A 72,089-nucleotide genomic window follows, 5' to 3' on the forward strand; every position below is an offset into this window, starting at 1 on the left:
TTTTTATTTTCAGATTGATTTATTCTTAACAAAAAAAGCTATCTTGTTAAATTTGACATAATCCAGTATTTCATGAGATATTTTTCGAAAACGCATTGTCTACAAAAAAAAAAAAACTACAAAAAAGGTATCTTGTAGTTTTATCGTAAAATATAATATAATATAATAATCTAAATTTTACGAAAAAAAAAACCTTAAATAACTATGTAAAATCGACTTGCGCTAACTCTAAATCTCGAGTAAAAAATTTTTCCGCGTGCAGGCATTACTTTTTCGTCATTTCGAATCGTTTTTTCACTACCACTTTTTTTTTCGAAAAAAATAATGATTTTTTTTTTTAATCACCCTAATATATACATATAATATATCTATCTACATACACGTATACGCGGTACACGTAGGTAACCAAACACAGTAGAATTGTATAAATGCGTGCGCGTGTTACAGAAGCGGCGCCTCTGTCTGTATAGGAAGCCCCGATAATACCGGTGACGGAAATATCGACTTTTGAGCCGTCGACGTCGGCGTCGACGTCCGCCGAGCCCCGCGAAGTCCCGCCGAATCCCCCGGGCTACGAGGCCCGGGTTGCGGCGTTGCAGGCGTACCGAGAATGAGGGCGAGAGGGGGTGAAAGCTGCCGAGAAGCGGGGTATGGCTGGGGGAGGACAGAGAGAGAGAGAGAGAGAGAGAGAGAGAGAGAGAGAGAGAGAGAGAGAGAGAGAGAGAGAGAGAGAGAGAGAGAGAGAGAGAGAGAGAGAGAGAGAGACGAAGGGGAGGGGGGGGGCTCTGGTGGCGGTTGAAAGAACCAATTTTATCCTAATAGAAAAATCCCCCGTGCTGAACCCAATTTATAAACCCGCAAACATGGCTGTCGCCCGAACGACATTCCCCAAATCCCATTCCTGCACGTCGAGTAGATTGGCCACCCACCCTTCTCTCCTCCCTCTCTGTTTCCCTCTTCCCTCTTCTACCTCAACTCCCTCCTTTCTCCGTCCTCCTCTTCGCCGAGACACACACGTGGATGATGTCGGTGGTGGGTATAATATATGTATAATGCCGATTCGCCGGAAGGAAAAGCGGCGAAGATTCAGGAATTCCGACGTTCCGCGTCGTTCCCTCTTATTTTTCCACTTTTCTCGCACTCCGGTCTCTCTTCGCTTTTTTTTTTCTTTTTTTTTTTTATCTATATTCAGTTTAAATTGGATCAGGTTCTAGGTGTCGACAATACCTCGACTGATTGCCCGTGCAGACGACGCGGCTCTGGGACTTGCACACGTAATGCCTCAAGATCGGTATGAATATTATACCTACGAGGCGATTTTTTGGATTCTTACTTCAATTTCAGGCTTATCGAGATCAGGAAATTTAAGAACAGATACGTTCATTCTTTTTACCGTTATGTCGCGGTTATTTTTCCTCACTAGGGGGTTTTCGGACTTAAATCTTTTGGGTCGAACTGTTCTTGGTGTCAATACTAGGTTTTACTATACCTTTTGTTAGGAAAATAATACTAAGCGAGACTTTTTTCCTTCCTCAAGACAACGAATTCATGAACAAGAACAAACGGTCCTCGTAAATATTTTATAATTTGTAAAAGATTAAGAATTTAATTAATTCAGTATAAACTCGTTTGGGCTTAGGAAGCTGAGATCATGATTCCTGTGCGTTGGTACTTGGTAACGGAATTACGGAGGTTGAAAATCTGCTTAGTTCTCACGAGAGATAGTCTAAAGATACTCCTCGTCGTGCCACACGGGGACGAATAAAGTGCGACGACGAGGATGAAAATTGTCACGCGTGTAACGTGTACCGAGTTGTCCTGCATGTTACATAAACGCCAACTATATTACACCCAAACACCAGGTACCAAAATGCAACATACAAAGGAGGAACAAACCAGGCAGCAACACATGGCTCGAAAGGGTGTTCGCCGAGTATACAAAGGGTACGTCCTGCGGAGATAAATACACTTTAACTTGTCGTTACGAGCCGGGACCAAATCGGATATGGAGCAGCATATGGGCTCAGCGGGTCACCGAAAGTGCTACATCTGCATCCATCCATCCATCCATCTCTCGGTGACTTCGCAAGGATCTGAAGGACGACGATGTTAGGAAAGTCTGGTGAGACGGCGTCCCGGACGAAACGACTTGGGTCAATGCGTCGAAACGGGTGTTCGGTGGTACCACGTCGGGGATTTTTCGCCGATGATCCTCTAGTGCAGAGACTCTCGGTGCAGTTACGTGCGACATCACGGTTCTACACTGCTCGGCTATTCAGCCAAGCCTTGGGCGCTGGTAAACACGGGTTAGCAAATTGCCCGCAGGGACAGAGCCGAATGATAGTTAACGGGTCGGCTAAACGCCATTCGGGGGAGGTCCGCCCTCTGGTTACGCGCCGCGAAGGGCGTCGGCCTCCGGGCTTCCGAGGAGAGGAGACGAGCGGAGGGATGGAACGAGAGGAGAGGAGAGGAATGACCCCCACCACTTGGCGAACGCGTATATCTACCCAACATCCCTGGCGCAAGGGTAGGAATTAAGTTCTGTACTTTTTTGCGTGCGGGCTGCACCTGGACACAGTAGAGAACACATTTGGGGAGTAACGCGGTTAGGGGATAAACCTCCCTCAAATTTAGCTACGCCTGGCTTATGAATCATCCGAACATTGACCACAAGTCTTTAGTTCACAGCGCAAAATGGCGTTCGATTCGTTGTTTCAGGAGAAATAATTCCCTCGACCAGTAGCGGCTTAGTCGTCCAGGACTAGATGTTGACCAGTGGTCGTTTTAAGACTTGGGTTATTCGGGTGCTCGTTGAATCACGATCTTGTTCATTGGTTTAACTGCAGATGATTAGACATGAAAATTTTACTTCAGGAGGGTGTACAACGTAAATCTACCAAGATTTCTTGTTATATCCTTCAAGTAGCTGATGCCTGTTATGGTGAGAAACACATTTTTTTTAACGATTAATGAGAAAAATTCAGGTACAGCTGTCGAGCACTTTGCTTACTCTGACAATGAATGTGAGAAGACAGTCAAAATGGCAAGTGGCTCATACTCTTCCTTACCTATAGCTCAAGTCTCGCGAAATTGAATCGATAGTTTACTCACTTCATGTGAAGTGGTTTCGACGATGTGTTAATTGTCTAATCTTTCCCATAAGAGGCATCATTTCCACTTTTTTCGCGGGAGTTTCGTTATTTCAAGGAAAATCCTGATTAAAATTATCCACGCTTACGAGGTTTCGTTGAAAAAGGTTAAAAAAAAAAAAAAAACTACGTAGCAAGTAGCCGTTTCACTCGGTGCTTTCATGTGTTTTATTGGGTGACGGTTGACTTGATGAAATCATGCCGCAGCAGTACGTTAAGACGCTCGGGAAACATCCATATATGTATGTATAGGCTCCCGCTCGGCTGGTGACAATGACATGGGATGAGAGAGGGAGAGACAGAGAGTGAGCGCGCGAGGGTGGGAATGAGGGGGTGGGAGATAGAAGTTGGATGCAGTGTATAAACAGTTAATTAAGCCCGCGGAGCGAGCAGGGCAGGTATAGTTATACTGGAAAGCGGGAGCGACGGGATCCAGAGCCCAGAATCCAGAACCCCGAGCCAAGGAGCAGGGCGAATTTCTCGCTCCCATCCCTCCTCTGCGGGTTACGAAGGTAATTTGCTCTGTACGGGTCGCCCAGCGGTTCTCACACGGTGCTTCCGGTCTTTACTTTACAGCAGCCGCGGTTCCCGCCACTTTGCAAAACTCGTATCTGAGCCCAAGGTTTCGAATTGCACGGTGATCTGGTCTCGTGGTATCAATCCAAAACAGGATGGAATCTAAACCAACGCGTCACTCGAGCGTTGAGTAGTCCATAAATTGGAAACACGTGCTCCTCCTCTACCAGCACGGGGTGGAAGAAGACGCGAACATTGGCACGGCAATCGGAAACGGCACTACGGACGTGCGGTGAGTCAATTGTGCTTCCATTAATCGGTAGTTATGGAAAGGGAATGTATCGTCGGTGGTCTCAGCCACGGACAACGATGATCGACGTACACCGAGTAGTTTCAAAGCACGGTTATAAATTTCTCGGTGTGTGTAACTGCTCGGCGTTCGCTTCCACATGTCGAGGATCAAGCGTGAAGAGTGCGGCAACACCTTACGATTGTCCTGAAATTCGATCACTGGTGTTCTCCAAGCGGAAGTTTATCGTATCCCGAAGCCGGAGAAGAGCGAAGAGAGTAAGGGAGGGAGATGAGCTTTCGAATGATATATTTACGCGGGACAATGAGACTGGCTGAAGGCTGAGTCCACAAATCCGTGGACTGAATTCGGGTGTTTGGCGTGTTTGGAGTGTAGGTGTTCGTTGTGCGGCGTACCGATGGAACGCATTTATCCAGGATTACCCGCTGTGAGTTTACCCAAAACGCGTCAAGAACTTACCGAAATCCTATAGTGTTAACGCGGTTTCAAAAAGAGAAGAAGTCTCTTCAACGTTCGACGGGATCCTCGAACAGCTACCGAAAAGACCGCGGGGGTTCTTTATTGGTATCGCGACCTACAATGCGCCATTGGGCCAATAACAAGAGAGACTGCGGCCACAATATCCCAGTTTGCCAAATATCTTTATATTCATTTACACCTATACCGTCAACAAAGCATGTATATTTGGGAAAAATTGGAGCGGATTTTTGGCATCCGAAACGCCTTTAAGGAACCCGCGCTTCTCCACACCGACAGAAATTAGACTTATCTCCCTTCGGCGATCTCTCTTCCATATCTCCGTTTCTCTCATCCCCCTAACTTTCGCTCGCTTGTTCCTTCTCTTTTTGGACCCACAGCTGCCACCCGCCGTCACTTAAAGCGGCCAAATTTCAAGGACCCGTGATCTACAATCGGTAATCTCTGCGCCGGAATCTGCAGACTAATCGGCGATTCTTGATTCAACAGTTCAATGCCGCCTGTTCTTTCTTGCTTTCTTTTCTTCGCGTTTCCTTTTTTTATTATCCCTGTTCCCTGCGATCTATGCATGTACGTGCCGTGCCTCAGATTTGCAAACAGTTTCGAATTACAATAGCGCGATGCTCACTTCGCTTGCCGACTGCGGGGACCATTTCGAATTTACGGGGTGATCCGAAAAGTACGCCAAGATATTCTTGCCCAGTGTAAAGCTTCTCTGTCAATGGCTAACGATAATCAAGTATGAACAAATTTGTGGAGTCGGAGAATCGATCACTAGTTCGTCATCAAATACTGATCGTTCCAAATTCATCACCACGGTTAGAAGCTCCTTGGTTATCCCATACAACTTGGAGTACATCGGCGTTCAACTTATTATCAACATAACCTCATCGAATTTGACAAAATTTAAGCTCTGAATAAAGTGATCAACAAATGTCTGGAGCAAAGTACTTGAACTTTAGACACCATTCTATGGTTAGAAGTTTCACGAACGAGTTAGACCATCATAGATAGTTTTAAATAAAAATCGGCATCGAATTGAATTGCCTGAAAATTTTCCGGTCGAATCTTTATACCTACGCGATTCCGGCGACACACCCAGTACATTCGAGTACGATTTTGGCCATTGTACGCGAGTCCAATTGTCCCGTGAAGGGCATTGATGCAGATCTTGGCTCGATTTTAGGTTTTCGTGAGGCGGGAATCGCGATTTTTCGAGCTACCTGCCGTTCGTGGTATTACAATTTGAATTGTTTATTGTATTTGGCGCGTGTTCCGCTACTCGACAAATCCTTTTCCTCGAGGATATTTGAATCTGGCTGATCGACGCACTGTTCGACCGGTAAACCCAAACCGAACCGATCGTGAGTGCCGTGGAGGAAATCTCGGGTCGAATCAGCTCCGAGCTCGTGCTGCATCCTGATGCTTTTAGCCTTCTTCTCGCTCGTCAAATCAGATCAGACAAAGTTGCATTTAACTGGATCCTAACCGCTCTGCAGGTAAGTCGAAAACCTGATAACCATCACGGGCCGCAGCTTCTTCTGCGTCTTGTTTAGCCTTCGGAGGTTAGACGTCGCGTCGATTATCGTTCGCATTATTTTAACCCTCGTTTGCTCCGCTGATCCAGTGTCGGTTGAAAAAAACCGCAAGTTAAACGGAAGTACGGACCAGTGAAGAAACGTTCGAAAATTATATCTTCTGTCAGTTCCATCCCTCAAACTCGGAACTCAAACGACCCCTTCTCCGAATCGGGTTATACCCACGGAGTTTTGGATAAATTCATGCAGATTTAAAAGCCTCCTGGATTTTTCCCCATTGCTTTAAACCAAGATCGAATCCCCGCGACGACAGCTAGGCTTCGCAATTTTATTTCCTCCGGGTTACTTTCAATTTCCTCTTCAAACTCTCTTCAGATTTTTATATTCCCTTTTTCTTCCCCTTTTTCCTTTGCACGCTTTTCATTTTTCTTGAAGATAATGCGCCCCTGCTATTTCCACTGATTTGTGATCGTCCTTTATACAATATTGTTATCGTATTTTCATGTATTTTAAATAAAGTTTAGCATATAAAAATCAACAACTGGCCGGACGAAGTCTTCATTACCTGTTCTTCAAAGGTTACATTCTTACGCTTTGATCAGCAGATTCTGGATCCAGATCTAGATTCGGCACTTGAGCAGTCCTGAACAACGCCAAGAATGCCGATTCTCTTACAAATTCTCTTTCATCTCAGTTAAATATCCCTGTTTTCGTTACTTCCGGTACATGAAAACTTATCGGAAACGACCATACGGTGGAATTATTATAATCCTGGATCGGGGCAATTTGTAGCTTGTACAATTTTATTGTACCTAGTATCGTTACAATGAAACGAGAAGCGGATATTCATTGTCGAGTTTCAAGCTGGGTGGGCGTGAGAGTTCGCCCTTCAAACCGAAAACGAAACCGTTCAAACCTACATATTATCCGCGATTCGTGCGCTGCACAAACAGCTGTATAATAGAAATCGGAAATTGTCCACGTGGGATCGATACGCCTAATGTAGCTGCAGGTATGTGCAATGCATTCGTGAAATTTGAAAAACTCTGCAACAGATACGTGTCTTAATGCTGCAATGATCATAAAGTCCCTCTAGATGACTCTATAACGCAAGGTAACCTTTTACTCGGAAGAAGTGGACCTTGGAATATCCGAATTTGGGTGAATCAGTAGTCATTCTTTGGATGAATGATAAGTTACGGACGATGTGATACTACAAGACGTGACGATGGCCACGAAGTCCTTCTAAGTAACTCCATAATGCAAGGTAACTTTTCACTCAGAGAACCAAACCTTGGACTATCTGAAGTTGCTTGATACAATGTCATTATCTGAATGAATGATTAGTTGCACATGACGTGATACGATAAGACGTAACGATGGTCATGAAGTTCCTCTATACAGATGACTCCATAATGCAAGGTAACCTTTTACTCGGAAGAAATGGACCTTGGTCTATCTGAAGTTGGTTGAATCAGTGGTCGTTCTGTGGATAAACTATGAGTTACAGATGATGCGATGCTATAAGACGCGACGATACTCTGCGAGAAAAATTCACGTCGTGTGCCATATCTTCCTAAGAAGATTGTGTGTCGTCGTCGCAGAATGTGTGGTTGCTGCTGGCGAAGAGGATACAGAGTGAGACGATGGTGGATGGTATGGGACAGTTTACGGTGCACACTAACCGGTGCATCATATAACTATACACACACTGGCAGGCAGGAGAGATAAAGGGTGAATTGAAGGGGGGGTAGGGAGGTGGACTAGTAGACGTGCAATAAACCTTGTTACAGGTAATTACAGCTGGGAAGCTAAAATCCGCCGCAAGAGTCAACCTGGGGAACAATTATCCGACTCACCCCCGTAGCTCGCAACCCCCGAACCTCCTCTCTCGGATGCCGTACAGGACAGGGTGGCGGAGCTTTGACAAAAGCATCCTAAACATCCTGGAAACTTGGGCTTAAACCGCCTTTTATCGAATTAACCCCACCACCGCGAGTCTTTTGGCCAGCGTTGAGAACCGCTGACACGCCATCATCCCTATACCGCGTTACGATTCGCGGAGGTTTTAACCCGGCCTTTTCCCATTGGACCAAACCGAAACGCCCATTTGCTCGCGGGTCTGCCCTCCCTTTCACCCTGAGAACAACTCCGCAGGATAACCGACGAGCTTCTAGGCACGCTAGTTGCTCGCTGGCTGAAGGCACGATCGCCGAGAGAAACCCGCCCACGAACGAAAACCAACGCAGAGGTTTTAAAATCAACTCGAACATCGCCGCGTGCCACGAGTTCAAGAAACGAAGACCGAACCAACCAAGAGTGGTAGAATCGTCGTCCTTACCGTTCCTGCGGGAGGACCTTCACCTACTTTTTATCCAGCACGAGATTGGATATGGATTCTTAGTCCTTGAACAAAGGATCGAATAGTCGCAGTGTTTTTTCAAACCCAGTGAGCGAACTTGTTTACCAGTGACTTAGGAGTGGTCCATGATAAGTACCAACGAAATCGCAGCAAAGACATGGTGCTGAAATTATGGACACGCGCTGAAGCCGACTGTTACCAGTGAGACGGTAGAAAGCACGGAGTTATAATATAAAATTTTGTGCGGAGAAAGATTTTACTTTAGTTTTCTTTTTTATTTTTCTTTGAGTTCAATCTCGTTCCTTCGTAGTATCGAAGACGCTGACGATGATGATGATGATTTGACGCCTACATCAGTAACGAGTGAGCGCTGATGTGACGGGGTCGAGAAGAGATCAAAAAGTGTTCATGCCGCGCGGCTATCACCTCTAGACTGTCAGGAGGACTGAATTCGACGTCATGGATTCTCATCAGCTTGTCGAGACCGCGTCTCAGAACAGCCAGGACATAACGATTCAGCAAAAACCGGCGAGCAGCACTCCGAGGCACAGCATCGACGCCATCCTTGGACTTGCTGGACGAAAAAGGAGCGCGCAGGATATGGAGGAGGGATCGAGGGAGCACGAGACTAACGGTACCTTGTCAATTGACGCACCTTCAGCTCTGACTAACTTCCCAAAAACCACCCAGAACCGTTGGCTCCAGGGTCGTGCGTATGCATCGCGGCATCACCGACGGCCGGCGTCGCGGCGCCACGCGACTTCCTTCTTCCTGCACCCCGCCTCTTATCCGGCAATGCGCGCCGTTCCTCGTCGACCCCCGTAAAACTCCCCAAAATCATTGCAGAAACGGATTACTGTTAGACCGGATGCCGCGCCGCGAGCACCCCGGCATCCCCCGGGACCTTGTTAGGCGAGGAACGAATTCTCCGGCTCAGTCAATTCACCGGCTCTGGTTACTTTTGGCGGATACCTACCCTAACCCCCTAGCCCCGTGTTTCCCGTCAATTTGGTGTTTATTGATGCCATAGAGTTACTATCGACGGTATTTGGTCCACCAATTTTCATCCCATTCGTTTTAGGAATGATGAAAGTTATCGTTTTTTCAATTACGGAGGTGAATTTAATCACACCACGATTTTTTAAATTGTTTATTATTATATAGGAGTAATTTTGGATTCACTTAATTGCCGAGAAAAAAAAAAGAAGAAATTGACTGAGGAAACGAATTTGAGATCATTAATTTCCCAATGATAGATTCTTATCTGAAAAATAAGCAGAACGGATAAAAGTACCTGTATAGTTTTAACCGATGGCAAACTAGAGGTAGTTGCACAAATTCAATTATCCTACATTTGCATTCATTAGTTCATTGTTAATTCATTTTACAATTAGTGTCTCAAGCAATACGATTGAGATTAGAATATATTCTTCACACCTGATTGAAAGATTTCTAAAAACCATGTGACCAGACGACTTGTTTCAAATTTGTCCGAAAACCAAGTGTCCAAAAGCTGAAATACATCCACTTTCCGAATCTCGTCCGCGCATTGAAACGCTTCCATGCTAAAGTAGCCTAGTTGTACAAAAACTGGACTTTCATATACGTGATAAAAAGATTCTGAAATATTTTGAAAGTATGTGTAAAGCGTTTGGAGAAACATTTTTGTTTGTCTTTTTTTTTTTTTTTTTTTAACGAACATTGTAGCCAAAATCGTAAACATTCAAAGTAACTACGTTTGCTGGAAAATCTTCAATTATTTTGTGAATAAATTTCGATAAATGGGGAGAGAGATTTTTTTTAAATACGTTTTCTAATATGTTAAATGTTTATTTCTCGGTTCCCCCGGGAGAATAGACTCGTCAATAAAGCGAACCAGACCCCTTGCCGCGGCGAAGGGTGCGGGGGTGGTTAACGTGTATAATAAAATTTGTGTGGGTATAAAGTAAACCCGGTAAACCCCGTGATCACGTACTTATTACACGCCAACCAGCAATCCATGCAGGGCGTGTAACCCCGTTGTGTATACCATATTCTATGGTGTAGGAATCGTTAGCGGCGTCGCTCGGTGGCGGCTGGGTTACCTCGTCCATGGATATAGCGTGTAATTGAAAAATCGTTGCTATCAACGGATCTTTCGACCTGCCGAACAATTAGCCGACACGCGACTCACTGACTGACTGACTGACCGACTGACTGCCTCACTGACTCTGCTCAACGAACGCGAAGCGTTCCGTCTTTCCTTTTTTTTTTTTTTCTTTTTTTTTTCAATTTTCACATCATCGCCGACACTCCAAAACTTATCTCTATTCATCGAGTTTTCAATGCCAATCGTTTGCAACTCAACGAACCATTTTTTTTTTTTTTTTTTTTTTAACACAGATTTCGGAGAGGTTCCAAAATTGGAAATAATCTTTATTCGTCTGTATATATATATATATATATATATATATTCATTTCGACGATTTCGAAAAGTTTCACTCGACATACGAAAACGGTATAGTGGCACAATTTTTTTTTTTTTTTTTTTTTTTTGACGTGTTAATTAGTATCTTTGAAAAAAGAAAACAACGTATCACAACAATCTGCATTCAGAAATGTTGTACAAAATGTATACACATTTTTTGGAACACGTTGTTTTTTTTTTCAAATCTTCATCCATGCTTACAAAGTTCAGAACTACAGTTTGAATAAACTCGTGGGAAACATGTCGGTTCATTTAACGCAGCATTTTCGTGAGCTTGATTTTAAAAATTTAACTCTACCACTTTGTAAATTCGTTGCTTAAAAAAAAAAAAATTCGTCAATTATTTTGAACGCGTACCGGAGTTGGAAAAGTGATATGAAAAATGGAACGGCTTATTTATATTACATACACGCTGATTACGGTGTATCTGCTGACATTTTTCTCTTGTCACGCGTGACAACAATCCCCTTGTATACCTATACAACTTACACGGGGTTTGAAACTCGCTACCCGCTGCATGCTCCTGCAGCAAGAACCGTGCATTCATTACCGATACGTAACCGGAAACGAAGTAAAAAGTATGTAAATTAATTGTAATGAATTGAAAGACCTCTAAGCACAACCGCGTACAAGCGTCCGATTTTATTATTATTATTATTTTTGTTGTTGTTGTTATTATTATTATTTGTACTTTGGTAAATGTACACAAATTCGTAGATCTGGGTAAAAAGTATTCATTTCGGTTACGATTTGTATTTTTTTTTTTTCCTCCCGAGCAGTTGACTTATGATTTTTGACATTTTCATTGAATTTTGTGGATGAATTTCGTTTTCATGTTTTCGTTTTCATCTCTTTCTCTTTTTTTTTTTTTTCTTGTTTAAGATCCAGAATTCACAGTTCCTGCAATTTTGTAACGCTTGTCAGTTTAATTCCTTATGCATAAAATGACGGTATAACTTGTTTAAAATAGCTCGGAAAAGTGACAGCAGTTTAATGCGATTTTTATTAATAATTAGGCAAAAGCGGTGTCGCACGGTAAAGAGAAAAGCTCAACGTATATAAGCGTGTGTTCGTACTATTTGACGCCGCAATAACCTGTGAATAGCTATTTAAATTAATTATACTCGCTGCTGCGGTTTTCTGCGCCATGCGCCAGTCGCCGGGTCTTCCGCCACCGTGATTAGAAATTAATTATTAATCAAGAAACGCTTATCATCAATTCTGTACCGTAATACAGCTCACAGACGTTTTAATAGCATTGATAAATTTTATACCATGTATTTTCTTTTGTCAACGACATTTTCTTCAGCTTCTATACCGAGTTTTCTGTTAAATTTTTTCCTTCGTCCGTTTTCTCGTCACTTATTTTTTCCGAAAACCTTGAATCCGGGATCGTTCAGAGTTTTTCTCGGTGTTTTCGAATTGTTATTTGGTCCTTTTCTTTTTCTTCGATTTTTAAGAAGTAAATTACGAACGGTTTCTTCTACACCTGCATTGAAAGACCAGTGAGTGGGTATCCAACAGGCGTCTGTGATAATTGCCTTTTAATTGTCCGCATGGTTAATTAGCGTCGAAAGATTGTAGCTGTGTTTAGAATTAAGAAGGACAGAGGAGGAAAAAAGAAGGCAATGACGATACAGACGGGCTGACGCGGCGTGGACAAAAACGACGAGTTGAAAAAACTGCCTGGTGGTTAACTAAGACTCAATCTTGTACGACTAATCGAATTACCATTAATTATGATAATCAACGCGCCAAGGTGGAACGAGGGAAAAAAGAAACAAAACCGTTGTTTTTTTTTTTTCTCTCGTCTAATCTTCCTTTTCATAAAGAGTGAGGAAAAAAGACGACCCGTCGACGTTAGTATACGTGAAAATACAAAAAGATGAGGAAAGAGATTAAAAAGAAACGAAAAAAAAACAATAAAACATGCTCATCCAAGGACCAAGGAACAGTGAAAGGAGAAAAGAAAGATGGAAACGCAAAGAAGACAAAACGGAACAACCGCATTTATCCTCGAGCCAATACGCGCATGTACAAAACGCATATGTAATATGTGATGAAATAAAAGCATGAGATTCGAAAAACGACACAAGATGAAAGAAGAAGAAGAAGGAGAAGCGAGAGAAGTAGAAAAAAAGTAACCAAGAGTTAAAAAAAAAAAAGAAAAAACTTGATGAAAAAAAGAAAACACGTTCTTAAGCCTGTCGCTTCTTAAGAGCTGCTACTAATGGACCGAGGAACCTTTTTTTCCGTCATTTTTTTTTTTCTCTCCTCTCCTCTCCTTCTCTTCCATCTCGGTTTTTTTCCTTTCCTTTTCTTCAATCTTGAAACTGGCTGTCGAACGCCAACACGAGCAACGATCAGCCCGGTAATCGGCATGTAACAAGAAATACGCGCGAGTCTCTTGACGACGTTACAAGCAATTAGCGACGATGGTTGTATCAAAGTCACGGAATTCGGTATGGCAGTTCGATAAAAATTGCGTGCCATTCGTGTGTTTTAAACAAAACTAACAACAATCAGCGATGATCGAACTTGAGATGCGGAGAGATAAGTAAATCGGAACAGCGAAAGGATCAACCGATGAATCGAACACCTTGTATAATCCAGTCTATGTTTGTTTACACTGAGAAAAATTTCATTTCTTACAGTAACTAGAAATATTTAGCAAAACAGGTATCGTTAAAAAAAGTGTTTTTTTTTTGGTAATTGCAACGCAAAATCAGTTTGTGAGGTTTAGTCTACTTTTTCAGTTAAACAAGGCTTTAACGTCAATTTATCGTTGCACGAGCGTTAAATTTTCGCAACAGTTGCAAGAAAATATAGCAACAGTGATCGTAATGAGAAAGAATAGTAACGGATACTAGACTTTCCGGTAACAGCTATGTGAATAATTTCCATTTTCTACCTAGAATTATATTTTTCTACTGTGGTGAAAAATGAAAACAGTTAAGGACTGAGCGGCAACCGGAACTAAAAATTTTTCTCAGTGTATGTTTCCTAGCCACCCGGTAATTTGGCGTCGTCGAAACTTTTCTCCAACCCTCGCCTCGTTACCGGCCGCCTGAAACGTATGAGTATCAACAAAAAAGGGCAACAATGAATCATACTTAATTAGAGCGATAACGACTGAAATTAAGTACACAGGACTCGCGGTTCGCACGATATCCGCTAATTCCAAGCCCGCCTGTACGTGTATATAGATACTTGTACATGTGTAAATATCATACTCTCCATCTCCCGCGGGCTTGAAAACTTGATACGACCATAACCCGTATCACGAGTCGTAGGAAGGGGACGTAATGAAAGCGAAGAAAAGTAAAACACAAGACGTAAAAACGAAAATAACCCCGTTGGATACATACAAGTGCACATGGCATAGCGCGATGACGTTGATAAAGTCACGGCTGCGGCTGCAACTAACTACCAATTGTTGTTCAACACTACAATACCGTCTGTATTCCGAGGGGTGAAAATACGATTGGTTCCCGGTATCCGGCATTTTCACCTTCAGTCTCTTACTAGTGGTAAAACGTTAAGCCGCCTGCAATCGCGTCGTTGCAATCTCACCTCGTACGGTTTTCATCCTCCTAATTGACTCGCGATGTCGAGTCCATGGCTACCCATCACCGCACATGTGGTGCAGGATGGCTAAATAGCGGCGAACATGGATCGAGAAAACGAGACCATTTGCACCAGATCAATAAGAGAGTCACACGTAATGCGTATAACTCGTAATACGATTCGACACCATGCCGGGGGACTGTCTAGTCGGCACTTACGTGAGCTGAAAAACATCGCGAGTAACCCGGCCAGTCAGTCACTCACTCACTCACTCACTCTGCAGAGTGTGCAGGCAGGTACCTGGCCAGAAACAAATGGGGCTAAAATTACAGGTAATTGGACAAACCTGGGCTCGCAATGTCACGCGATATTCTCCGACAGGCGACGATGATCAGCTTCTGTAAGTGCAGGTACACGTTGTTCGAAAACATTGTTCGGTCAGTTTCCAACCGTCATGCGGTACGTCAGATCGGTGAATCGTTGGTGAGGAGTTTTGCGATTTTCTGTGGGACCATCCATGGGTTTCATTGATGATAAACTTGTTCCAAGGTTCGTGTGATCCACTCTGCACAGCGACGGAAGTTTGAGCATTTATTGAGTGAATGAACTGGAGTGAGAGAGAAGGAGAGTTGAGGGTGGGATCGGGAAGGTGGGAGAAGAGATAGGTGAAAATCAAGCCGGAGGGAATATATGGGAAACACGCAGTTAGGGCTTATCGAAGCGTCAATATTAATCGCAGCAATTATAAACCAATTGCTAATGGCTTTGCGATTTACACTAATTCAAATACGTACACCACGCCAGTCTCCAGCTCCCTAGCTCGATACGCCACCACCGCCAACACCACCACCGTCCCCTTCGCGCTCCGGTGTCGTGTTCCTAATTATCGATTAGAACAATCTGCATCCATAACTGTACGTGCGGATTCCACGTACACAGGGACGATCCATGCTATTGGGAAATGCTCGAATCGTGAATCAAAGTCACTGCGAACCAGGGTCAGCGTGATTTTGGTCTCGGAAAAAGAGCGCGATGAGAGGACGCACGTGTGTTCGGACCACGTCGAGGTTGTGGACGTCCTGTCCGCCTGTCCATGGGAAGAAGACAAATTTAGTAATCCTCTTTGGCCCTCTTTGGTCGGCTGGCTAATCCCTCTGTGTCACGGCTTGTTCTTTTTATTCCCGATGGACCTTTTTTCACTCCTTCCTCTCCGATCCTCCGATCGTCTTGGCTCGACTCGACTCGACTCTCTTCTTCCTGTCCTCCCACGCCACTCAGGGAAATTAGATTGCGGATTAAGTGACGATCGACAGCCGCGCGAAGAGTTGGATGATTGGAAATAAAATTAGTCGCGGTACCGACCTGCGGAGAAGCAAAGGTGCGTGAATGGTTTCCGATTTAGAAACGAGGAACCGCCGTTCTCGACCGTCGCCGCTAGGCTCAACGCTAGTCTCGAGCTTCAAGTTTTGCGTCAATTAGTAACGGTAATTACCGCGAGCGGCGGTAGATAGTTTGCTTTTTGTTGATCGTTGACGAAGCTGTAATTAATAAGCTGCCAGCCAAGTTTAATCCGGTTAACTCGCTAGCGTTCAAACTCGTTATATTTCAGGCACATCCCTTCCCTCCTCCTTCATCCCCCTCTTCCTTCCTTCCTTCGTACCTCTATCCCCCGTACCTATCACGAATTAACGCTCGGCATTCAGGAATTATATACGCGCCGTGTGTGCACGTGTACCAACACATCTACGGAGCCGAACGCAAACCGACGCGTACACTTTGGTGAACGGATTAAGTTGTCATAGCGTCGAAGATCGGAGAAAGATGCGAGGAAAAAATATGATCGTCGGTTTGAGTGAACCTGTGAAATTCACATTTCACTGCAACGTTCATCGGAACCGTGAACAGTTCAAGTTTTTCAATTCAATTTCAATTTCTTCAAGTCTTCAATGATACTTTTGCAGCTTTTCCCATCAGTCATAAAATTGCTCCTTGAAATGCAAAACAACTTTTGAATCTTGAAAGAAAATCTAAAGTCAGTCGGAGAGAGAATATTGCTCGTTCAACGGGTATTGAAAGTTTATCCAATAATTCAGAGCCGTGACAGTTGAGAAGGAACACGAAGCTATCGAGTTTAAAACTGGCAACACCTTGCGGACCAAAAACGTTGGTACGAATCAACGGGTTCAGGACATGCATAAAGCAATATGTACGAAAGGAGATGACGGACGTCGATAACCCATTAGAGTTGTTTATCGAATTAACGTTTTTGCCTCAGCAAGAGATGCTAGCCGACCAATCCGGTCAGTCAGTCAGTCAGTCAGTCAGTCAGTCAGTCAGTCAGTCAGTTAGTCAGTCCGGTACGGTTCGACGAGTGTTTCGGTCCTCCTTTTTCCCTTCATAATGTATCTTTATTTTATTTGGCCCTCAATAGCCGACTTCTATATACGCCGCGTCTGCAGGGGAGCCGCGGAGATTGAGTCGTCTGAAAACGGTCATGGTGCCGAAGCATCGTCATCATCGTGATCGAAGGAAACGGCAGCAAGCAAGGAAGCATGGCAGCAGCGACTGGTAAATTTATCAGAGATCAGTGTTGGCCCATTAGAGTCACTGCCCACTGCCCACTGGAAGTCGAAGCGCTGGCTCGTCTCTCCGTCCATTAAGTTATCTATTCGTGTCAATCTCTTAAGTAGCTAGAGACCGAACTAGGGGCCCTTTATAACCGAGATACAGATCACCTGCGGTGGGCTCGCGGACCTCGAGTTTCGGCACATCTCGGGAGGAATGGAAGAAGTAGAAGAAGAAGAAGAAGAAGAAGAAGAAGAAGAAGAAGAAGGCTGCAACATTTTCCCGGCATGCTGAACCACGGAGAGGAATCGAGAAGGGGTTGAAGGTCCAAAATCTGGTTACGTGGACGGTTACCACAGCTCTTCGTATAGTCGAGCTGACGTTGTATCCGGCGCTTGACTGCCTGCCGGGATACCGTTCGTGGGTATCGATTGTTGTTGGTAATTAAGTCGCATAGTGACACGTCAATCAGAACGTGAGCCGAGGTTATTAGGCCGTTGATTAACAAGCCTGTCTATACGTATACTGTTGGTACGGTTGGATCCTGCGCACGAAGATCCGCGCTTCCACGTCCGTGTAACCGGGCTCAGCAACCACACTCCACCCATTTAGTCCGTAGACGCGCCAACCTCGGCTGGATACAGTCGCCCGTAAGCAACCCTATTATCTCCACCACAAGTGGATGTAATGCAGTATAAAGCCCGCCCCGAGAACATTAATTACAGGGCTAATAAGCTGGCGAACAGCATCTTACACATCGGACCAATCCGACGTCGTGGGATCGGATCCCGATTCAAACTCGCCGACCTCCGGCTGCCTGCTTCTTATTTTCATCGTTTTATCGGCGAAAGTCAGAATCCGATTGGCCTTCGTTTCCACGGTCGAGTTCCAACGCAGTACGATAAGAGGACTTTGTTCTCCCGGACCCGAAGAGTCGGGAACTAACCGAAAGACCTTAAATCGCTGTTCTTGGAAACAGCTCCTTCCGCTTTGATTTTATCCGTCATGATTGTATCACAAATCCTGACTTTAACTCGACGACGATCAGTTCAAGACCAAAGTCTGACCTAAGCTTTGACTTCACTTGGTCCTCGTTTTATTTTCAGGAGAGAACAGTTGCAACTCGACGGGGGGCGGAAGCGATGAGGAATTGGGAACCGGATGCGGATCTGACGACCTAACCGGAAGCAGTGGTAAGAAGAAGCACCGTCGCAACAGAACTACCTTCACAACCTACCAGCTACACGAGCTCGAAAGAGCTTTTGAGAAGTCCCACTACCCGGACGTCTACTCTAGGGAGGACCTGGCGATGAAGGTCAATCTGCCAGAGGTCCGGGTCCAGGTAAGCGGTCTTTCCTTTACAACCACTCTCGCCATTCCTACCTGAACCGTTTATCGTCGTCAGGAATCGAGTTGTGCAAATCGCGATCACCGAATCCATGTCCACCAACTTCGGTGGTCTCGCAGTCCGGAGTACCTCTAAGGTTTACGGAACCATCGCCGGCATTTGGAATTATGTGCGGCAGAATTGGAATGGAAATATTTTTTTCGCGTGTAGACACCGTTCGCTGTTTTTATATCATACATAAGTATATCCGGTTTCGTTTCAAGTCACGAAAGCAATTTCAGGGGAACGAATTATTCGTTCTCGTTTTTAAAGTTGGACAAGTACCGTGGAGCAGGATCGTATCAAGTATAATTGGACCCTGTGACCGAACTATGCGCTTTTTAGGCCAGACATCGGAGTCCAGTCGCACAGACCATCGCGACTCGGTTCACGATAATCGGTCGGTCTGTGCTTTATTCTTTCGTCAAGAGATCAGCTGACTGTAGGAATAGTACGTCGAGCTGCGTGATTGTGAGCAATGCGTTTGGGACTCGGAGAGAGAGAAAGAAAGCGAGAGAGAGAGCGAGGGAGAGAGAGGAAAACGAGATAGGTAAATGTCAAACTAAGCTATTACGTTAAGCACCGTTTTTCGGTGGGTGCGTGACACGTAAGGATTTACCATTGATTTATTCCACCGCATAACACAGAGAGAAGTACCGATACTCCGCACTGTGGTTCATTCCCCATGGATGAAAATACACGTGTGTAGTTTGGTAATATTTTTTTTTTTTTTTTTTTCAACTTACGATACGTGAATTGCGACCTCACACGCGTTGGTTCGTAATACATCAAAATCTATTTTAGAAGTTGCGTATGCACACATAAGATGCACGTTCATCTATCACGTAACTAATTTTATTTTCTACAATATCCATCTCGGATTCAATTCTCTTCACTCGCATTTGCTTATCTTCAAATAGTTTATCGTGATATCGATGAAAACGTTTCCAAATCTGGTATTCTTCAAGTGTCTCAAATAGAACAATGCGTCTATGTAAACATAAAACCTACAAACAAAGTTGTTCATTCATTAATGCAACCACGTTGCTTATCTACGTGAAAACCAAAGCAAGAACGAATTGGCGATACGTTCATTTCATCGAATGAAACGAGCAATGGAAATCAGTATTGATTGCACGATTCTACAGACGCACATTTATTCGAATGTGGACACTGTGTCTGTAACATTCAGTATCGAATCAGTTACTCGTAATATCGTAGACGGAGCCCTTGTTGATATTTTTTTCTTCTCCGCTCGTATTCGAGAAGCTTCAGTAAGTTGTAAGACTCGTTAATCCAGTACGAAACCAACCGTGGAACGGACCGGTCGACGAATGTAAAATCGGCTGTGCGAAATTCTGTGACGTAAAATCGGTGTTGTGCCGAAGTTAGTGACATTGTTTTTCTGACGTATGATGACAAGTTGATGCAAAATTGATATTCTCGAGTGCATTGTGATGGTGAAAATTAGCAAGAAATATCTCGGAACGGATTCTTTTGATCCTTCACCTTCTAGTTTATCACAATCCTTTGGGTGTTTCGATAATTTTTCGGAGTTATACAACTTTGATCGTTACAAACGTTGATTCATTTTTGGTTATCAGTTTCCATCTAATTGTAAGTTCGAGTCTCGGCTGCCTGATCATTGACGTTATTTCAATTTTTATATATCAGCAATGGGCGTTCTACCGTTAATTCGAATTACTTGACGATGTTCGAAAGTCAAACTTTTGTGAAATACCTTTAACCCCCAACACTTTCACAGTATTACGGGGATGAAACAGAAGCGGATATTTCTATTTCGAAAAATTTCAACACGTTCGGTTTCTAACTCGCGAGACACAGTGCGGATGTGTTGGACGGTTCGGACTAGGTGCATGTAAGCAAAGCCGACGCGATGCCGGTGTTTCCGTGCTGGCAATCAGGGTTGGGATCAACGGGCGGGCGCAACGGGGGCGACGTATTAAACTAAATTAAATTAATTATGTGCGTGACAACGATAAAAGCAAGCAAGCAAGCAGCAGTCGCGTGCTACAAGGCATCGATTAGCCAACCGAACGCGGCGCGGAGAGGCCGCAACACAGTCGCCAGAATCTGCACCTTTGCCGCTTTGCACGTATACACATATTATGTATCAGGTATGTACGCCGGGTTTTAACCCGTGTAAACCCCTAACAAATCCAATATTCTCAATATCGCGGCGCCGCCGCGGCTCAGTCGAGCAGTCAATTAAAAATAATGAGATCAAAATACGTCTGCGGTACGTGTACGTGTATTATGCGTATAGATATAATAACGCACGCCTGTCTGTCTTTCGACAAATTGCTCTTCTCCTACGTCTGCGGTAATAGGCTTACCGCTGGCTTATTGTTAGTTAGCTACCGACGGTAGATTATGTGGGTGGAAAAAAGAAGAGCGAGGCAGGAATGACAATAATTGTAAAACTGTTGTTCGGTGTTAGAGTAAGCTGCGGCCTACAGGAACGAATGAGACCAAAAACAAAAAATTTACATATCACGATATACTTGTACACATACATTCTCTAACTTGTGCATCTGTTTTTAAACGCAATTGAAAATTTTTAATTGCTAAACCGACTCGATTAGTTTGTTAGAAAAACTTTTTTTTACCCCTCTTTTAGTCCCTCGTGCTGTGTTTTTTTTTTCTCGTATCTTTTACTGCCCTAAATTGTCTCTTGCTCGATTCCCCTGTACGGTTGTTTTACAGAAAAATTGCATCGCGTTGCAGGAATAGCAAAGAAGTTATATCGCGAGCGAGTTTTTAAAAAATTTTTTTCTCGTTCTCGCGTTACCGCAGTTCGGAAATTGAGTACGGAATTTTGGGAAATTTGTCGCGGCGTGAATTGAGACCGGCGCAATAACGTTTACTTATAGGTAAAAAGCGTATATTAACGAGGCTCGCTTTCACGGCGATCAATGCGTAACAAGCCAATAATGGTAATTTAACTCTGAAATAAAACTAAGTGCCATTTCCTTTCTGTTTTACAAGGGTGAAAGCAACCCTTGCCACGATCTATTATATTACGAGCCAAGTTTCCCCATATTACCCGTACTCACGCGATATTGTACCCAGCTGTAACTCGCGCGATTCGAACCAATGAAAAAGAAATACGGTAACGGGGGAACGAAGCTGAAAAAAACTCGATTCACTGTTTTTTTTTTTTTATACTCTTTTTCTATTCCTAAATCGACGAAAGTTAACTCTGAGCATATTTACTTTTATCGAATTCAAGTCATTTATACCTATAAAGTAACTAATTGCCAACTGTTTTTCCAGTTCGAACCGATTCGAATGAATATTTCGGTATTTGTTGGATGGTGGAGCAACATTTTTCAAAAGACTTTTAATTTGATTGATTTTTATTGATTTCTAATAATGTCTATAATATGCATTGTATATCTACTGTAGATTACAATATCGAAAAATAAACGCATAAGCTACTGTTGGTAAGAAAAAAGATGTTGAAAAATAGTATATTGCGTTACAAGTGCGGAAAATGGGCAATTCCCAACGGGTACGAGTCAGATGTCGTTCATACGCGAACACGTGTGACACACGCTATTTTTTCCATTACACGGGAACCATACTTTAATTTGAGAAGCTAACGAATGTAATATGATAATTCAAAAGAAGTAGATCAAGGGCAATTAAGAGGACCAGAGACATAGGCCCGGTTTCGTGAAACCTGATCTAGACGCGCAAACTTCGGGCTAAACTGAGCCCAATGCCGTCACTGACAGTGCGTGAAGTCCGTGGATAAAATAAAGTTATTAGAAAGTGCAGCTGCGCCAAGAAAGCCCGGGTGTGTAAAATTGAGAATTTCAGCAAAGCGCATGCGCCAGCCTCGTTTTACCGCATTGCTCAGAAATGGAGCACTTTACGCACGCTCGGACAGGCTTCAAAAACCTTACTTTCTGAGTATGCGTTGGAAAAAATTAATTTTGAGTAAAAGAAATTCCACAGCCTCGAGAATCTAGTTGAATTTTTTCCGTTCTAAGCACAAACAATCTGTTTTGTTTGTTCGACGTTTGCTGCAGATGATGAAATCGCTGAACCGTATTTTCTGTTCCGTTTTCTGATTCGGCACATCGATTAAAAATTCTATCGCTTTTGAATTTCTCTTTCCCGCCTCATTCTCTTCTCCTCTGCCGATATATGTATATATATATTGGGAATAGTTTTCGATGTTAGAGGATCGTCGAAGCGGGTATAATAGCTTATACGTACACTCATACGTATCACATACCTACCTGTATACAATAGGGGTGTAGATTGAATTGACCGTGGCGATCGGGGGCTGCTGAGCAAATGGAAATACGTCAAATGAGAGAATGAAAAAACAGAACGAAAAAAAAAAGAAATGAAAGAAACTAGGAAAAAACTAACGAATTGGAAATCTAAAAACGAGGTTTTGATTGATTTTTCGCGGTGAGTCGACTAATTTCGATGCAGATAGATTGGCCACGATGGAAACACCGCGCAGCACGGCACCCTAGCTGCCGGAAGTCGATTCCAGAACGCGGCTCGTCCTGCAATTGCCAATTGACTAAAATTGCAAAAGACTCCAATTTGATTATACCTGCATGCATACGGATAGCCGTGCTACGGTGCCTCTGATGTCCAGTGGGCTGTTTTCATTAGTGACGCGAAATTATTATTACCCGCATCAATAGAAATCGGTGCAGCATACCTTCGGGGTGTGGTAAAATAAGTGATTCGAAAAACTTCCGATACGTATTCGCTCGGAAAGTCATCGCGTTACTCCTAATCGAATTAGCTATTACGTTATTGTTATTATTATTATTGTGATATTTTCACGATTGTACGAGAAAAATCGTTCGAGAAGCTTAACGAACGCTCGTTTGGTACGTAATATTGTATAAAACGCGATTGCGCAACCTAGTTCTTAAATAATTGTCGAAGATTTTTCAAACTAGCCGAAATCTCTACGATCGTATTACGGTATCATAGAAATTACCCTAAACAGCAGCTCACCGCCGCAGCGCCGTTGCTGAGAAGCTTGAACGAAGGGCACCCTTCATATATTGTTGATATTGTTTACCCCGAGGTCGTCGTGGCAACCCGAAACGCACACACGTTCGTCCATCGCCTAAACTTAACTAACCCCTTGTACAACGGTTCGGATGTGCATCAGAGCCGATTGCTTCTGTCCGCTGGAGTCGAGACACTGAGCCGTTTGTTATACCGTTTAATTTGCTTTTATTCCAGTCAAATCGCGATCATTATTGCCCGCCTGACGACCGTTTTCCGCACGGAACAACCGCCGCACGTACAATGTTGTGCATGCACTTGCATACACCTACCACTTCGATACGCGGTAACGTTGCCTTGGTGTGCAGGTGAGAGACGGGCCGAACGACCTCCCAGACACGCACTGTCAGTTCCCTCCAAGGGTTGTTACGATGCGATGGTGCAACGAATATATGACCACTTTAAAGGCGCTCGTGTAACTTGACTTTGACGAATCGAAACGCGCGGTTTTCACGTGGCAACGGTGTCACTCGATTCCAAGAAATGCCTATTTTCAACGACGGTTTCAAAGTAGATTATCCGAAAGCCGTTTTAGATTGTCTCGTTCCTATCTGTACGATCAAACCATTCAGAAATGGAATCGCGTCGTGTCGATGTAAAAAAAAAAAAAATGCATGGAGTGGTTTAGTAAGTATGGATTTTAATGATGGAATATTTTCAATTGCGTTGTTGGTCTGATCTGAGTCATCCACACCTCTGACTCGTTTTAAGATGACAGGAAATGATTGTTATCGACTTTGAGTACTCGTGTTGCTTTCCATGTATAACACTAATGGGAAACTAATTGGTAATTGATTCGAATTTGAAGATATTGTTTAATAAAAAAAAAAAAAACCGGATGGTGCGCACATTGTCAAGAAGAACCGCATGCTTGTCTGACAAAAGGGGATTTTCGCTAAACAATCAAAATATTGAGATGTCTTACATACGATTTGCAGCAGCTTTTCGCAAATGGTATAATATACACAATCACCCTGTACAATTGTCGCATCATACACGCCTCTTGTTGTCGTTGTTTTTTTTTTCAACCCCCTGAGCAGCGAATACGAGTAATAACTCAAGTCACGTATGCATTCCTTCGTGTCTGGATAGGCCCAGGGAGTAGGTATTAATGCGTTTGTGCGTGGGCTGCTTGGGCTATACGTAATAGTAAAATATTGCTCGACGTGGGGATCGTAGTGGAGGAAGACGCCGGTGAGAACTTTTGCAGTGGGTCCAACAGCCATCGCGCGTCACCAAACATAAATCAAATTAATCCCGGGACATAATCGAATGCCTGGAAATAGTTGGGTCTGGGTTCGGTTAACGTACGTCACGTTGGGACGTGTGGCAAGCATATCTTTATTTACACGAATGAACACTCACTGTCTACAGCTGTGGAAGAGTATCGAAATGACGCATTTCCAGTCACGGTTAGTTTTCGGTGAAGGTGCCGTTCGGTTTTATCCACCATCGGTGAACCTCGCACTTGAGAGACACCTTCGAACAACGACGTGTCATGGAACTGGCAGCTCACACTAGCGCTGAGCAGTAGTAAGTGTAGGATGAGAAAAGGCTGGATTGAGATGGAATTTTCCGGATCGTGAACGGATGTATAAGGACCGCAGAAGACGTCGAGTCGGGATCCCTATTACCATTATTGCCGGTTGGGTTTCCGTGATCCCCGGGCCGATTATTTCCCTCTTTTTCCGTCACCCAGCCATCCTTCTCACTCGCTCTTTCGCTCTCTCATTGGGGAAATGGCGACGCGCCGACAACTCGGAGCTGCAGAAACGTCGGATCGTTTTTCTCCTGGGCGTGATGTTTTCACCCGGAAAATAAGATAATGGCTTTGCGAGCCGCGAGAACCGAGGGCGGCTAGGGTGAGAAATAGCAAAGACCGTGGGACTCCCCGCACCTGTATCCCCGCTCTTTCACTCAACCATACCAACCGTCTCTGCCCTCAAGATCTGAAGCTTATGCTCCGCACTTCGCGCTGAGCATCCGCGAAATTCCTGTGCAAGCCGGGAAATAGTTTTCATATTACAATTTCCACCCTCATTATTCAAAGTACCTGCACAAGGTCCACTTGAGACTTTGTGGCAACCTAGGACACGCTTTGCCATTTCTTTTAATGTTCACACATTTTCACGTCCTCATGTATCATCATAACGTAGGAATCCCCCGATGAGAGTAGCGATAACAAAGTGCAGATCGCTGGTACCTGGTTAAAGCAAAATTCCATCTCATCGTTAAAACGAAGGATGTTCTTGCTAGGGAGAATCTATTCCATGGTATGTGGCACTGAAAATTGATCGAATCAATCAATGCCGAACAGCTGTCGGGTTGAAGTCGTTTATCACAGTTGCATGAACTCCTTTTGTCGCCGAGATGTCAAGTGCTTGTGACCATTTGGTGCCTGTCTTTGCACGATTAATAAGTGATATTCCGGTATGGTTTTCACGTTGCATCAGAAGCTTGACACGCTCCAGTTGCACATCGACGTGTTGAAACCTCGTTTGAATTATTTTCGGCCGGTGTACCTGTAACGAGATTGATGAATGAAAAGTGATAGGTATTGGAGAATCGTCCGTTCGACTACTACAGACCTGACACCATTCGTCTCCGACCACGTTCCTGATCCTGATGAAGTAATTGAAATAGCCGGTACTCGTAAGGGGTGTTTTGGGGAATATAAATGGAGAGAAAAATTGATGGGTGTATGCGTGGATGTAGAATCGGTTGAAAATTAGCTGTCCATCGTCCGGCTGGCAGCGCCTCACCGGGCGGTAAGCTGTCTGTGGCTCAATTAGTTACCCCGTTTAGAGGTTGTCTCGGGTTATCCGGTTGCCGCTAGGTTCTCTCCTCGTTCGGAATGGGCTGTTTAAGGAACCTCGCGGTTCGCCGCCCCGGCCGGCCAGCCACTCTCCCTCCCTTCGAGCATCAATCATGTCGTCGGCAACCCTTTTCCCGAACCCTGACGTACGCTGCTCCAGGCAGGCTCCGGCTCACCACCACCACTCGAAGCCTCATTCAGACCAAAGTGTTGTGCTCAAACACAAAAACACTTCATTTGCCGGATTAGCTGTTAACCACCGTGGCGTGGATACCTCGGACCCTCCAACCACCCCGAAAGCAAATGAACCATCGCCTGGGTTCTTCGTTAATAAATAAATTATCACCGCGCTCGCGTTTCGCCATGTTTCGATGAAATGATATTGTCGAGGATATTGCAGTCGCGGGAAACGTCACTGACCGTTTGTAGAAACGCCTGTCTTTCATCATTGACAGGTTGAAAGTTTGAAGATATTTTTCAGCTTGACTTACGACGAGACGAAACAACTTGCCTGTAAATTGGCAAGAAGCGTTTGTCGGGTAAAAACTTTTGGTGGATTTCAACCTCTTCGTAACCTGCTGTTCGGTTCGTGGTTCTTTGTATGTTTTCGAGGAGTTTTGAAGGTATTGAAGGATTATTTGGATCGACCGAACGTTCTCAGCGGTATTGCTAATTTCTCACGATGAATAAATATTTCTCGACAAAAGATCATATAACGCCGGAGCGATTGGTGAAATATATTTGTATGAGAGACGGGCACATGGCCGTAACGACGAACCTAACTCAGAGTATAATATTCTAAATTGAAACGGCGCTTTGTCGGCGGTTTATCAAAACCAAGTACAGTGGTATAATCCTTGATGTAATTGACAATTAGCTGGCGGTCCTTATAATCAAATTACGGATGGCCATTGTCGGTGTTCAGGTACAAACGTATTCAGTTCCTCTCCGGCAGAGATATACAAACCGCTCGGTCTTCTTGTCGGCGGCAGCAGTCGGTGATCGCAAGGTCTCTTTTAGCCCCTGACACGTCCTAATATCGTGTTACCAGCCGCTGCCGCCCGTGATCCGAGCTGCACGCCGGGTTTCCTATATACAGAGATGCAAAATGCAACTCAAATGAACCGAACTGAACTCAACTCAACTCAACTCAACTTGGGCAGAGGCCAGAGATCTCTTTCAAAGGGGGCGCGCCGGCAAAGGAAAATATATCCGTTTCAAAGTTTGAAGTCTCGAGTGGGTATTGTGATCCCCCAAAAACTACCCATACACAGCATCGGGGATGAGAAGAAGAGAAGAGCCGAGCGGATTAGTAACGCTAAACTCCGCCGGGAATAAGAGGTACCTACTTTGTCGACCCCGGCTCGTGTAAGACGATCAGGAGGGGACAACGACGAAGAGAACGCGAGAATCTGATTCTACATTCGTACTCGACCATCTCAATTCTCCAGTAATTTTTCCAATCGTTACGAGTCTTTTTCGCAGTATCCTCAAGGTCCAATCTAAACTGCGTAATATTTCTGGATTTCAGGTTAAAGGGAGCTTCGGTATTATTTGTGATAAAAAAAAATTTCACCCTCGGTTCGCATTTTCGAACGGTGAAACTGACGAATCTTTGATATCGAATTTTTTAGAAGAGATTTCAAGGGAGGTGGACCACGTGGCGGTTATGGTCTAGGTACATTTGTGCCGGTGGTTTTGTGGGGGTGACGAGGTCACCGTAGAGAATCACGCGAACTATGCTAGGATCAAAACAATAGCCGGTCCCCGATGCGACGGGATTATTGTGGCCCGCGTACCTCACAGGGTATAAATTAATGGCATTTAATTTGGCAAATTAGCCGTATGGCCTCGGTAGGTATTTTGACAGTGCTAAGCGGCATTGTTCCCGTACGACCGAGAAAAAAAAAAAAACAAAAAGAAATGTTCATTAAAATAATAATACCGCCTGCTTTGTCGAGACGAGGTCGTGCTAGCTGCAGGATGCTTGTAAACGTTCGGCTGATTTCTAAACCCCACACAAATATATAACCACGTATATATATGCAATATGTCCTCGCGCTGTATAATACGGGGTATAAATTGTTTATCAAATCGTTGCAAGAAATGGATTCTCCTTTTTCTTTTTCACCTATTATGAGAACGAGGAGATGGTTCTGAACCGAGTGCCTGCAATATAAGAAAAGGGAGACGGAGAGAGACAGAGAGCCGGCTAATAACTCGTAATAAAGCTCAGTGGACTCATATTAGTGTCAGCAGCACGCGACGGCACACAAAGGGAGGGACGCCCTCGGCAAACAGCGCGACTTTTCATGATTATTAACTCGACGAGACACCCTGTAGCGGTCCGGGCTGCCCCCGTTCCGAGCAGATACATGGGACCCTGGAACCATCGACGTCGCGACGCCCGGAGGCATTTCTCCTCGGGACGCCACACCCGCCCCTCCATTTCGCCCCGTAGGCACGCGGCCTTTGGCTCCGGCTCCCGCTCCGGGAACCCAACGTCCTGGGAAACAAATTAATAGTTCGGTTCTGAAGGATATATCTCGGATCTCGGGGGACGACGAAAGCCGCCGCGACGCTACGCGACGTTTAGCCCTACGCGTTACGCCAACTTCTGCACTTGACATCTTGGCCAACTACCGCCTCCAATCAGTGCAACAGCCACGCGTAATTCCGGCTCAGCGTGAAGGCCGGATCCCTTCTGTAATGGGAACGCATCGTTCCAGCTTACCTGATGACCTGTCTGAAGAGGGGATATACAGATTCGATTTTACTGGAGATATTCGATCATCTAGACGAGTATACCCGTCTTGCCATTATCCACCGTAACTTGGGTCTCTCTACTTTCGTACTTTTCATTACCGAGTATATAGGCATGAATCTACAGGGTTCGTACGCGCGGGGAAAAGTCCGGAAATTTCGAAAATAAGACTCGAAGATCTCAAGTAAATAAAAAAAGATTGCAGTCAAAACTTTGTTTCGTCGCACCACTTCGTACTTTATATGTGTATTACTCGGTACCAGATCATCTTTCGTTTTTTTTTTTTTTTTCTTACGGAAAATCGCAGGCTGTGGTTTTTAAATTGACAGTCAGGTAGTAAGACAGTTAGTTACCGGGTAATATTAAAGGTATTAGCGTTAATGTGTTAAAAAAAATTCATATACCTTGAAAGGTTGATGAAATACCTGAAAAAGTCGGGGGGTTTCAGATTCCAAAAAAACGTACGAACCCCGATCTACGAGAATGATCAAATCGTACTTTCATTCCGGATCGTGCACCGCACCTTGGCCATTCATTTTCCTTTCGAAACTCATCATCGTAAAGTACTCTGCAGTCGTTGATTACTGACCCCAGTCTCTAAAACCAAACGAGCATTACAACAAGGACAAGTCATACGTCGTGAACCGTGCAAAGTGAACTTTAAAGAACGGGTGTAACCATTGCGAAACTCAGCCTGGACATGGATCAAAGGACAAACGACACTGCCCGGTCTTGTTGACCAATTGTACCGTTTCGATTCGCAACCGATGCAGAAGAGCAGATCCGAAAACATTGAACGCTTTGTTCGGACAAGTCCTGCAGTGCGGAACCATCGTGTAATAAAACGGGCATATCAGTATTGAAGCTATCGGAAGGACGTTGCAGAGTGACGTGTCGCCGGAGTTGTTTGTAGCACATTAGTATTGTATCGCGAGTTTGGTGTACCGTTAGGGGATGCACGGGCCCCAAATCAAGCAGCGTACAAGTCTGTGTTGAAGGGGGTTCGAGGTGGTTTACGGCACGCTACGACGAGCGAATGGGATATATATATATATAAAATATATATATAGTGCTTACGTACGGCAGGGGGAAAGTTGAGAGGGTGAGACCGTAGGGCGTCAGAGTGTTTAAGGGTGATTACGAGCAATGACAGGGGCGGCTTTATTGGAGGAGAGTCGGCCCTTCAGTGGTTCTCAAATCTCGCTTTTCGAAAGCGGCAGAAGTGGGAGATGGATATTCGTACGTCCGGGGGGGGGCGTCGAACGTCGCTCGTTGCTCGGTGTTATTATTTTCTACGGTGAGAAGCTCTGTCGTGGATTGAATTTGCCCGACGGTTTGACGGGGCGTATAAAAAGCACGGTGAATAATAGACCCGGCCGGGTTTTACCCCGCGGGCCCTGCAAACACGGACGACCCCTCCTCGATGCCCTGAATCTAGGCTTATTTCGAAACAACCCCCTCCCCCCATTAACCAAACTCCCGCTGCCTGCAGTAATCGACTTGTAATACACGCTACTAAGAAAACACTCGACTCCTATCCGTCAGCGGCGGTGGATAAACCGGTTATTGTTGTTGCTGTTTTTTTTTTTTTTTTTTTTTTTTTTTTCTTCTCACCCGCGTAAAGGTTATTTTGCCGAAAAACCTTACTTTTTTCACAAATCAAAAAAAAAAAAAAGAAAATCAAAGTAACAAAGAATTCTTTTGAAAAATCTACCGCAGTGTCAAAAACAAAAAAAAAAACACTTTTTCCTTCCACAATCTCGAGAGATGCGCGCTTGTAGGTTGCAGCTCTTAGCGTCCGGTGTTGAAAGTAGTCCGTTTCACACTTTCTCAACTCTTTTGCGGGCGCGAAGAAGAAAACGCGAACGATACGTCGTACAATGAAGGAAATCTTTTAATGCCCCTGAGGGTTGGTAAGGGTGACAATGGAGGCACCCTGGCATGCGATCGCTCGGTATGCTGGATATTATGCCGCACTCTGGACGGCGTCGGTAATACGCATGTACGTACAATGAAATATACGCGTAGAATGCGAACGTGTGTTGCATTACGGTGTATAAACGTGCCATTTACCGGCGGTAATCCTCGTGCGCGTTTTGCTACGGATGAACCACCTTGAAGGTAAGGTTTTTCGACAATGCGATCGGTCTACCGTAATAATCAGAAAATGCAACGAAACTGATTTCTGACGCGATAGCATTGTGCACGCGTATTTCACAGTGTTTCCTTTACTCTCTCCTTTACTGCGACAGTGTTTCCTATATATACATATATATATCTCTCTCTCTCTCTTTTGTGTCCCTAACGACAATGCATTTACACTTTTGTATACCGGGTCACGTTCAAGTGGTCCTTCCAACAGCTTCGCTCTGTGCGTTCTTTCAGCTCGCCTTATGTACCTATTTGTACGCCATTCAATGATGACCATGTGACAGATTTTCTTTTTTCGACCACTTCGAAACCAGATCGACACGGCAATAATTTATGATTCGACAATTTTTCAACGTTCAATGTGACAAATATTTTGTAAATTTGTACAACTTGCGGCACCGCATCAACCCTGTGGCATAAATCAGACGAGTTGTAAGCAGCTGCTTGATCAGTTCGCTGGTGCGAGACAAAGAGTTTTCTCTAGATTTCGTCCGATGAATCCTTGCTAAAGTGTTGTACGAAGCAAAGCTTGTCTCTTAAAATTTACGGTACTCGGGTTCTGAATTTTAGTGAAAAATCTTGTCCCTCTCATCGTGTGAATAAAATTTTGAAACTTGCGATCTTTGACGTGATGGTGTTCCGGTGTGTTAGATATCCAAAGCATCCCGTCTGCGCAAGAGAATTACCGAGTCGCTTCTCTGCGATCACGTTTCGCGAACGGTAATTATATCCCAGTATATATATATATATATGTGTGTGTGTGTGTGTGTATATATGTGTATGTATGTACAGAGAGAGAATTGGACCGAGTTTCTGGATGCTGTATAAGATATGTACAGGTATACATGTACATCAGGCTGGCTGGTAGGTATATCCTAATGAGTTTAAGGAAGAAATTGGGTTAAGCCGCGTTAGCCGTGTCATTCGTTTTCTTTATATTTCCTGAAATACACGTAGCGACTAAGAGGGCAGGGCGTCTTTTCTCCGCCCTCCCTCCCTCCCTCCCTCTCGCCGTCACGGGGGATGAAAATTCGCTTATTTTCTCATCATTTAACGGGCCATCTTGCTTCGGTGTTCTTCTTCTTCTTCTTCTTCTTCTTCTTCTTCTTCTCCTTTTATTTTCCCTCCCCGCGTGCCTTCCTGATCTTTTCATCAGCGGAGTGACTCCTCCGTAGGTTCTCCAACGGCAGCCGCGCAGCTCGAAAGAAAATTGCTTCTCATCGCAACGAAATATCGTCCTGATGATGAGCCTCTAAGAATTCCTTAGCTTCGAAGGGAATTCAATTACCTTTTCCCTTCTACGCCCCCTGCAGCCTCTCAATCCAAACACCGACGACCAGCATCCTCGCGTCGTTGTCGCTATCATCGAGACTCACGGGTCTGGGTTCTTGCTGCTAGCATTGCGTTAAGCACTCACGGTTAAACCTCGTTAATCGTACTCGTTGCCTTTTAAATCCACCCCTTGATCGTCCGACGAAAAATAACTTTTGAAAGTAAACTTTGATTCATACGCGCCTACATTCGCCCGCGTCAAAGTTGAGAAATCGTTTCGTAAAGCACTCTTGAAGGAGTCTTTCAAACGTCTAATTCACACCTCCGCGTAGAATAATTTAAACCACGGTGTTTTAATCTTATTGCATTATGTTATCATCAGACGGATGTCTCTGTATCTCGTACTCAACGTTGCGGGAATAACTTTTGAATTATTTATAAGCAACGAACTTATAGAGATAGTGATCTACGACCGTCCTACGACTCTTAGACATTGTTACGATCGTACGCTTCGTCTTACGGTGCCCACTTTTTTTTTTTTTCACCAATGTTTCCCATTGTTTCTACCGTTAGATTTTCATTCTTTTCAAGATACGCTAATTCACATGGTTCCCGGCAGCGAAATTGGCCAATTTGAATATCTGACCAAAATCCGCAAGTCTTATTATGAAATTAGGGTGTTCCTTGGAGTTGAGCAAAAAAAAAAAAAAAAAAAAATGGTTGGTACGATCGCAGCCCTTGAGGTTGAAGAAAATGACCGATTGAACACGCGCGATAAACTTGTCTCCGCGAATGTCCGGATCGTTTTTCTTTTGGCCCAAGAGAGATGAGATGTGGTTCTGGAAGAGTGAAACTAAAAGGAGAAAGTCGACGATGAGGAAGCGGAAAAGAAGGAGGCGGATGAGAATGAGGAGGAGGAGGAGGAGGAGGAGGCATCGTGGACGTGGCACCAGCCATCCTACAATAAAGAAGTAAAGATGGCCGCCTCCCCTTCCGCAGGGTCGACAACAACCGACGGTTGCTCCTTGCCGCCCTTGTGCCCTTATACACGAAGGCTGTAAGCGTTGCCACTTACCTTAGGTCTCACCCCATCGAGCTTGTTACTCGCTCTTGAGTCGAATAAGAAAGGCGCGTGGCGTTAGAAGGGGGGGGGGGGGGGGGGGGGGAGAGAAAGGCTTCCTCCTCTCGCCCTCTCGATCGGACGGCCCTTCGCGTGGCTTTCTTAAGGGCTATTCTAGGGGAGCCTGACAGCCCCGCCCAGACGTCTCACCCCCACAGCCACTTTCCGCACTTTCGTTCCGCACCCCGCGCCTCACCCCTCAAATTCAATTTACAATTTTCTTTCTCTTTCTTTCCCTATATCGCTCTCTTTTCTCCTACGCCTTCTCTGCGTGCTATATACGTATACTTGTTACGTTTTACTGTACGGCATCTCCGTTGCTCCCTCGTTCGATGTGGGTGAAAATCTCTCTCGTGACAGCTTTTTATAGATCGATGAAAAAATAACGTTAAATTTCGAAAATTGGGAAGGTTATATCGAACTGAGAACACATTTCATTTTTTATAGGTACCGAGGAATTTTATAGTAAAATTGTTTGCGTTGTGATAACTGTTTGAATATTTGTAAAATTAGAAGAAAAATTTAGTAAAGGTAACTATACATGTATATATATTCAGTGCTATTGTCAGCTGTCAATGATATATTTTTCATCAATTTTTCACGAATCTATTTGTTTGGCTTACTAAACTTTTTCAGTCAAATAAAGACTTGGAACATCGACTTATTGCGATAAAGTGTCCTACGAATGAACATAATGAAAGAGGATAGTAACACAAATTTTTTGGTTACATTTAAAAAAAACCAGAACTGTGCCCATTTTTCATAATTTTCAAAAAATGAAAATAGTTGAGAAATGAAAAGTAAAAATGAGTAAAAATTTTCCTCCGTGTATCATCGGGCTTGTTTTAGGTTTTGAATCGGTATTCGATGCTTCTTGTAATCAGGAATTTTTAAGCCCCGTTCCTTTACTCTTGACTTGTCATTGTTATTTTTTTTTTTTTCCTTCCATATCGAAATTGTAAGTAATTCCATTCCAAATTTGCATCATGATTTCAACGATCGCTTTTATAGATTCTATCTGATTTCATGTGATATTCGCGATGTTTTAAAATGGCCTGAAATCACTCGAAATCCTAGCAAGTTTTACGCCGTTTGAAATACACAGAGCCGTTGGATTGTAAAAACTTGAGGCAATAATAAAGTTTCAAGAAAAAATTTTCCTGCTGTTGTAACGTCAAAAATTCAAGAACAATCTATTTCATCCGTTGAGAAGAAAAACGTTTGTCTGTACAGCAAAAAGTAAATTGCAACCATTCGAATTGGTTTTCATAATTTATGCAAAATTATCAGTCACATGAAAAAATTGCAACGTCTTATCTATGCCCAATTCCGCATTCGAATCTATTCATTTTTTGCTTGTTTTCGGAGGGGATTGTAAATATCGATATTTTAATCTCAAAAAAATTTCAACGGATGAATCAAAGTATTAGAATCCCCGCCCATGAAAATTCTCGAATAATGGAACGAGCGAGGAGAAAATAACAGAGGGGGAACCCGCAGGAGCTAGGGTTCGAAAAATATGTGTGACGCGATAATGACGATAATTATAAGCCCCAGTGCAAAGTGGGCCGTATAAGGGAGTAGAAATTCCTGCAGTGTGTTCAGATCGTTTTTTAAGAAAAGTCAGATAAGACCGTCAGCGTGTGTATAAAATAAATGGGGGGAAGGGGCACAAAAAATATCGTTACCGGGATGAAATTGCAATGGAGTCTCTCGTGTTATATAATATGCGCATACTTAACCGACACGTCGAGTTAGCTACCGTATTAGACCAACTGTTACACAACCGCTTATATACTCATATGCCGATATCGCGCATCTCCCTCTTAATCTATTCTATTCTTACCTGCAACAAATTGGCTTTGGGAGGGACGCCTTGCTCGCTAATGGAACTTTTTCTGCCCCGTCTTCTCCGCGATCCCGAAACAGCGTTTCGCCCAGCGAACCAACGGAGCCAAAAACTTGGTTGTTCAAACCGCCAATTAGACACTCGTTGTCGATGATTAGATCTTCAGCGGGGAAACGGACGCGCCTGTATAATGGCGGCTAAGAAATTATCGTCGCGTTTTTACAAGTGTAAATTAAGTGCGTTAATTGCTCCGTGAAGGATATTATTCATGCTCGTTGAGCTCGACCAATGAATGAAGATATTCGCTTACAGTTGAAAATTTTCGCTGTAATATCTGCTCGCGGTTTAGTTAGGGGTTGGTTAGACGATCATCTATGCTTTTTATTAATTTTAAATGAAATACCTACAGATAAAATTGAACAATAAATAATCAAAATTAAAATGAAATTGAACAAATCTGCTATAGATTTTTTACTATTTTCTAGCGATATGAAGCGAAACGTGTGTCGTGAAGATTGAGCTTTTAATTCCTTTTGCTCAAAAAATTCTTTACAACTTTTGACCCTTTTTTTAATGTCCAAACACTGTAATAGAGAGCATATGATGTACGAGACTAATGAAATACGATTTGAGACTTAGGCATTGAGTGTCGCAAAACCATTTTCGAAGTTCCCAACCTTACGAATCTGCATATATGGCATTATTTACATTCTTCCAAAAACAACCGTAACACCCGCTTCAAAAATGCCGGCCACCTTTCTAAACTCGGAATAAGAATAAATACATAATAGCGCTCAAATGCGGTGAAGATTGTTTTTTTCGCTGTTCACTTCACTTACGTTGTATACATATATCGCGTTTGCAATTGTGCAAATTGTTTTCTGTCGAACGGAAGCTCGATGTAGGAAAATTGGGTAAAAAGAGTAAAGCAAACAGCTGATTGTTACGTATGTATACAACGTGAACTGCACATCCAGCGAAGGCAAATACAATTAACCTAAGAGGAAAGTTATAGTTGGTCAGCACCTGTACATTATACATATACGTGTTCCCATAATTCGACAATACGAAATACGGAGGAACATAAACCCCTGCAGCTGTTACGCATTGCACAACCTTTTCAGCGTTTTACGTATAGTTATTTATTTTTTTTTTCATTTTTTATATTCATTTTTGTGTTTTGTTTCGTCAACTCTAAATATTGTTTGCTATCACTTCCCTCGCTGGTTATTTACCGAGTCGTTTTTCCGCCGGCCATTGATTTCGGTGCATATCGCGTATACATTTTTACACTCCAGGTGTAAATAATTGTATGTACTTGTACATATACGTGTTGTATACACGTAACATCCATGCGTTGTACACGCGTACACAGCAAGGTATGTCTACGCTTTTTCTTCCCGCTTATTTTCATACTTTCGCTGCAGGACTTTTTACCGCTCTTCCCCGTAATACCCCGTAATCTTGTTTATCCACCATATCTCGAACAAACAGCGCGCTGCGTATTATAACTTGCGCAGTATATGACTGGCGATTCCAGCGCGCGTACCGTAATATGCTGCAGTATATACAATAATATATATATGTATATTTCTACAGCCATCTAGTTTATACGTACAGCCAACTTCGTAAAAATGTTACCAACATGACAGGCAGAGTGACCAATTGTGGATCGCTGCTGCGCCGTGACTCGGCCGTTCTCAATACGCCAGAGTTTATGGTTGACCGTCACTTGTCAACCGGCCGATTCTAGGGAATTTCATCTTCTCGGTGAAAGTTTGCTTCAGGCTGCGAGCATGGTCAAAATTATTCGCTTATAACTTGAAAACTACTGAACCGATTTTGATTCTCATTTTTTTTTTCTGTGGGTAGATACAACGTATGGCCAGGTATTAGGTTATGTTTCGTTACAACCATATCAATTGTTCTTGAGATGTAACGATATTTTGTAAGCCAAGTTGGAAAGGTATTACACAGTTTTGCGAACGATGACTAAACACTTACAGGTACCGGTTGGGTTAGGTTAGGTCAGCTCAGGTTAGGTTACCTATAAAAATTGCACACTCGTATGAACAATACTTTTCTCTTTTAGCCTGCCCGCTTGCATTATACCTAGATAATTGTCTAATGCGTCACCCTTCTTTTGCTCTTGTTTCAGGTCTGGTTTCAAAATCGTCGAGCCAAATGGCGACGGCAGGAGAAAATGGAAGCCGCTAGACTCGGCCTCACTGAATATCATCACGCCGCTGCCACCATGAGGTACGTACAAACTCGTTATAAATGTATATAAATTAAATTCTGCTCGTAACAATATCAAAATCACATTCAGCGCAAACTTCGGCAGATTTAATGAATTTTCTTAAATATTTTAAAAACATTTTGGATCGCGTTGTTTGCGTCTGAATTTTTATCTTTTGCAACTCTCTCGTATAATAATTCGATTGGTTTGCTCATTTAAGTCCGTAATTATAATATGATTCTTAATAATTTAATTAATTTGAGAGTTTTCCTGTTCGAAAAAATTGACAAATTTCTAATCGGGAGAATATATTGAATTGAAAATCAAATTGTCGATACAAAAATTTTTCGTGGCCTTTCTGCAGTGACTCAATTTAATTTTTCATCGTTTCAAATGAAGTTTTTTAAATCACGCGAATTACGGAAAAATGTTGTCTCGATACATTCTCAGTGACCATAAATCGCTGCCAAACGACTCGAAATATTTAACAACGTAGATTATTTCTATTTCCCGAAATCAAACAGTTCAAAAAATGAATTAAATTTCTCATCGCAGTTGTTCAACAAGCTCAAAATACTTCACTTTACTTTAAATTTATAAATATACCGAATTACAGGGTAATTTATATTACAATTCGCTGTTATTTCGATGTAACGAAAAAAAGAATACTCGAATCGTCGCGCATTGCTCGAGAAAAAAATAAATCCCCACAAGATGCGTTTACAATTGTAATCGACGCTTTTTAAAAAGTAAATAAACGTTTTCCTCGGAGTGCTCGAGGGTTATTAGATTGAGAAAACTTGCGCGTAGTTTATTTTATTTTTCTTCTCTTGTTCCAGAAACGTCGCCGGTTCCGGACTCGGCCTTCCGGGTGATCCGTGGCTACCAAATTCCCCGTGTATCTTACCGGCGCTTCCCGGCTTCCTGGCGGCGCCTCACGCCGGTTACTCCAGCTATTTAACATCCCCCAGACGCCTGCCGTCACCCCCGGAAACGGGCAGCATACTAAACACATTCCGAGGTATATAAAAGAAAAATTTATACTGTCGTGTCGTTTTTAAGCGCAATACACGTTTTTGTGCAACCCTGAAAAAATCCTCTCTCCGTACGAAAAAGAGACAAAAATACGGGTGAATCACTGTAAGTTTCTAAAAAAAAAAAAAACAAAAACAAAGAAAACAAGTTTTACATGTCGAGGGGTTGCAAACCGGCGTCCAAAGTGCGAATGTTGAATATTTTTATAGGTCTATCCTCGATGAGTGAGCTTAGCTTGCGCGCCTGTCAGTACAACTCCTTGTTGGCCGCCGAGTTACAGGACAGCGGCGGACGTTAAATGGAGGCCTGGGAGCCACGTGAGAGATCGACCTAGACGACGAGACCAACACAGAATGTCAACAATTAAACATTTAGAAAAAATCCCGGACGAACAATCCGACGTAAGCATTATGGTGAAAAATCATGCCGACCACGACGCGACGACCTGACGCTTATAATAAACGTATTTTTCATTAAAATCGTTCGGAACTACGTTCGGTAGAAAATTCTTCCGGTTTTGTTTTCAAACAAGATAAATTTATTTCAATATTAACGTATTGAATAATTCACATCTCGTGAGAGAGAGAAAACTTTATTCGATTCGATTGGAACTTGTTTCAATTCATCAAATTTTTGTTTCTAGCTAGTAAATTTTCTAATATGATTATATTTTAGAATAGATCTTTTTTCTACCCATTGCTGCTCAGAATTAAAATTTCTTGCGCCAAAAATACGGGCGTGCGAATTGGCTTAACGTTTCTCGACTCTTCGTTGTAACTTGATTTCACGCCCCATTTAGTGCAGACCCCAAAATTCGACAGCGCGTTACATTCGGTCAGAATCGACCAAGAACCGACGAATTTCGTTGAAATTTCACGTTTGTACTGTAAATGTATTGTACATTATAATATCTCACGTGGCTCTCTGAGTTTCAGAATTTTTACTGTCGCTAAATATGTATATAGTAACGGACTGCATTCTCTTTCTTTATACTAGTTTATACACCAAAAGGACTGATAAAAATTCCTACGGAGGTTACATAAAATGATCCAAAATACAAATTAAAAAGAAAACAAAGAAATGTTATAGTAATTTCGAATTGATCTTCTCTTCTTCTCCGATTATATTTTGCATTCTTTCATTCTCTCTGCAACGAGCTTTCAAGATATTTCGTATAAGCAATTCCAAAACAAAAATCATCAAGGCTGAAACCATCACTGTGCATTTCCTTTCGTATAATACTTTCGTAAATTTACGTAAGCACGTTTATGACAGGAAATTTTTTTATTTAAAAATACCAATCTATAACAAGAAAGAAAATAAATATGCCAAAAACTGAACGTCAAAAAGTAAAAATCATTTCACACGCATAGTGGCGAGAAACACAAATTATGCCAGCTTAATCGCGCGATGACCTGATAACAATACATCGAATCAAAAGATTCGGAGGAAGCGCGTAATTTCTCTCGGAAAAACGGGGATAAGGTCACGGAATTTCGAACATCAAACATTGAGCATCCGCTCTGCGATAAATAATCTAGTACGTTATGCCACGAGTGTGGAAAGTATGCGATCTCCGATCGGTGTGAAGTTTGCAACATGAGTCACAAAAATGCCAGTGCTGTAATCACACGAGTCAGATATCGCCCGTCCACACGTGTCACGCACGCTATTTCTTCCAACACCTGTGAAGGAAAGTTTGAATTGAAAAGCAACGAAGAAAATTGAGGTTAGGTATCCGGGGTTCAATAGCACAACGCGTAATATCGAGTTGTTCGAAAGTACGCATGCGCCAAAGAAAATCCCGATTTGTAAAACACAGTATTTCAACCGTGCGCATGCGCCAACGAATTGTTTTACCGCACAGTTCGGAAATGGGGCAATTTACGCATTGAAAATTGAACTTTCCAAGCAGGTGTTGAAGGAAAAAAAAAAAAAAAAAACCCACTTATCTCTGATGTAACCGTCTCGAAAATACAAACGGGATAAATATCAGCGTCGTAATTTCTGATCCCCTTTTTTTCACGGTCGATTGTAATTCTTGTGTCGCAGACATGAGACCGCCGAACGGTGGCCTCTCGTCACTGGGAGGCGGTGGAGGCAGCGATGGCGGGTCTTCGTCGTCGGTCGGAGGAGGTGGAAACGGAAGAGGAAGCGGCGAGCAGCCGGGACTTTCGATCAGTCCAACGGGAACCGATCAGAGGACGTCGAGTATCCAAGCGTTGAGGATGCGGGCCAAAGAGTACGAGGACAACATCTCCAAGAATCTCCAGATGGTCTGAGAAGTGGAGACGAAGGCCCAAAGCTCTTATTTTCGTTAATGAATTTCACTCACCTTCGGGCCAAAAGCGGAGGAAAAATGGCGGTATTAACGAGGATGACGACGAGCGGATGGAGAAGAAGACGGAGGAGAGTTAGTCGATCGGAAAGTAAGATTCTTGGGGAAATTAAATAAAATGTGACCCAATGATGCAGGTGTTACATCCCTTCGAGACTTTTGCTGATTCTCTGATCACCTTGTGTAATTGAATTTTCATGGTTAATTATATATCGATGCTGCGTGTTGTGATTGATTGAGACAGACAATACGTGTGCGTGAGTATATGGCGGTTTTTAAGCGATATTTACACTTCACCGATAGCAAGCGGGGATCCTAGTCAACTCGTCAACTGGAGACGTAATGATAAATAATAATCATCGTAATCGTATTATTAACAATATAGTGATAACGGTATAAATGATAATAATAATAGTAATAGTTACGGTATTCGTACGTCGGTGCAGATAATAATAATACTGGCAAAATAAGTAAGTAAGTAAATAAATAAATAAATAAGTAAATGAGTAATCGAGAAGAAGAGAAATCAAACGCGACAATATTGAAATAAGAAAGAAGATTGATTGATTTCCGGTTGCAATTTCCAAAAGAAAAGAAAAAAAAAAACAAAGTAACGAATGAATTGCCGAAATCGGTACCCATTTATTTTTCGTTCCCGTGAAAGGACAATTTTCAATCACGCTTAAGGGGGATGAGAAACGTCGTTGAACCGCAAGACCGGCGATCAAAAATTCAGGTATCCATTGTGAGTTTAGGGCGAGATTGAAAACGTTGTAAGGAAAGAAGAAAAAGAGAAGTGTTGAAAATTAACTACGATTAAAAGTGTCCGTGTAAGTGACGCTGTAATGTTGTATTGAAATTGACCTTTTTTGTATATACCGAGGGACTACCGGATAATATTTACTCAAATTCAGAGAAGAAAAAATAAGAATAATAAGAAGAAAAAAACAGCACGGGGAAAAAAGTATCTGAATATCTGTCATACGATAAATCAATCGATCGGAAAGATCGGTAATTCCTTTCCTCTGTTTTTTAATCTTTTCTATTTTTCTCGCTTCATCATATAACGTGCATATAAGTGCGCAGTAAATGAATTACTCTTACGCGATGCTTCGAGAATGCAGTGTATAAATATTAGTATTGCGACGATTCTACATGAACATATACATATATAAATATACATATGTAAAGTTTAAAAAATCGGTATATATACATATATATACAATATATTGCATATAGATATTACATATTTAGAAATAAATTAAGCCACGTGTATGAAAGATTTTTGTGAGCCAAGCGATTGGTGTCGTATTTACGTATAAAGTAATATCTAGATACGTATGAATGCGAGGTCGTCGAGGAAGGTGACGAGAAGTCGAGGATTCGATAAATTGATCAACGGGAGAACTAAAGATGAAGGAACAAACAGAAGCGATAAAGCGTATAAATATGCAAGAGGTATGTAATAGGCAAAACGTAAAATATATATATATATATTATATGCATGTACGACGATGATGCTCGTAAGATAATAAGAGGGATAATAATGATAATAAATAAAATTCGATGTACATATATAATGAAAATGAAAGTGAAAAAAAAAAAAAAAAAAAAACAGCAACAACAATTCTCTTCTCCGTCACATGTCGCAACCGATAAAAATCCGTGATCAATTTAAACCGGTAACGGTAACGTCGGCACGATATAAATAGTTCGCTGCGATCAAATGTCCGAGAAAATTTTTGAGCCACGCGGCAAAACATTGCGCGTGGAATAAAAAGAAATATATACGACTAAAAAACGTTAATATGAAATTTTCCCGTCAAGGCAGATGTTTTTCATTTCTTTTTCATCATTCGTTACTCTGTTTATTTCCTTTTTCTCTTTTGATTAAACTTTGACACTGTCTAAAAGACTGCCGACTTCCGGTTGGGCATTTGCATTAACGGTATACGAATTTGGATATAAGAGGGGTTTAGAAAAAAAAAAAAATTAGAGAAAGTGAAAGGCGGAACCGTGGTTATATTCTCCAGTTTTCCAGGGAATAAGGAGAGCGGCGTTTAGTTTGTTAACGAATTAGCATGTCAAAGAGTCGTTTTAATCAACCTTCAATTAATTTCTTCAACCGTCACAAGGTATATAAAGTGGAGTCGGGGCATCTAATTATATGGTTTCCTTTCGGTTTAATTAAAATTCGGCATATCTTTAGAAAGCGAAATCCACTCTCTCTCTCTCTCTTTCTCCTTCCCTCTCTCCCTCTCTCTCTCTCTCTCTACGAAATTGGTTTCCTAATTTTGGCCGACGCGCTTATATAAAATCGAGAGAAGCGAATAATTTAGAACAGAGTGAAACGGAAAAACCCGGCCCTTTCCGTTATTTCACGACTCTCGAATCTTTCGAATCTTTTTCCCCCCCGATCCCCTGATTCGAATATGAAAAACCTGCAGGTACACGAATCAAAAAAAAAAAATTAAGTGCTCGAAGCAACTATTCAAATTTCAATCATAGATAAGCCTACGAGATAATTTGTCTGCTATTATACATGCACGTTTGTAACTTGAATCAATGAGGTTTTGTTTTTTTTTTTTTTGTCACTCTTTTTCGTTCAATTAAACCTCCTATTCAAAAGCCGTCATGAAATATTTATCATCAGGTTCATATACGCAACTGAAAATAATGCTTTTTTCCGAGCTCCATTTTTCTATGGGAAAAGAAGGGAAAAAAGGAGAGCGTGGAAATATTGAAAATGAAATTCCGCAACGAGGAGTAACTAATTACAGGTTAAATCGCGCTTGGCAGCGGTTTCCGCGAGGTCATCGATGGGCGCGTATTGGTCTTGGGAGTTAAAGTGTCGAATTTCCGAATTTCCAGCTCCGCTCGCATGGTTAGGTTCGACAAACACGAATTACCATTTTATTGGGTGAGTTCTAGCACTCTCTTACGCCCCCGCCGCCCTCCCCTTTTCCCATCCGCGAACGACGCCTCGATTGGAATACCTAATCGACACCCGAAATCGACCATTGTTTCCCCCTCGTGAAAGCCGGCTCGATTTCCTCATCCTTCGCACCCGCAGTTTAGACGCGAACGCTGATCGCAGGAATGCTGTTCGGCCTGTGATAGAAAAGAAGAAATAAAATTAAAAAAAAAAAAGAAAAATCTGTACGAAAATTTCCTCTACGCTCTGGGTAAAAAATTCTTTTGCATTTATTTCGAGCGAAAATATTTTATTTTAATATGAATCCGTTGAATCATTATTATTTGTTGGATAAAAATTAGTTGAGCCCGGTTCATTTTTCTTTCGAACAAGCCAAGATTCTCATAGATTTATTGTATGCGAATAGATTTCTTGTTGGTGTGTCTGATTTTGAGTGAAGAAATCCGGATTTCAGATCTCGAAGGTTGAATTTTTTAGAAATTTTTTTTTTTTTTTGTCGTTTCAAAAACGAATTCAGGACGAAGTTACAACTTCGGTGATTCTCATAAAAACGTCTTGTTCTAATTATAATTACAAGATTGAATTGTAATGGTAAATTCTTACTTCAAGTGACTGTACCTAACCAAGCGGATCAGGAATTACGTAGAATCTCAAGGTTTAACAATTTTAAAATTGATTTATAAAATCTTTTCTGCGCAATGTATAGGCTTTTACCTGAACTTTTCAAACCTTTCGCGTCTGATTTTTCAGACGATTTTAAATATCTGTTATTGGCACGGGAAGGTTCGCAAATAATCAACGATTATACACTTAAAAGATAGTAGTTTCGGCGCTATTTTAGCCTTCGAAATTTGGCAAATTGTGCAATACCTAATTGTTTAATTGCACTTATTTGACACGAAACGAGGTCTTTCAGCACTTTTCACAAGCTAACAGCGAAACCGTTTGTACAATATTGACAAAATTCGGTAGACGTCCCATTCCGATAGCCACTTTTTGCTTTTCGTATCACATAACGGAGCAAAATCATAACGAAGTGAAAGTACAGGATTATCGGGAATTTCGCATCCTGCTCAAGATTTTTGAACGTACGATCCAGAGATAAAGACAAAGCCAGTGTCTAACCTCACTGCAAAAGTAGACGTAAAAATCAAGAACGTAACGGTGATCGACACCTCGATTAATACGTTGTTAAAATTTGACCGTAATTTGTAAACAATTTCACCTTTGCCGCGGTGTTCAATCGGTTCTTTTGGTTCCCTCGTAAAGGGGGTGAGGGGGAAAAGTGGTACTGCAGAGTGACGCGAGACGTTGCGATTCGAAAGAGGCTCTTAACGTAATATCGTAAATGGGTTCCCGGAGTCTCGCTGCACGGGCCGAAATTGGCAAAGAATCCCGGGATTATTGAATTTGTTTAGGAGGCCGGAGCCCGGAGGCAAAGAACGACGTGGCGCGCCTGAGCGGAGAGAACGAGTCAGTGCGGAGAGACGAGTATCTGGCAGGGGTTGACCCCGTGTTTTATATTGCGAAGCCAGCCTCCCTCCTTCGATCCTTTTCCTTATTGCTCCCTCCGAACCCTCGCAGGAACCTGGGAAAAGAAATCCTCGTGATAAGAGTCGGAGGAGATCTCGTCCAGTGTCTCCTTAAATTCATTTTATCAATACGAAAACGTCACTTCGACTTGAATTTATTGTTGCCGAACAAAGCTTATTCATCGAGATTTAAACGAAATTTGGGTTACAATTTTTCTCGTAGAAATTGGCCCTGATGCGTTTTTATAACTCTTTTTATTTTGCATAAATTTGATATCTTTTTATCAAATAAAATTATACTTTCGGAAATTATGTTTCGTTACGTCTGCTCTGTCAAGAGATATGAGAAATGAAAAGTTTGCACACAGTTTTTTTTTTTTTTTTCTACACTCGAAGGAGAAAAATTAGCCTTATTTATTATTTTTTTCGTTATTGTTACGCGCAGACCTTGTTATTTATTTAATTGAAAATTATAGCACAGACTAATCGAGCAAGTTTTCCGACAGGTGAATGGTTGTGATAATATTCATCATATGAGAGGAGAAGTTGGAAGAAGCATATTATGTACTATCATCGGTGCAGAATTTACAGTAGGTAAAAAGTCAATTACTTACATCTTTGTTGAAAAAAATAATCGGCAAAATTTCCAACAAATTACCCCTTTGAGTCACACATCGTTGTGCTGACACGACTTTTACAACAAGATAGTATTCCATGATTTTTGGGGTCACTGATTACGAATCTGGAATCAGATTTCAAAATTTCAAAATGGCGGGTCCAACATGGTGGACGAAAGTTTCACATTTGATCGAATATATGCGGTCAAAAAACTCTATGCAGGAGTTTTCGGAGTCGCTGATTGGATTCGCCGTACGAAATTTTCAAAATCAGATTTCAGATTCGTAATCAGCGACCCCAGGAAACGATGGACAGAGTTTTTTCTCCGGATACGATGGGATTTGAAATTTTCGTCCGCCATATTGAATCCGCCAGCTTAAATTTTTAAAACTTATAATTTTTGTAAAACACGTATACGTGTAGAGGCATAACTTTCTCGGAAATTAATTATTCCTTCAATTTTCATGATTTTCTTCAATAAATTTATTTCTAACAATAACAATTTACATTATATCGCGACAATTACTCTCGAGTATTGAAAACCTGTTGGTATACTATCAGAGATAGGAAAAAACTGCAAAGAAATATGTTAGAAAGTACTGTAAATATAAAAGAAATAGATATAAAATAGGTGGTAAGAGTACTTAAAAGGTTAACAAAGTACAATTTTGTTAAAAAACCGACTGGATTTATCTGATTTTGCAACCAAATCTCGCTCTCTCGCATTATTAAATCCCCCAAAAACAAAAAATATTTCCCTGTACGCATTCAGTAACATTTGTCTGTTAAATTATATATATATATATATATACATCACTATGACCATAAATAAATTGAGTAAACAGTCACGGTGCGCGATGTAATAAATGCACAATAAAATATAATATACGCTACACGCGCATGGAGCAAAGTTTTTCGGTTAACACTACGCGGGCTTTGAAATGCAAATTCAAAGGCAAACCCTTTGGCCCTTTGTCCAAAACGAGGCAATTACTGTCAAAAACAATCCTAGTCTGTTTGCACGGCTCTCATTTACCGCGCTCAGCATCTCTTCCCTCTTTTTCCGTTCTCCGAGAGCGAGAGAAAGATAAAGAGAGAGAGAGAGAGAGAGAGAGAGAGAGAGAGAGAGAGAGAGAGAGAGAGAGAGAGAGAGAGAGAGAAAGAGATGGATGAACAACGTATACGCAGGTTTTCTCCGTCCATTTTTTTATCCATCCGTTTTTCCATGCGTCAAACTATAATTAATTAACGTATATTATATTTATTCCAGACACATAATTTGTTTATTTCGAAATTCTATATTGGTAGCGAATTTTTCAGCAACAAACATGATACGATGATAAAATAAAAATCAGCTGATACATTATCCGAAAAACTTTTTTTTTGTCGTCGTGAAAGTGTTATAACTGAGAAGAAATTGATCGTTAGGCATTTTCTGTTGTGTATCAATTTCGAATTTCACTTTTTTCTCTCTCCTTTTTCATGCGTATATAATTTAACGCTGCAGGGTTTAATATGGGAATGCGATAGGGTTGTCACAGAGGCGTGTAACGCGGGGATGATATATAACGTATCCTCGGCGGGACTTCAAAGAGTAGCGAAATCAATCGCTGGCCGCTATTCCGGGTTGGTGAATTTGCGACCACCAGTAATTAAATTACACTCCAATCAACCCCCCTGATCAACGCAGGATTGGTACCGTAATTGATTGCTTATTACTAATTATTAGTTTGAATCGTTTATACACACATATGCCTAACTATACATATATTTACGTCCGACGAATCATTGGATGGATGGAATTAATTATTGTCGCATATATAGTATTTACAATGACGATCGTGCGCAATATTATAATCTTATGTCGAAGGATTTACCAAACTGGTGAACAACAATCTTCTGGGGAAATAATAGAATGATGAATTTTAATGGAAAAAAAAGAAACAGACTGCACTGAGAGAAATTTTTAGTTCCGGTTACCGCTCGGTCTTTGACTATTTTCATTTTTTTCCCACAATCGAAAAATATTGTTCTAGGTACAAAATGAAACTTAGTCTTCTAGCTCTTACCGGAAAGTCTGGTATCCGTTGCTATTCTTTCTCATTACGATCACTGTTGCTATATTTTCTTGCAACTGTTGCGAAAATTTAAAGCTTGTGCAACGATAAATTGACGTTAAAGCCTTGTTTAACTAAAAAATTCGAGTAAACCTCAGAAACTGATTTTGCGTTGCAATTAGCAAAAACGAATCGACAATAGCGCAAAATGGTTAGGCGTACCTCGTTTTTCGTAATTCCAACAATATTCAAACAGTTTTTTTAACGATACCCGTTTTACTGAATTTTTCTAGTTACTATAACAAATGAAATTTCTCACAGTGTATAAATGTTCGTTCAAAACCTATACGATCGAAAAAATATTTACAACATATTCGGACTTCTGCAAACGTCCCTTATTTCGATAATTGATCTCCGTTTCAATTTCCATTTTTTTATTTGTACATACTATTATTTTTCACTTTGATTTCAGGTTGCTAAAAATGTATCCTCTGGTTCCTGCATATCCGAATGCGGTGGTTACAGGGTAGGTGCTGCCGCTTTGCGGGGTAATATCGAACCTGAAAACCACCCCTAGCGGTAAGTTGGTAATAAATCGATAAACAACCTTTACCGTTGGAGGCAAGTGCAGGTTATAAATTTACCACTCAGCTAGGAATTCTCTCGCCCTTACGTTGCATACTATGATCGATTCGAACTTGAATTCAAAAACAGTGAAACAAAACGAAAAACGGATTCCAAAGTAGAAGATTAACGAATTACTCTTGTAGAGAAAAAAAAAAAAACATATTTTATTTAGAAATTTATCCTTGGCGAGGATCTTTGACGATTTTTAAACTCTAAATTGGCACCCCTTTATTAAGATTATATCAACAAATATCTGTAAGAATTTTCCTTGAATTAATTGTTTATTTTTGCTTCAACTATTCTCGATTAACTTCACAGTCTCAACTGTTTTACGAATTGCAAGTTTTCTCTGATATTTGAGGAAGAAAAATTTAAATTCAGAATTTTCTTCACCATATTTGTCCGATTACTGCACGAAACTAGCAAACGAAGAACGCCGCGAATATTATACTTATATCGTACACAAAAACAAACAAATTCGTTCAACGGTTCTCAGCTTACAAATGATCGTTAAATTTTATGTTTAGAAATTATACGGGCTTAAAAAAGAACATTTCAAAAATCAAAGCTTTATCCAACTTCCTCAATTCTTATTTTATTTAACCTTGGGTCATTGAAATAAATCCTAACGCATAAAATAAAGTAATTACCACTCATGCGGGTAACAATTATTTACTAGAAACGAATTTTTCGTTCGACTCAAATGTCCCTACAACATTGTAAAGTATTTCAAGCCCGTAAGGAGTTTCGCCATAAAACCTAATTGTTTTAGTTGAACAACGGTAAAATTCATACCTGCAAGGCATATTAAGATCGTAATGTTTGTTTTCGTTCATCGTATTTCGAACGAGGCGCGCAATTAGGAATGATTAATTTTTGGATAGAATTTCATCGTGGCTATAATTAATCGGTCCCATAGTCCCAGAGCTAATTGACCCGTCGTTATTTATCTGGAACGGTTGATCTGCGGGCCATTTTACCACCGACACCGATCAGCCGCTCGTGTACGAATTCCGACAAGTCATTTGTACGAAAGAAATTTTTGACAGTTGTGTACCGCATGTGTACAATAAGTGGCGCGGTCTAATATTATCCAGATATACGTACCTACGTATTCAAATTCCTTTTCCCCTCCCCGCGCGCATTCGTCGAATCGTATTTCATATTACTTTCCTATCTGATTGTCGATTAATACATTATTCATCATCTGTCGTTCGCTGCCGCGTACAGAAGATCGATTTCGTTAAACTATACCCAAACGCCTGTTTAGCTACTGTCAATTTCCATTTTTCCCCGCCTCTTATTGCCTAATCAAAAATCCCACCTTTCTACTTCGCCGTGTCCCCGGATCGTCAATGGCGTTCATTTTACTCGTGTATTTTTATTTTTTTTATTTTTCACCCCAGCACGGAACGTGCGTACGTATATATTTGGTGCGAAAGAAATTGTTGATTTTTGTTGTAATCGCATTTGTGAGACTAACATTTACGAAAAAAAAAAAAAAAAAGAAAACATTGCTCTCGTCAGCATTAGCGATTCGTATGAAGAAAAACGATAAGTGTAGTTATTGATAAACGCGTAGGTATACAGAGAGGATTTCTAACGACTGCACGGTTCGTCGTCTGCTTGAATTCGACGCGCAGGCGTTACAATTCGCTAAGGGCTGTTTACCAGGGCGACCAACCGTCTCTGAGCTCATAGAAATTAGCAATTGACGGGCTATGCAGTCGTTAGGAATTCGCTCGTAATGTATGTAAGTCTGAAATTCATCCGACAAAATCTGAGAAATTGACGATAAATTCCATCAACGTACAGCAAAAAACAATCATACAACGGTGTAAAATTTGATCAAAGACAGACGAATTTCTTTCAAATTTCTAATTTCATCCGAAAGTGGAGATGAGAAGATATGCATACGGTTTACCCAGACAGGAAGACATCAAGCCACGTCGTTAAATTATTCTGCACGTGGACCGGGGACGATGCATATTCAAACCGATGCGCATCGCCCAGGGGTGGTTCGAGTCTCTTGTTTTCGAGTTGACGCACGGCCCGCGAAATTTGGTTAGTTCATTTTAACCCCTCAACGTTCTCTCCCTGGCCCTCCTCCGCAGCCTTGCAGTGTATGTCGAAAGTTATGAATTTTAATAGCTTTATACGCGCGAAAACGTTTTCGTTACGCGTGGTTGGTAAAAATAAAAAATAATCTCTCGTTCGTCCCCGTCAAAGTAACGAAATAAAACAAAATAAGAGCTGAAAGAGAGGAAACGAAATAGAGGAAGAAGTAAAAACTGAAAATGTAAATCGCGCGACGATGTATTAGATTAGATGAAAAATCGCCAAGCGAGAGGAAGTGCGTTCGGATTTTTACACGCGCTTGTATATATATTATATATACTAGGAACACGCGTTTGTCAACGATTTTCAAAATGCTTTCAAACTTTCGCACTTCGTTCGGTTCCACCTGATTCTTTTGTTATATACAGAGTGAATTCGTAACGACTGCACGTTTCGTAATCTGTTAAAATTTAACGCGTACGCGCTATAATCTGAGAGCAACTGTTTATCAGAGTGACCAACCGTCATAATTTTGGACGACAGTTCGCCGCGATTTACGTAACCTCAAAAATTTTTACACGATTATTTTCGACTCAAATTGCGCTCAACTCACAACAGTCAAATTTTTCACATTACATTTATGACGGTTGGTCACCCTGTACGCATTAAATTTTAGCGGACGACGGACCGTGCAGTCGTTAGAAATTCACTCTGTCGTTATATCGTTCCGAGTTTCGATTCTTCTTACATTTTTTTGCCAACTATTTCGAAAGCGCTGTGAATCTAGAAAAATCGCAGAAACGATATCTACGTTTGTTTTTCAAAATCATTGTCAAACTATTGACGATTCCGTTGGCTACTTTAAATTCTCTAATGCGTTCGACTGTCGAATATTTGAAAATAAGAATAAGAAAAAAGAGCAATAAATAAAAACAAAAAATTGAGACCGTCAAAATTGACAATGAATATCGAACACGTGCAGGTATTCAAAGCCAGCGACCACTTGGGTTATTAAAATATGAGGACGCATACATTTGTCAGTGATGAATTTATCTTGATGACCTCGATGGAGAAAATACCGAGCAGCGCGCTATAGAGAATATTTTGAAACCCAATAGTATAATACGATAAAAACGTAGGTAACCCAAGGCGTCCGAATAATCGTCGTTTAGGGCCGGATGATCATTATTACCAACCCGAAGCGATACACTCAAATTATGTCTTTTGCATTAGGTCTGATAATAAAAGGAGAAACAAAAATCGAATGGTGGTCGCGAAGCGGGGGGGGGGGGGGGGGGGGAGGAGGGGATAAAAAATAGTACCTACAACAATGGTATCAAGAGTAACGACGGGCACAGACAGAAACCCCCCCCGCCCCCCTAGTCGAGCACATTCGATTACGTCGGGGCTTCACCAACGGGCTCCAATTATTACCCAGGCAAAACTCCCAGATGGTCGGATTGCAGCGTCAATTCCATTATTCGGCGATAACAAGAGCCTAAATATCAATTCCGATTGTGCGTAGGCTCAGCCCCCCCCCCCCCCGCGCCGCGTTGTTTATTTTCATTTCTCTCTACCTTTAATTAAATTTTACCAACCACCATTTTGGCCCGACTCTGTGCACTCTGGTTTTTTTGTATTTTTTTTATTTTTCTTCTCTGTTTCGTTCTCTCTCTCTCTTTTTTTTTTTTTTTATTTCCTCTCTTCTCTTCTTTTTGACGGTCGGTGAAGATCAACGTGCTTTGGGATGATTTTTCCCCGAGAGGGTGCTTTGGCGCTGATCGCGCGTTACTGCGGTTAAGCCGGCGACAATGTGCCAAATGAACCAAATTTGCGAAATCCAGACATTATGCGCCTCTTCTCCTCCTCCTCTTCCTCCTCCTACTCCTCCATCTCCTTCTTCTTCTCTTCCACTTGAGGCGATCCTCTGCGTCCCGAGGGACTTAGTGGCCACCACCCAGCCGCCCCCTGAACCTCTTCCTACTCGCCAACCCCGCGCCGTTCCGGGCTTCAACACTCGGGTCTCTATAGGTGCTAGAACTAACACCATTCAGGGTGTCAAGAAGATGAGCCCTATCCTCGCAGACACGTACCGCACACCTGTACGTCGTTCCAAAGAGTTCGTTATGAGCCTTGAACTAAAAAGGGACCGGGGTGAGGAAAGCGGGACGATGGTCAGGAATACGAGTAATAAGGTGATTGGATGGCCGAAAATCGCTAATCTTCGTTCGTTTCATTGCGAAATAGTCGGGAGTCTTTGTTGAATTATTGAAATACAAGAATCGAAAATACTGGAATTATATAAACAAAAGATTAGACATCTTAGCTTCATTTTCATATCTTCAAAATTGTTAAAAGTACGGTAGATTCAATTTTTTTTTGTTTTTTTTCTCGCTTTTCAATTCCATGTACCGTCATTTGTTGATCATCATCGATATCGGTGCGATATGTTGTGAAACTGAACATCCAACGATCGCGATATAATAAAAAAAAGTGTTTCAGTGAACCAGCGAACAACAGTCTTGAAAATAAAACGAGTCATCGTAGGGTGAAATCTTGCTAGGTTTTTAACAATTTTCAAAGCGATTTGAAACGAAGTATCGATTTCCAAACTTTGTTTTGTCTACAATTCCAGTATTTTTCACTTTGTAACAAGATTATAGTAAAAAAAAATATCGTTCCTTGGTCAGACAACCTACTCAATATTTTACACATCCATTCACTTGTGGGCTTTTCCAGTATTCACAAAATCATAGAGCTGAGCCAGCGTGAAAAATTTTCATTTCTGTTTCTCGCGCGGGTGTAAAAAGTCGATCGCACTCTTCCGTGCGCGGCATGAAACAAAAATAATAAGAGTAATTTAATAAAGAAACTTTCGCCCCGTCCCGCTCGCCTTGAAGGCTTGTTCAAACAGAGTCCTCCGATTTGGTGACGGATATTAGATACAATTCAATAGAGCTGTCCACATTACGTTATTCTACTGGTAGATCTATTCGGCAAACACAACACTGGCTTTCCCATGGCCCGTCGGCAGGGGTTCTCCCCGAAAGTTTTTCGCCACATCCCACTTCTGTCACCAAAATTCCGTTCCCCGTCTGCGAGCCTTTTTGAAGCGAGATCGAGTAAAAAATGAATAATAAATGGGCGGTAAATTCGACAGTGATTTTCCAAAAGTCTGGACATCCGCAACGGCTCGTTTGGTCCTGGAAACTTGAGCTCGTTCACTTTTCCGCCTCTTTCGAATACCGCGCAGGATCTGATTTGGGAAACTCTGCGAACGCGGCGCGCGAGGGTCGCATGCAATATTAGGGGCGTTAAGTCGCCATAAAGAGCGCATTAGGGGTTCCTCGACTCTCCGGGGGTAGTTTAGCGTTTAATTGTACCACCCGTAACCCACCCCAAGTATCAAAGGTTTCAATTTCTGACAAACTACAAGCTCGCCGAAATTTATGCATGCGACTTAGAACCTGGCAAACAAGCGTTAGGTATGTGCCTTCGTGTGTTTACTCGCTTTTGACTGAGAGGCTCGCTCCTATCTAATCCTTTGGTCAGCCGTCGTGGTCAAATTAAGGTTCCTGAAAATAAGGTATCATTTACTTCACGCTGATTTTACAACCGTTGTAATCATTTTTTTTTTTTTTTCACCAATTATCGTTCAAAAGCTTTCCAAAATCAAACAACGGATCTCAAAAACAGTCCAATACCGGATCTTAAAAAATGTCGAGTTCATCAATTTTAACGTAGTTCCAATCATCGGTTATACTAGAATTTTCAAACCCGTGACATTAATTAATGAACCAATTGCAAAATCAGCGGCCCCTTATTCTCTTGTTTTTCAGGGTAAATCTGTCGTATAAAGAATTCATTGCGAATTATCAAACCTTCAAGAGTGTATAGAAATATTTTAGATTTAGCTTATCTTGTCTTTCTCCCCTTTCTGCATACCCAAATCTTTGAACAGTAAAGCCACCAAACCTTCTAATTTGTTTCGCGAAGTAACCGAACATTTTAAACATAATCTATACCAAACTTTTAATCATTGTAGAACGGATGAAATAAAACCGAGCTGTTTAAAATTGGAAAAATTAAATTCGGCTCGAAAGAAGATGCGGACAAAAATAAAAAACGCGCCAAGCCTCGTACAAAGTAAAATTCACCAACTGAAAATCCATGTCGAGTCTTACGACTCGAATCCATCCCAAATCCGTTGTAGACTTGGGATCAAACGTGGTATTGTCGTCGCTAACGCAGATCTAATATCTGGATTACAACCGCAGCCGATACCTCACCGGCGCAGAGTAAAGTTGAGAAACAGATATCTCGGCCCGGGTGTGTTTAACACCGACGTAAAGCAGACAGGAGAATATCAGACCCGCACAGCCCGTTAACTCACCTCAGAGATAAATAGAATCGTTCAACGTCTACGATCCTCTAGGCTGGATGCGGTGAGTGGATGGGGACACTCTAAGACAAACAGCAGAATGGTCCAAGTTGCTATTGAACCGATTTTGGGCAAACATTGCCTCCAAGCGTTGGGTAGGTACGTGGCTATATTCACGGAGGTTGGGGGCGGCCGAGGATGAGAGAGCGAGGGTGGGGGGCGATGGGGGTTGAGGCGGCCATCAGAGAGAGGAACTCGCGCAAGCCCTTCGGCAAATTTCATAACCGAACTTGTCGTATTTGCCGAGATTATTTCAATATATTCGACTCAACTGCTGCGAAGCTGTTTGCCCTCGAGTAGATGCGTGAATAGGAGACCAAGGCGGATGACGGCTACATCCCCATTCGCTTCTGCTGCTGCTGCTACTGCTGCCACTGCACCCTTATTATACGTCCACGTATGTGAATCTACACACACACACACAAACACAAACACACACGCGCGACAGACTTCAAGCCGAGCCCCACGATGCATATAAAGCACCGTCACCCACCCGGAACCGCATTTAATTCAACTTTGGATGCTCCAGCCGCAAACCAGATCCAAATATTGCAGTCGAAAATGCACCGTGTAATCTGGAGGGGGGGTGGGGAGGGGGGAAGGGGGGAGGAATTTTTCCAAGGAGAATACGTACTTCGCGCGATGATTCGATCTTGGGGACAGCATCGATGTGATCGATGGTTGTCAAACGCAGCGATATGTTTCGGTTATCTTCAATTCACAAATCGCTCGTTCATCGTCGGCTTGAAATTTGGATAGTAGTTATCCCTTTTAAGTGTACTTCGCCGATTTTCTTAATTCCGTGATATTTTGTAGTAGGTACGTTAAAAAAACATTGAATACGTATTTTTTGTTTTTTTTTTTTTTTTTTTTTTTGACGAACAAATTTGACCGTTTGAGGGGTAAAACATCACTCCTAGACTTCATCCCCCAGAAATCCATTTCTTAGAACTTCTCGGATAATGACATAAAATTATTCGACAACTCCGGTTGGATGGGAGTTCATTTGTAAAGAAACATTAACAAACGCGGGGTTTTCACCCTCACGGTGTAAGATTTTGCATCTCTCATTCTTTAGCGGTATTATTTACACCAAAAAAAAAAAAAAAAAAGACGTGTCCAATGTATTTTTAATCCCCATACAACAAGTCGAAGAATGCTTCCTTGTGAGAGACGAATGATAAATCACTCCCATATACACGTGAGATTTCCTTCTGAATTGAGAATCGAGCTTTGATTTGATGACAAATCATCCGCCCTCGTAGGCGAATACACAAGAGGATAATGCGTGTGTACACGTAACGTACGCGAGCGTGTTTGGCCGGTCGAGTGAAACGCTTCCAGTTAATTAAATAAAAGACAAAATTGACCGGATTGATTGAGCGACGTCGATGTTCTCGGTCCGGGAGACACGTGTCGAGGCACGTGGACGACGACGTTACCCGACGCCCGAAGCCCGACGTTGACGATCCGTCGCGACGTCCCTGGGCTGCAGGCAACTATCGGACGCGTAGGTATTATAATATAATGAATCACATCACTGGTGGGGAATTTATTAGCATCGATGAGGGTGCTTCGCCTCGTGTCCCGCAAATACGGTCGCTAATTAAACGATAATTCTGTTGCAGCGCTTGATTCGTGAGGTTTAAAGTTGGCAACAGATTCCAAGCTGACACGCATAGTGCCGAAATCATCTTCGACACTGACAAAAAAAAAAAACATCAATAAAATAAAACAAGCTTCAACTTGCCACATTGACGAAAGAACACTCCAACAACGCATGGCGTCAAAATTTGGCCAACACACACACGTACCAAAGGAGGTTCACGGCTACTCATCAATGATCTATCGCAACAAATCAAAAACATTAAAAAAAAAATAGAACATACAGGTAACCTATAAAATAACAATTATACTTAATTCCCTGTTTTCTGCTCGCAAATCACAGACACCAAATCTTGAAAAAATCAACACTGTATACCGTATGGACTGTAAAAACTGCAACAAATGTTATGTGGGACAATCGTCACAACGTTCAAAAAAAAGAAAAAAACGTATCGCAAATCATAAATACGATATCAAGCCCCGTGATACAGACAAGTCAGCCCTGGCGTTTCATACACTTACCGCAGGTTACGATTTCAATTTTGATGATGTCAAAATATCAGATAAAGAAAATAATTGGTATGAAAAAATTAATCAAAGAAATGATCCACATCTCCACAAACGATACGGTCAACGATATAACTGACGTACAAAATCTTAGACACCTGTATTCTGACGTCATAAACAATGGAAATTAACTCAAACCGTTATCTCAAACCTCGAGCAAAGTTGGTAACGTTAGTTGAGCGATGCGTGTTCAGAAAAAATCGCTACTTGGGCCCTCAGGATTTTTTAAAATTTAGCTAGTAATTAATAACAAAGAAAATTTGTTCATATTTTGATAAGTCAACTCCTTGAAAGTCGTTCTGAAATTCTATAATAACTGTTTTTTTCATGATGTTTCGTCACGTTAACGTTACTAACTTCTTACTTGCTGGGTCGAATTTTATTCGGTAAAGGAAAACGAAGTACTTTTCAAAGTAGGTTCAGAATGTGAAAGGGTTACAATATCCAATTTTCAAAGAAACGAAGGAATATTTCGCGGAATTTGAAAACTTTGTGAAAAGGTGAAGTGCAGAAAAGGTAAGAGAGGTCAAAGTAGGTATTAAGAGCCTAAGTATCGAATCGTCAGAATGAATAAGAATAAAGAAAGCTGAAATTGTATTTCGTTACTTCGTATTTTTACATTTCGAAATTCTGTCAGATTTTCACTTCTTTAAAGATCTGCTACCGTGACCCTTATATTTTCTGACGATTCTACAGTTTCACCCCCATCCAGCAATACGCAATTTCTCCACAAATAATTCCCCGAGCCTTGAACATGTTTGAGAATTTTTTTTATCCGAAAACTTAAATCATCAGCACCTTGCTTTGCAACCAATTACCAATACATGCGACTTGGACAAAAAATTCCCTAGAAATCGTTACCATTGTTAGAAAAAAACAAAATTTAAACAATATAATATGTACGTAGGTACATCAAACGGAGAAATCAAAAATAATTGTATAACAATTTTCTCGGCCAAATTAAAATTTGAAATAAATCATATCTACGGCATATCGAATACCGTTACCGTCTTTATAAATTTATAAATTCAATGCGCAACCGGTGGGTAGACTTCTTTCACAATTCATGCGGAGTCGATGCGTCTTCGTCGTGGTTAGGCCCCAAGCCTCGTATGGAGCTTGCAGAATCTTCGGACTCCATGAAGTTACCGAGGTAGATTATTAGGTCGACAGGTAACACCTCCTTTTTCCGAAAATACGGCAGCTCCCACGGGCCCGCTGATTTTACGTGTTCTTCTGGATTCACTGCGATTTTAGTATCAGGAGTGAGAATCTCTGCTATCGGCTGTAGCTTTTACTCTGAAGACCGGGAAGACGGGAGACGCGCTTATATACTCCATAACCTACATAAGTAGTTACATTACGCCGTATCGGGCGCTCAGTTTTGTAAACTGATTTTTCGGGTTGTGGGCTATTATTATTCCTCAACCACATTCGCTGTACAACTGATTAAAAGGCGAAGTATACTCCACGATATGAACAAACGTTACTAAACGATCCGAATATGGGAACATGAACGACCCTAACAATTACATTTTCCTATTAAAAGAGGCATTTTATTGCTACCAAACTTGCAAACGTTAATGACCCTTACGTACTTCACACGATACCAAGGACGGCGCATTGTCAACGAGTTCATGACCGTTGGTTGTCATAGCGAACCGGAGCACCTCATCATGCTGTTTTACAAAAATGCACGCTACCATCACCCGAGCACGGCTGCCAAGCAACGGCAGGCAAGCTGGGTGCCGTGAATTCTGGTGAGCAGGTTCAAAATAATCAAAATATTTCAAACTCTTTATTAGAAAATACAATGCGCAGAAAAAGTTTGAGAACCATGAGGATAATACTTTTCATTATACGTATTCCATATCTGTTCCTCGAACAGATATGACGCCCGAGCGTTTGACATTTCATCATCGGCTAATGGAAACAACAGGAAAATTTCTACGACGTGACATAAAACAAGGAAAATCAGTAAGTTGCTAACCCAACCCATCGTGACGTTGGGTATCGCGCGCATAAATTCATGTCACGTACGTGTAAACATATTATTTTTACGAAACGAAAGAGCACATGTTTGATAGATCAATTTATTTTTAAATACGAGTAGATGGGCGGTACCACTAAGATTGATACGGAGCGATACGGTCACCGCTATCCTCATTTCGCAACGGAACTATATTTTTACATTTTCCTTATCGTCCGGCTAGAAGGTAAACTCCACCGGGATTTAAAAAATCACAAAGCAACTTAGCAACTACCCCGTGTAGTTATTGTAATATCCCGAGATAAGGTATTTGGAATAGTTTGGTTGCTATGGTCACAGAATAAGAGAAGTGACTACAGTTTTCACCAAGATGACAGAGGTTTCATAATGTTTGTGCAAAATCACATAACATTGTGTCGCAAGCACCGCTTCACATTACAGCATACAGAGAACACATCGGAAGTTCATATTTGCTGCCTCAAGCAAAGGTCATGTCTAACGTCACTATCATTGCCGAGTGCCGGCATGACGACGGATCGTAACAAAGACACTGTTCACGTCATGTTCAGTTATGACCTGCGTCAAGCTTGTGTACGTGTACGACACGTGAACCCACACACGCACACGCATACAAGGAAAACGTGTTATATATGATTTCAGTAAATGTCAGAAACGTTTTAAGATAAAGTAATGTGTGTAGCAGAGGTCTGAGAGCAGGTGAGCCTGGCTCAGGTATGGTAGATTGTTGACGTTTACACTAGCCTTAGGATCGACGTTACGTTACTAGAACTCAAAGTTTTGCGCCAAGATATTCGTTAGTTCTGCAGCGTTTATCTTTCTGCAACACCTGAGCGTCTTATTTTGCAGAGATTCATGCCTAGACCTTATCCAGAAGGGTGCCACGAGGCTGGCGACCATCGTTTGTGGTGAAAACATTTAACTGCATGTTAAATGTTAAAACATATTTAACATTTAACATTTAACTGCATTCTGAGCCAAATGCATCTCAATGCATCAGGTTGACATTGCAATGTCGAAATTCCTATTTTCACCTGATGCTGCATCTAGGAATTATGCACCGTACGTTCTTGTGCAACTGACTGTATTCTAAGTTAACACTTTGCGGGAACTTCCACCGTACTGATAAGGCCAATTGAAATACAGTCAGTAGCACAATAACGTACGGTGCATAATTCCTAGATGCAGCATCAGGTGAGAATAGGAATTTTGACATTGCAATGTCAACCTGATGCATTGAGATGCATTTGGCTCAGAATGCAGTTAAATGTTTTCACCACAAACTCTGAAGTTATAGACCGTACGTTGTGGTGTAACTGACTGTACATGACGTCACTTCGCAATTAGGTTTTTTTGGCAAAAAAGAAGAAATACGAAATTACTACGTATATTCTGTTCTGTTCCTCTACTTTTTACACAGAAATGAAAGTAGAATTTTTTATTTTTTTTTTTTTCTACCGACGCAAAGACCCGTTTCCCACCGTGCTGAATTAAATTCGAATTTTCCGCGCCCATAACAGACAACAACAAGGGTTACAAACGGCGATTTTAGCGGGTAACGAGATATATTATTTGTATGTTGATACACACCGCGTGTAAGCCGGTTGTGTTGGGTGTATATGTATAGTATACGTTTATAGACACCTCGTGTCGGGTCGGTTTCCCAGAGTGCATTTCACGGGTGGTTAGGTGCGGTTTAATGGCCGTTTAAGGGGATTTCGGAACGTAATTAGTGTGAATAAGAAGCTGCGTAAAAAAAGAAAGAAAAAAAAAAAAAAAAGTAAATAGTGTTACACCACACCGCGCCGCGTTAAATCCGTTGTGAAGTCTCGACAAAGAGGGTCGGTTACAGGGTTATACTTTACCCAACTCCGCCGCATGGCCGATTCGGTTTCCCGGGCACTTAGGCACATCACGGACGTTCATTCCGCCGGTGAGCAACGCCGATTGGTCGGCTCCGGGGGAAAAACGGCACGAACACAATGCGCCGACTCCGTCGCTACGACGCGGCAACGGAACGATTCTCCTTTCGGTTTCAAAATTCCTTTCTCATCCCTCTCTCAAATACTCTCTCTCTCTCTCTCTCTCTCTCTCTCTTCGCTGTAGGAGAGACTCTCTCGAGAGCCGCGGGGTACCTCAAGGACCTTTCAATTCATGACCAAAGGACCTCCTGCGGTGACGACGACAGATGCGGACACCCGGTATATCGCTCATTGTGTTTATGCTTCCCGTGTTTGGCCACAAAAGTATCTTTTATTGTAACGCGGGGAACCGCCTCTACACCCTACACCCCTCCCTCCCCCCCGCCCTCCCGCCATCCCTCCGCTGCCACCAAGTACGAAACCTACCCTGTTGTTACACACTTACTTAACCGCATCGTTCCTCAGTCACAAAACCGCTCGACAACGAAACTGTGTAAAGTAGGCGCTAGGCGAAATCCGAACAACACCTCGACCCAAACGACAAGGCGGGCTAAGCTTTCAAATTTGTTGTTGTTTACCCCTCGGGCCCTTTGGAGAGGAAAGAAAAAAATCATGTGAACTGGTATCCTATCCCCGAACCGCCAATTTTGACCCTCGCGTATTCGTTACCGCTTTTCTCCACTTGACACCGACCCTCCTTATTTTTTCCCCCTATCGCATTCCGCGCTCAATCGCGTCCGCCGGAAATGGCGGGTGGTGAATTTCGCCTTCGTTTTTATAGGCCGCCATTTTTGACTGTTGGTTAAACTTTTTTTTTTTTTGTCAGATCGACCGAAGGACTTACCTTTTTCGTAAAAGTAACCCTGCAGGGGTGATTTTCTCACCAATAATATAAGCTCGATTGTCTGAAACCATTAGAGATTAGGATTTCTCAGCATTTGCGTGTTTGATTTTGGAAATAAACTTTTTAATAATATTTTCACGGTTTAATTATTTTCCTCAATAATAGGTTCATCGAATAATCGCATATATGATTAATTCAAAGAACCGATTAATAGAAAAGAAAAAACAACGTTCAATTTGAAAGAACCGACGTTATTTAAAACGAAACAAAAGAAATTAATTGATTAATCTCGCAGCCCTAATTCTTACCCAATAATATAAGCTGAAACAAAATGGTGCAAAGACTCGCGTTAGAACACTGAGAAAAATTTCATTTGTTACAGTAACTAGAAAAATTCAGCGAAATAGGTATCGTTAAAAAAACTGTTTGAATATTGTTGGAATTAGGAAAAACGAGGTACGCCTAACTATTTTGCGCTATCGTCGATCCTTTTTTGGTAATTGCAACGCAAAATCAGTTTCTTCGGTTTACTCTACTTTTTCAGTTAAACAAAGCTTTGACGTCAATGTATCGTTGCACAAGTATTAAATTTTCGCAACAGTTGCAAGAAAATATAGCAACAGTGATCGTAATGAGAAAGAATAGTAACGGATACCAGACTTTCTGGTAATAGCTAGAAAACTAATTTTCATTTTCTACCTAGAACTATATTTTTCGATTATGATAAGAAATGAAAATAATTAAGGACTGAGCGGTAACCCCTCGCGGAAAAAAAACTCCAAATTGGTTGTAAATTCGTACCCCTAACTTTTTTCTTACGTGGAAATTAGCATTATCTACGAGTTGGGGGTACGAATTTACACCCAAGTGGGGTTTTTTTTCCGCGAGGGACCGGAACAAAAAATTTCTCTCAGTGAAATAATCTTCGACCCCAGCAGACACGAAAGACGAAAAATTAATAAATGAGCGACATATTGCAAATGGTTGAAAAATTTTGCATTTTGCATCGTCGATATCTCGAGGTAAAAATGAAACCGCGTGTTCGCTACGGAGAGAAGAGAAGGAAATATGCACGGGGGTGTATCGATTTCCATCTTAATCAGATCTCAATATCTCAATTACGGTTTAATCCGCGCGGTCCCCGGTTTGTTTGCAGTTCAGATTTTCAATCCACGAGAGAGAACCATTGTCTGACGGAAAATCCTTCCTCCCCTACGCCCATCGCGTTCCGCGTCTCGTGGCTTAACTTTTTCATTCTCTTACAAATTGCTGGTTTCTGTTTAACCGTTACAAGCACGACGACGTCGACCCGAGGAGCTCTTTCGCGAATCGGATAACGATCGTGAAAACCGTACCCTGATAAATTCACTGAAAGTTGCTGCTGCTGTACCAAGTCTCTAAAATGCATATCTGATCATGGTTCAGCACCATTTTCATTAACCCAGACAACATGGCGACCATTTCTTTTCTACACTCTGAACTTAAACTTTCCCGAAGAATATACTTGAAGAATAAATAAGGAATGAAATTATTTTTACGCTTCCATATAAGCAACTTTTGTTGTTACGATGGAATTGTTTTTTTTTTTTTTTTTTTATGGTAAACTTGATGAAAGTCGATAAAAACGTGTGTAATTAAAATTTCCGCAGAAACAAGCGACGCGAGGCGATCACAGGAAAGGAAAGGTGTAACATAATTACATTTATCGCCTGTAGTACGTACGCCGTGGCTAATCTAATAGATTTATTATGTAGTTTTTAACTCGGTTCGATCGTTTTAATAAAGCGTGAGAATACCGAAGCTGTGCGTATAGAGATTTTGATAAGATGCTTTGTGTATTGCATTAGGTGCGCCTATTATATCAACTTATATCCACACCGTACACAACACGCATTATCTCATCGACCCTGCACCCGGTTTTCCCCGCAAACCACTAACTTTATGATTTTATTTTTTTTTTTTTTTTTATCAACAGGCCGCCTTTGATTCGGGATCTATGTATAATAGTACACATGTGGCCGCGTGGGTGCAATAAAATAATAACACCTTATTAAGGAGCTTCATCTGCATTGCACAATTTTTACCGTCAAACTTGAAGCCATCGTAATTTCTCGCCATCGAAATCGTTCTGGAGAAAATTTGAATCTCTTTTCTTTTTTAATATTCACATACCTCTGATACTGTAGGGATCAAGTGCCGGCTACATTTCGCCAAAATAGAGCTGAGAGCCGAAATGAGCCTCGGTATATAACGCGTATCGCGTACAGCGGGCATATAACACGGTATTTTTATTTCCTCTATTCATTTACTCGTTTTTTTCGCTTCAACTCCGTGCTAGTATTTTATTTCGGGGATAAAGCATTTCGCGGATGAGAAAAAAATAAATAAAAAATTTTTGTATCCCTACACCAGTATTATTATATATTGAATTTCTTGTATCGCCGATCAGCCGATTTCCAGTTTCAAACAGTTTTTTCTACCGCCAATCAAGTAACTACGTAACAATCGGTAGTGTCGAGTTTTAATACTAAGATAAGTGTACCAGTTATCGACCCTGTACCAATTATTGACATTTTTTGATTGTATCTGATCGATCCTTAGATATAAAATTACCGAAAAATGAATCTGCAGTGTGTAACCCTCTAGCAATTGGTTTTAACCGTCGAGAAATTCACAATTCGTGCCATCAGTTCATAATTTTGGTAAATAAAAGGGTCAATAATTGGGTCTACTAAACGTGTCAATAACTGGTACGCTCAACTTGATTGTAAGATTTTGAGGCGCAAGGCAAGTCGGGCCAACTAAATGAAACTCCTTCCACGTTTTTCATAGTCAGTAGCCCCCTGACCTCTGCAAAAAGTGAAAATGGAATCCGGCCGGCATTGTGCCTGCGTATAATAACACAAGATGGCTAATGCCAGACACGCAGAGCGTAGTTTGTAGCTTCCCACGTATTGTACGCGATCCCGTTCCTTGCATGGCTGCAAAGCTGGCATATCGTTTCTGCGGCTGATGGCTTCTAATGGCATTAATGAAGCGTGTGCACACAGTGAGTGTACGTAATGTACGCGGCAAAGATTCATGCCGGGATTACGTACGCGAGGTTATACATGCGACTATAATCTATAATAAAACTAATTTTTGAGCATAAGCGCACAGTCAGATGACTTCACCCCGTGTGAAATACGCGGATCCCGCACTGCGAACAGCCGAGAATCAGGCGCACCTCGAAATACCTTTTCAAATCGAACTCTTTGTCCCCCCAGCAGCTAGCTGCAGCATTTAATCGCCGCGGGGCGAACCAACAACGCTTGTTCTGCAGGTGCGGAAACATTGCCTTCGTTTTACAAACCTCATTATTATACGGCTTCGACTTTACTTGCCGATCGATGTGCCGTGCATCGTGTGCAATTACTTACTTCGTTGCAGGTTAAAACATCTAGTGGAATTTGTCCTAGGGATATTTCTGTTCTTTTATACTGTTACTAGAATATTCTGGCGAAATGGGTATTGTTACACTTTTCTTACATTAACGGTTCGAATATTGTTAAAATTAGAAAACAGTACGGTAAAGGTTGACTATTTAGGGAGCGTTCCGAAACTAGCTCGCGGCGATAAAAAGTCCCTAGCACAGAGGCAGAGCTACATACTCACAAAAGAGATTAAAGATTGTTGACAGTACTAAGCTGGTAGCTAATTTCGGAACGCACCCTTAGCGTGATTATAGTTGCCAATACTAAATCTTTTGCTATTGCAAGGTTAGCTCTGTCTTTTTTTTTTTTTTTTAATCTTATTGCCACAATTTGTTAGCTAAGGGTGCATTCCCATATTAGATAGCAGCTCTAAAAACTCCCCAGGACAGAGGCAGAGCTACTTACGAACTTAGCAGCGCAAAAGAGGTAAAAGATTGTCGACAGCAGTGGAAGCTGACATTGGAACGCATCCTAAATGAAGCCTTGTAATTAATTTGTTGTAGCCCCAACATCGGGTTGTGGGAATATATAGTAACAAAAGAATATAGTTCGGTTTCGACGATAGATAAAAATAATAGTAACTAGTGCTACATTCTTTGTTTACAGCAATATATGTAACTCATTTTCGTTTCTCACCTAGAACTACATACTTTACAAATTTTGGTGAACAGCTAAACTGTATAGATATACGAGAGCTATAAACGAGACGAATCTCGGTTCAATTCTTAAATCACTGTTACTTATGCTACAATTAATTTGAAATAATTAAGTCGATTCCAGTGAGAATCCCTACATTTTTGGTCACAGCAGAAATCCGAGGATCCCTCGAAGATTCCGCAGGTCCGGCAGGAGAAGACCACGAAGTAGATGGGGAAAAAAAAAAAAAAAAACAAAAGATCGGTGTACAATGGGCGTATTAAATCGCGCATAGCGAATATATACATACCTGTACACCGATACACGATGGATGCAGATGAACGGCGGCGAGCGTTGAATTTGATAATGGGATGATTGAAGAGAATAATAATGAGGGAGCGTAATTACGGCGATTTCAACAGCTTAGAAGGAGAGGGGATCCAGCGATTATTTCCATGGACGGTGCGGCGGGGGAGGGGGGGGGGGGGGGGGGGTGGGGACCGTAATCTCTCGAGTAGAAGGCGGAGGCGTATCTGTGTTCCAGCATTTCACAGCTTTTTAACAACTCAAGGTATGGATCCCGCGGTATGAAGTGAGCATATTACTATTGAGAATAAGTACCCGGCTTCGCGATAGGGGGGAGGGGAGGAGAGAGGGTGTGGAGAGGAGAAGTTCCTGGACGAAACTCACCCACCCTCTCACCGCCTGCAGATCTCCCGAGGACTTGAGTTGAGCGCTACCCCCGAGTGACGCCCCCGCCGACGGGGAAATGGGAAATGGGAAACGGGGAGGTGGTGTACAATGGGCACTAATGGATCTCAAGCTGCCGCAAGAGGCGCTGCTTTTAATCTAATTGTCCTCCGTAGGCTGCCGAGATCTTCAACAGTGGATGTCAATCTCGGTATCGCGGCGCGGTTGTGCGATCGCTTTTCACCTGCCTTCGTGTGAGGAAAATTAATTGTAAAAAAGGAGGAGGTCAACGGTACACGTACACGTCTCTTGATTATTTTTGTTTTCTCACCGTGGCAGAAAAATACACAACATGGTTTTTGATGTAAAATTGGAAGATCGTTTTTTAAAGCTGTATAAAAAAAAAAAAAAAAAAAAAAACTGAATGTGAAAAGTATACGTTGAACGAAATTTGCAGTTACTGTTAGCCCAAAGCCGTTATGCCTGTTTTCATTTTTTTTACCATAACCAAAAAATTTTACGCATACTTCTGGATAAGAAATGAAAATGAGTCTAGTATCCACATCGATCTACTATTGTTTTTGATTATCGTCGTTCGTACTGGTTTCTTGTAACTCAATTGCGACTGTTTCATTATCGTGCGACAAAAAATTGATAGTTGGGCCTCATTTGTTGGTTGAACAAAAATTAGTCAACTGAACAAACAGATTTATTTAACGTTGCGATAAATAGAAAATGTAGTCTTGAGAGCTACGATCACACTGAATAATTATTTGCACAATATTTTCTCGCAATTCAAACGACTTTTAAACCTTTACGATAGCGATACTTGTTTTACTAGAATTTTCTAATAACTGCAGCTAACATGTCTGAAAATATCTTTATCACTCCGGGGCGTGTCTTTAATTACTCTAATTCAGTGACTTTTTATGCTGTTTTATTTCCTTAGTAGGTGCAGTTTATCAGACATTGTTCGATGCGATGTCGGGAATTAGATACGAGTATAGTTTATAGATCCATGTTATTCCTATGAGAATTAATTTATGTTGAGTGAAAACAGGCGCGATTGATCGTCGCCATCGATTATACGAATAGACGATCTTAAACGAAGTGTTATAGTTATATTTTTACTTGATTCTATTCGGATCCTTTTTTCGTTTTCTTGTTTATTCTCCATTAATTTTCAAATATTATTTTTTCATACGATGCCCGCAGCGCTTCTGAGCTCGCACGGCGTTCTAATAACGTTAATAAATTGGCCCCGGGGATGTAATTGCGTTTGTGCGTGCCGTACAAATGTATCGACGGCCTGGCGTATTCAGCTATTAACGCCAAAACCAGAGCGAGCGAGAGAAAATGAGAAAGCGAGTAAAGGACAGGGTGGAGAATTAGAGAGTACGTGTTGAAGCCTGTACGTTGTAGAGTGAGAAGAAAAAGAGGTATGTTTAAAAAATAAAAACAGAGAAATAGATATACCAAGTTCACACGCAGGTCCGTGGGAATTACGCGATGTCGTGCGCTTCGCTACATGTATATAATAGCATCGAAAACACAAATTCAAACTGGCGTAATGACACCCTTTAGCGTTGCCGTATGACAGTCAAATCTCTTCTTGATTTACGATCAGCGATGAAAAATTGCCGTTTCAACAACGAGGCGCGTCTCCACAATTCCAATCAGCAGGCTAGCTTTTCGTGCTTTCCTTATTGTATCCACCAATCTTACCGTATACCTGCACGAATCCGTAAATTATCTTCATCCGTGATCGAGTAGGTGGTTGATGAACGAAAACTGTCTCGTATATTTATAGAATAATAAAAGAATACAATGGAATAATTAAGTCACGAATACAATTACCAAAAAGTCACGATAAAGCTCACCGTATTTTAAGCATTCAAAGTCTATAACCAATCGGTATGTCGTACACAAATCAAAATCGTTTTATTTTTTACTATTTGCAGTTACGGTGGTCACTTGATTTATCTGGATACACTTAAAACCGTCCATTTATAGGTAGAATGATCTCGGAACAAAATTGGAATCGGAGCAACTAATTAGCAATCGAATCGCTATGTTGAATGTGAATCCGGCAGTGCCGAGTTGATTGCACAGGCACATCAATTATCCTGATTTAGAGAGAAAGGATATCAGTCAGGGAAAGTGAAGAGGTATGATGGGATTGCTGTTAAAGGTAAGAAGCTGAATAATAAAAGCTCAACTCTTCTCTATATCGTAGGATTATTATTATCGGTATTATTAATATTAATATTATGATCAGTATTGAATCGTATCCTAATCATAACCTATTCAATAATACATATTTACACAAGTAATACACGATAATAGATACATGATATACCGACGTGTGTATATACGTGTACACGATATATTTTTTTACAAAACTCTCTATGCTATATTGTATATGTATATTAGGTACAATGCACGGGTGGGAAAGCCTTCGTCCGTAATAATCGAGAAATCGGCTTCAATCCACGTACAGATGTATGATATTTTATATTCATATACTCTGTAGTCGAAATTTTTCTCCTTTTACTTTTTCGCCCCTACCTTCTAATTCAATCGAGATTTATCGTTACTACACGTCTTTATCCTTAGTTCACAGATCGTCCGGGGGAATGAAAACAATGTCGAAGAAGTTTCGATCCTGGCTACGAGCTACAACGTCATCCGGATGTCTTTTCTAAAAACGAATGAACGGGAAAAGAAACGAGTGGCGAAACGGCTACCGACGAATTCTCCTATAAGTTAATTGTCCGTCTTGCGAATCGCCTCCTGAGCCTTGACTCTCAGGATCTCGGCACTCTGTCTTCTGACCTCGTCGTCCGAGGACGTGGAGTCCTCGTCCCTGTCGTGCTTGGCGCTCAAGTTCTGGGGGAGATTCTGAACGCCGAGATTTAGGGGCAGGTGGTGGAGCTGGCTCGGGTTTACGGGGTGCGAGGCGCCACCCCCGAGCTGAGAAGCGATCGTCGGGTGATTCATCGAGCCCATCGAACCCCCGAGCGGAAGTCCGGCGCCCGTCAGCGACGCTAAATTCGGCGGCAACGGCAGCCCGATGTACTGGGACAAGATCGCGTGCAGGGGGGCTAATTTCGGTGCCCCGGTCGCCCACGGGGGTGGAAACACCGGCGGTATGAACCACGGGAAACCACCGGACGACGGCGAGCTCGAATCTCCTCCCGGAAGTCCCGCTGCCGCAGTCTGGAGAAGATGAGCGTGCAACGAGAGCTCGTTTACACCTGAAAATTAGCAGTTCAACTTTTATTTCGACGTTTTTTCAGTAAAACTTGCCGTTTCAAGAGAGGTCTACGAACGAAAACGATCCAGTCTATCGCAGATTTATCAATTTTCTTTTTTTTTTTTTACGGTCAAGTTCGTGTATTCGAAAGACATTGATGCTTGACCGAGGGCGTCCGCAAGTCTGTGCAACGAATAATCGAACCGGGATCTAAATAACCCGATTATCGATCGACTAAATGCGCCTTTTACGTTTCTGTACATCGAGTCTAATTACAAAGGCTGCCCGGTGTTGTTGGTGTGTGACGTACACGCGTTGGTTGCAATCCGGGTTATCACTGACAGGCGATATATACTAATCGACTAATGAATACTCTCTGGCGTTAAATTCTGGACTGTGTGTGAATTACTGTGCCTGGCTACCATCGCTGCACCCTTCGTGAGACCACGCACGAATCGAGGCGTGTACCTATAATTATTATTATCATTAATACTGTGTATTATAGGTGTTTGTACGCACACACAATCTCCCACCCCCTCCCGCCCTTCCACGACACGATGATCTCTTCGAAACGGAATTGTAGAATTTATTCTCGTCGTGATCTGTATAAGATTTAACGGTAGAATAAAATCGAGCTTTCCTGTCAGAGGTTTAAAAAAAAAAAATGATCGCGATAAATAATTGAATGTTAATATTTACACCCTGAGTTCGTATAATAAAAACGACGTGAAAAAGAAACTTGTGCTGTGTGAATTATTACTTAGACGCGAGAATTGTGAAAATTAATATGGCCGTCAGTCGTTCGATTGCCATTTTATTCGGACTGTAAAATCGTTCACCGCAATTTTCAGCTGTTGCAAGTTACTTCAGACTGAACAAAATAATGGCAAGAATTATTTAAGCGTCGTTCCAGTTATGTCGAATGCCTGGAATCTGAGAATTAGGCCCGGGAAATTCGAATAATTTTTTTGCGAGCTTCGTTCACGGTTTCCATTCGTAAATGATTTTGAACACGGAAATACTTGAATTGCTTGGAAATAAAAAAAAATAACAATAACGTTTTTAACGGTCGGGATGACTGTTATCAAATTTTTTTTTCACCCTAATACGCTTGTGGACTACCATAATTTACAAATAATATTGCGACACACTGACGTCAGAGACATATCGCGAGGTGTACGCCAAGAGACTATCTGCGATAAATCAGATCCCGCGCCGAAAGATCGTCGTTACCGATAACAAAATTAACCATAATTGTCTTCCGATTCTATCTACCCTTCGAACGTCCCGCGCGTATACACAAAAATACCGGATCTAGGCGCGTACACAATGTACATGTGTAATAATATCGCGTGGAAATATAAGCTCTCCTGCAAGTTTTGCATTAATGACCGCGTGGAACCCGTGCAGCAGGCAGAAGCGAACCGCTATCTGTCACCATTCGTATATACGATCTATTATACACGTACGAATTATACTCGCACCGTATTTTTTCACAAACACAAATTGACCCGTTAGTTTGTTTATTTGATTGAAGGTAAGGGCTGATTCTTTGTCATTTTTTCCCTTTAGGTGTAATACTTTTCTCTGCTGTTCCGTAGGAATTAATTGATTCGTTAATTTTTCATTGTTTTATGTTGTGCCCGCGCGGTTCAAAATTCACCCTAGATTCCAAAGCGTTACATCTACGCGAAACGAACGAAATATAACTATATGTTGAAACTCACCTCCTTGGTCAACGTGCATAAAACTCGTGTCACGTCCCAGCGCTTTCTCTCTCTTCCGCCATTTAGCTCGACGATTTTGGAACCATACCTGGAATCAAA

At 41.9% G+C, this 72,089-nt stretch overlaps 2 protein-coding genes across 4 annotated transcripts in view; one reads left to right on the top strand and one right to left on the bottom strand.

The window, feature by feature from the left end:
* The first annotated feature begins 8,192 nt into the window (after nucleotides 1-8,192).
* LOC107219165 (retinal homeobox protein Rx1-like) lies at nucleotides 8,193-46,010 on the top strand. Of its 3 annotated transcripts, none has more exons than XR_006904504.1 (6): nucleotides 8,193-8,986; nucleotides 18,058-18,293; nucleotides 37,541-37,641; nucleotides 38,461-38,642; nucleotides 40,709-42,452; nucleotides 45,968-46,010. XR_006904504.1 is itself a non-coding variant. In XM_046740517.1 (6 exons), the coding sequence occupies exons 2-6, from the start codon at nucleotides 8,812-8,814 to the stop codon at nucleotides 40,936-40,938; spliced, it is 924 nt and encodes a 307-aa protein (XP_046596473.1). In that variant the 5' UTR covers nucleotides 8,193-8,561; nucleotides 8,663-8,811; the 3' UTR covers nucleotides 40,939-42,548. The 3 variants fall into 3 exon arrangements, 1 of the variants encoding a protein (XP_046596473.1); XR_006904505.1 differs by lacking the exon at nucleotides 45,968-46,010 and adding an exon at nucleotides 38,866-39,057 and having other exon boundaries at nucleotides 40,709-40,826; XM_046740517.1 differs by lacking the exon at nucleotides 45,968-46,010 and having other exon boundaries at nucleotides 8,193-8,561; nucleotides 8,663-8,986; nucleotides 40,709-42,548.
* Nucleotides 46,011-69,226: 23,216 nt separating this feature from the next.
* LOC107219164 (aristaless-related homeobox protein-like) overlaps nucleotides 69,227-72,089 on the bottom strand; it is an 11,824-nt gene continuing 8,961 nt past the window's right edge. The window contains exons 3-4 of the mRNA XM_015657266.2: nucleotides 71,991-72,078; nucleotides 69,227-70,264 (exon numbers count right to left, since the gene is read on the bottom strand). Coding sequence (XP_015512752.1) covers nucleotides 69,774-70,264; nucleotides 71,991-72,078 — 579 coding nt within the window. The 3' untranslated portion in view covers nucleotides 69,227-69,773. The remainder of the gene's footprint in view (nucleotides 70,265-71,990; nucleotides 72,079-72,089) is intronic.

This window comes from Neodiprion lecontei, chromosome 5 (genome assembly GCF_021901455.1).
Source record: "Neodiprion lecontei isolate iyNeoLeco1 chromosome 5, iyNeoLeco1.1, whole genome shotgun sequence".
Classification (NCBI taxonomy): Eukaryota; Metazoa; Arthropoda; class Insecta; order Hymenoptera; family Diprionidae; genus Neodiprion; species Neodiprion lecontei.

What these genes read in the sequence shown, in the direction of transcription:
- LOC107219165 (XM_046740517.1), top strand. Translation starts at nt 8,812, where the DNA reads ATGGATTCTCATCAGCTTGTCGAGACCGCGTCTCAGAACAGCCAGGAC. An exon ending in CACGCCGCTGCCACCATGAG is followed by an intron (nt 37,642 to 38,460) that starts GTACGTACAAAC and finishes CTCTTGTTCCAG; the next exon opens with AAACGTCGCCGGTTCCGGAC. An exon ending in CATACTAAACACATTCCGAG is followed by an intron (nt 38,643 to 40,708) that starts GTATATAAAAGA and finishes CTTGTGTCGCAG; the next exon opens with ACATGAGACCGCCGAACGGT.